Raw genomic sequence first — 51,968 nt, forward strand, 5'->3', positions numbered from 1 at the left:
TTAATTTCTTACGTATCACATCACGATCTATTCCAAAGATCGGCAAAATTTTTTCAGTTTTGAAAGTAGGCAAAATTGTAAAAAATTTAACAAAGTAGAAAAAAATTGTAAATTTTAGCAAAAAAATTAACTCTAGTAATAAACACTTTGGTAAGTTTTAATATAGATATACAGCATTCCATTATTGCAACACGTCACGATCGATTCGAAAGATAGGCGAAGTTTCGAAAGTTGGGCAAAATTCTAAAAAAAAAACAGGATATATAAAAAAATTAATTTTAAGAGCAAAATTGCAACTGCAAGAACACTATTTTCAGTTTGTTTTAATATACCTATACAGAATTCTGTTGCAATACGTCGTAATCATTTTTTTTACATTCGAAAGTGGAGCAAAATTGTAAAATGCAGAGTACAGCTGTAATTTTAAACAAAAAAAAAAAGGAACTTTTAATAAATTCATATTAATTCTTCAACTTATTTCAGGACGCCCTGTATATTATTCTTGTTGCGCTATACTCATAATGTTCGTGATCCAGTGTGCACACGCCTTTTGAAGGCACGCCTCAGCCATTACTACAGAAGTGATTTAATTTAAGCTCATTACGAAATTACATCTAGGGAAATCGCTAAAGAGTTTTTTCTTTCTTACTGACACTCTTAACCATACTGAGCCACCTTACTAATAAAGCCCAGCACATTATACATCAAACGCTAAAATATATGTTACAATAGTATATCACCGGTATTAAACTTGCCTCGAGTGCTTTGAGAAGTCTGAGCTAAGTATAAATATGGTGATTCAGTAAGACTAGGGGATTTAGATTTAATTGTAAGTTATTAAACTTGTTTCACGTTTACCAATTTTTCACTTCATTCACATTTTTATGTGTTACAATAACTTGACCAATTTATTGGACAAATGTAGCGTGGCAACTTTCAGAACAAAAATCTGTGGTAGACTTTGATTTCCATCCTTTAAATACTTAAAATAAAAGCAAATGTCCATGTAGAATGTCACTGAAATGAATATTGTCGTATATTATTACCAGAACCCACTAAAATTGTCCAATAAATTAGAACTACTTTGCCAGTTTTTTATCCAATTTATTGCTAGGAAGTTTATCACAATTTATATATTATATTTACCTACATAGTGTGACCAATATGTTGAGTCAAAATTGATAAATATAAAACAGGATCATTTCTAACAAGATCGGCTTGATTTCAAAAAGTTTTTATTGAGATACATATTTTTTTAAATAATGCTTAAGGCCGGTACACAGGAAGACTCAATTTTTGAGCAAGAAACTTTTTAACAGAAAATAAAAATAAATACAACATACAACATTTTTCTAAACGTTTTCAAACATGTTTGTTTATTAAATTATCAACTAATGATTGGAGCACACATCGAATTTCCCAGTTCAAAAAACGTCCATGACAGAGCATTTTTTCTAAGGCTGAAATCACTTGGTCGATTCCTGAAACCTTTTTTTTGAAAAACACCCAGCCTACTAAGTCCGACAAATTTGAATGAAGCAGTCGAGGTGGTAGGGACATCCTCCTCTTCGGCTGGAGCGGTGGTGGGGGTAGGCCAGGACTCGCGGCCACCTTGGATAAAGGCGAAGGAAAGCCTGAAAGAAATCGCGCCACTCGACGCTTCTGAAACGGTCCTCGAACGCGGCGGGTGAAAATAACAATCGAACGGCGCTGTGGTGTTCGACAGTTGAGAGTTGTGGTGGTTACTGCGATGCCCCTCTTAGGAATGTGACAAATATGGTAACGTTTTTCATTTGTTATTTTGCGGTTGACGGACAATTTTTCGAGAAATCATACAAGAAAACAACACAAAAAAATTAAACAAACGTAAAATTTCAGTTTCAGGTTGTTTTGCTAATTTAACAAGGTTTTGAAAAAACTTAATTAAAAAAAAATGAATAAAGTCAATTGTGCCGAATACAAAAATTGCAACAAAATTAAATTCTAAGTTATCTCAAAATTTTTACTTTCGTGTACATTTCACGATATATTTTTTTAAAATGTTTTAAAACATAATGCGAATTATTTTTTGTAAGTAATACAACGGTATGTTTGAATTTTTCTGAGGCACCAGAATTTTATATTCGTTGAAACAAATGAACATCGCAAAAGCGTCAAAATAAACCGACTTTACTTTTCATAAAAAGACTACTGTACTGTAACTAATATAAGTATAAGATTTGATGCATCTATCTCTTACAGTAAGAGAGATAGGTCCAAAAGAAAGTGCCACACATAATCTGTCAAAGACTTGATTGTCTAGGAATTAATCGCTAATCTCTTTCTAACACAGGCTTATGGCTGTACTTTGTATATTTTTATAATTATTAGATAGAGCTGTACCACTAATTATAAGGAAGTAATTTTTTTATAAACATGTAAAAATGTGGCGGTAAATCTATTTATTTTGACACCAATGTTCATTTTTTAATCTAATTCATAAACAGTCCGTACAATATTTGTTCAGATAGAATTCCAAGAAAACAACAGAAGAAACACGCCTTAGCAACTGCAAAACATAGTATGCACTGCAAGTTGCTGCGCTGAACGCCACGCCGCCAATGTCTTTCTACCTCCGGTGTCGAATGCGGTTAATTCCAAGAATGTGACGCAGGGGTCTTCTTGAAATTCTATATCAAGAAATATCGTACGGACTGTATGTAACTTTTATAGGTATTCAATATTTTTTCCAATCTTCAAAAATAACTATAGGAAAAAAACTCTGTTAGTGTCTGCCCCAATTTTTTTAACTTCGATCTTTAAAGTCCTTTTCTCAGTAAGTCTTTTGATAATAATTTCTATTGAAAATGTACTTTTTTTATATACTCCATATACAGGGTGTCCCCTTCATGTTTTAAAAATACTTGTGTGCAAGTTCCTCATGGGAATATAATAGGGATAGTTCATGTAAAGTTTTTTTCTTAGATGACCTGTTTTCGAGATTCAGTGTGTTGAAGTTGTTACTTTCTATATGGTTTTCCTTAATTATCTCTAAATCGACTAAAGATTTAAATAATAATGTGCAAACGGGTGCTTTCTGAAAAGCAGTGTCATCGATACTGGTAATTGAAGGGGTACAATCGAAGAAAAAATATATTAAAAGTCAAAATTTATTACATTTCTAAACGGTTCTGTAAACTCTAAAGGATACTAGAAAAAAAGGTGTACTTGTCGAAATTCGACGGTAGCATGTACCATTTTCGAGAAAAATGAAGTTGCATTTTTTTTGCTCTCATAAAGCGACACAAGTACATTAACAAAATATTAAATTGAAACAGGACCGTACCATTGAATGAGCTGAAGACATTTAGCTACCAACTCTATTTGCATTTAAGACTATAATTTTAATTTCTTACGTATCACATGAAACAGTTAAATTGTAAAACATTAACTAAAAAAAATCAGTTTCAGTTTGTTGTAAACTAACATTTAAATAAGTAAATCAAAATAAACAGATTATGGTAATTAATTATCTATTATTAACTAATTTTAGATTTTGTAATCTACTACACTACATTACTAAAATAAACCATTGTTGGATGGACTGAATTGTTGATGGACATTTTATTCGAATATCAAAGTGTGTTTTCAGTTGGTTTTTTAAAGTTTTACTCGAAAATTAGCCTTTTTTCGAAAAACATAAGAGAGTGGTAATTTGTAGAAAACTGAAGGACGAATCCGAAGATATCATGGTTGGTACCCTAAATCAGTGGCGTACTATTTTATTTAGAAAAATATGCCACTAGAGCATGTAAATTTCAGAAAAAGTCCTCAGATTTTGGACAACGTTTACGTAAATACACGTACACAATTTCAAATTATTTCACTTACTAGTTTTGAAATTATTTAAAAAAATTAAAAATATTTTTTGAAGTTTAAACCCTGTATATTTTTAACAAAACGTCCTAGATAAAAACTATACAGGAAAGACTTTCCTTAAAATTCACCAAAGAATGCGAGGTTTCATTTTTGGTCACCATTTGTGAATCACTCTGTATAGGAGAATTTAAAACCACAAAGGGAATATCAAGTTAAATAATAATTATCTCAATTATTAGGCTTCCGTGTGCCGTGGTATCATATCCTTGTTTTACAAGAAGGATTTTATTTTTTACTCGATCCCTCTACATGACATTAACCGTTTTGTGGTGTATAATGTCTTCTAAAGTAACAGCTTTGTAATTTTTCTTAATTAAAATAGTAAACCAACAACAAATTTGGGAAACCTTCGTATCAATCGATGTAATGGTTTTTATGCAAACCTAGAAATATTTAAAAAACTAAAATAAAATTACACTTGACAGACGTCAACAATTAGGGAACAATGGAACAATAAAGACAATATATACTCTTTGAAAAGAAAGCGTATTCATTTTGCATTAAACTGAAGATACATTAATATGCAAATAAAAATAATTTTCTACACAAGATGAATTACATTTTTCGTCCACAAAAAAAGTTTTTTTTCCATCTCTTATTGCAGAATCCTCAATTCTTTAGTAGAACATTAAATTTTACACAAAGTTAAATTCACTGTACTTCACTTTTCCCTTTGACTGATGCATACGCTGTCTAGATCAGCAAAAAGAACGACGATTATTCTGCCATATCGACTTGTAACGGATGCGGATTGTTTACAACGATTAAAAATTCTTAGACTGCCTCTTCAAATCGTGAGAAAATGCAAATATCAGCAATCAAACTGTGTTAAACGTGTGCGAAAAGGTTATGCCCCAAAAGAAATCGGTGACAATAATTTAGAACACGCCCACAACTATAAATTTTATCTTCAATTGCGTTAAAAGAAAGTTGGACACTCGGTATACATCTCCAATTTTTTCGCCGTCCGATTGGCACTGCAGATAATCATAAATAAAACTGTTATTTATTCCCCACATCTTACGATAAAGTAATAAGAAACAATCATTTTTGACGGAACACGTTTTTTAAATGAATGTTTCTTGTACTCGTGACTTATGTATTATGCCATATTCATTGATTTCTTTCTCTAAAATGCAAATCACTGATGACTCACCATCGGAAACAATCTTAAATTAAATTCATTCATTACATAAGAACTTTTACTGCGTAGATATGGTCACCTGTTGCTGTCACTGTCGATTTTTTTATCCCTTCAGGGTATCTAGTCCAGAAAATAGAGTATCAGAATATCACAAATAAGAAAAAGTCATTTTTTAAACAGTTGCCTGATTTAAAAGACCTTTCATTCTCTTCGCTCACCTGATCTGACAGAGATTTATTAACGAAACAGTTGCCTATCACATAATTTTTGTAGGAAATCAATTGTATCTTTTTTATTCTAATGCGAATATAGGAGAAAAAATAAATAAAACCTTAACAGACGTACGAAATAAAGATGACATTTTATTAACTATTAAAAGGAACTTTGCAATAAACACATCTAATTCTGAAGGCGCAAAAATAAACTGGACATAATTTAACTGCTTCTTAATGTGGTGTGTTATAAATACCTATAAATTGTTATCAAATAATGACGAAAACATTATAATATCTTTAAAATATTAAGCAATTGTTATTCATATAGTAGTTCAACAAACTGGATATCTTAAATATCTTAAATCTAATCTGAAACTTTGTTTTATCATTGTTAATAGTGCCACAACAACTTGCTACTAAAGCGCCATCTACTGTCCTCGCGGGCAATCATTATTACCTAAATCGTTTTGTCCAGTGTAGTCGTCGTCCACAGAACCGACCCCAAGCCATGCCGTTGCTCTTCCCCAGAGACTTCCTTGTCGTCGATACCGTTAGGGATAAAATATGATTCCACATTTACCACCGATCGGTTGGAAATAGTTAATAAATTAAGGCATTGTCAAGCTTTGCCGCTTTTGCTAAGCTACAGTTACGCAGATCGAGAAAAGATATATGGCAGATGTTTCTTCTAGTTAACAGACTAATACCAGAGGCATTCACTACCATGCGGAAGAATGGTGCTTGGATATCCCTGTTTGTGTAAAAGAAAGTCAAACATCTAGACACCTGCGATAAAGTCGTCGAAGGTGTTATTAGAGCCTATCCCTCCTTATTCTATCCACGTTGAACATAAAATAATTGTTTTAAAACTGCTTGAATCAAAATGTCAAATCGGATCACTTTTTTCTTCCGGTGTACCTCAAGGACCAGTACTGAGACCTCTGCTAGTTAACACTTTTACAAATGACGCCGTACCTTTATTTTGACCTATTACATTAACTTAGTTTTCTCTTGCCTATTTTTCAGATGATTTTCCTCCGAAGGCAGCTGTTTTTTCTACTAATCCTTCTCATCAAGTTAACCGAGAGCGACAGGAAGTCCAAACGTACGAAAGAATACAGACCTCAAGCGCCGTCTTACGAGATATACAGATCCGATTATCTACCCAGCGATTCACAAGTCACTACGTTTCTGCTCAAAGGGGAACTGAAACTGTAAGTAATGAAAAATTTATTAAAAAAGGTGGATAGTTGTTAAATTTTTGTCTATGTAACTTTTTTAATGTACGTTTCTTTGCAAACGAGACAAGAAGTTCCGCAAGGTTCAGTTATTGACCCTCTCTTATTTAACTTGTCAATAAATGATCACATTGCAGTTGAGTACAATGTTATTTAATATCATAGAGATTGTATATCTCACATTAATGAAGCTTTCAAGACGCAAACATTTAAGAATTTAAAAAAGATTGTTGCTTTCAGAGCTCTGATATCTCTAGAGATACATTTCATAAAAATTAAACTCACTCTCCATATTTGAACAATGTATTTAAAATTATTATATCAAAACTGGTATTTTTTTACTGTAATGCCCATCGTGTGAACAAATCCGTTTCTTTCTTTGACCGTGTTGAGCTGAATCAGTGTATTTATGTACCACGAAAGTTGCTGTAAGTAATACCGATGATAACTCAGTTAGCAGGTAACTGATACAAGTTAATATCTTAATCTTGTCAGCGCAAGGTTAGGCACTGAGGACGTTTTTTAAACTTTAGTGGCGTTAAGCACCTATAACTCTCGTATGTTGAAGGGATGTAATAATTTTGCTCTTGAAGCATGTTAGTGTATAACAGAGAACGCGCGGTTGAAATCGTAGGCTTATGTTATCTACGTATAGTCGAAAATCAAATAGATATTTAGAAAGCGGTACCAAACTGTATGTAAAATGTTTTTTTTTTAATAAAATACAATTTTTTTAGTAAATAGTGTTGTCAGAAACTACTCTGCGGACTACATACCCCGTCCAACATTTAATTACACCCTCAGTATCTGGGAAATATCTGAAGTTATTAAGTAGCAATGACATTTAAGATGTGACATATACTTTATAGGTTATATTCCACGCGCAATCAAAACAGATCTAGTTGGCACACTTCTACAGGGTGTGTCTTAGTCAAAACGAACGCAAAAAGTTCAAATACAATAGGTAACCATTCTCTCCCATTATGAAGATATACCAGCTCGAAGATGACCTGCTGATAATATCTTCTAAATCAGTTGAAGTACCAGTGTGGAATTTTATACGCGTTTTTGGCTATTAATGACTTGCACAGTCTGTTTGATTATAAAAGCCCCGGTTACCCAATTTTGGACACATTGTAAAGTAACATATTTTTGAATGGGGTGTTATTTTCTTTATAGTGCAACACAATTTTTTTTTTCACATTGTAGATGTATGTTGACGTTTTTGCACGTTTTGTTTGATTTTTTTATTTTCTTTCCAACCATATAAAATTTAAATGCCTTTGCATATTGAAATTTTTGAGAAAAAATGAGAAAACTTGCAGCCTTTGACTTTAGTTTGTGGTGCTCTCTTTCTAAATCATATCAAATAGAAGGTGCTGGAAAAACAATTTTGCATACTGCTATCTGCCACATATCGGTTTGTTTATAATTGGTGTCACCTTTCAAATTTAACTCATAACAAAATGAATGATTTTTAATGAAGAAGTTGATGTGCTGCTGCTGTTTATTATGAATGTAGAAAAAAACAGTGTTGCAGCTTTACAATTATATCGACAATGTTATTCTAATAAAATTTCCCCAAATGGAAGAAAGTTTAGTAAATTTAAAGCAAATCTAAGACAGTATGGAACGCTAAAGAAGAAAAGAGGTTCTTTAGGATATGCTTGCAATGCAAATCAAAAATTAGATTTACTTAAATTAGATTAGATTAAGTGTGCAAGAAAATCGGAATATTTCCGTATGAAAATTATCCAGGAATCATAACTTAACTGAGTATGTTGTGTATAAAATTCTACATAAACATAAATTAGCTATTATATAGCTGTTTTAAAATTGACAATTTATTGATCATTTACTTCATGAAGCCGCTTCATCAAGTAATTGGACAAGTGTAATGCACCAAATCTGCTGCCAAATAACTTCATGAATTTATTCAAGTTCTTGATGAATTAGAGCATGTTCTAATTTTCGTCAATTTCTTCGTGAAGTTCGGAAGTACCAACCCAACAGATTTCCAGCCTCAGATCAGTACTGAGGTTATGTTATTGGAATATATAAATAATTGTGTGGCGTCGTACTAGTTTTGCATTGTTCTTACTGATTTGTTACTTACAAACACTAATATTTATATGATGTGTCAAAACGCTACCGCTGTTGTATCACTACAATTATGAGTGGAAATGTGACATTTTTGAAATTTATTTGCTACCTTGATTCGTTGGTAGAACTGATTCATGCGTCAAAAAACTTGACAAGTCTGTAGCAGTGTAAAACCACACTGTTTACCAATAAATTCGTGAATTAATTCATGAAGAACTTCGTCAATTTATTCATCAATAAATTGTCAATGTAAAACAGCTATAAGAATGTATGCGTTGTTTATGAGACATCCACTGATAAGTGTTGACATAAGCCTACTTTGAGAAAAGTCACTTATTTTATACACCCTAATATTGTAAGTGTTTAATTAAAAGTATTTTTTCTCGAAAACCGTCCACATTAGGAAGTTCTAACAAGAGTACATTATTTTGAGAAAATAAAATTGTACGTTAGAAATTGGATCGCGAATGGCAAAAACCTAACCTTAAAAAAATTAGAACTTAAAATGTAATAGGAATATAACATAACTAGCGCCCTCTATGAAATATCCAAAAAATAATTTAATCAACGCCTTTGGCATCCATAAAAACCCCGGAAAACCAAATTTCATAATAATATTTCGCACCGTTTGGAAATTTTCGTAACAATTGTATTTAAAAAATTTTATTTTGTCGCTCTGTATCTCGAAAACAAGAGGAGATAGACATATAGTTCATAAGGGAGGTGTTTCTGAAACACCCTGTATATACTTTACAGGGTGTCCAAAAATGGGTAGCCGAGTTATAGCCCGGAGTCATTATAACCAAACAGACTGTATTTATACATTCACGAATAAATGGGTTGAGTACATGTTACTTATACATAGTCACCTTGATAAAAAGACCTGTATAGATGGTCGTCCCACAATTTGGAGGTTATAATTTCGAAGATATCGGTCTTTACCAGTCCAAAATAACACAGACGTCATATTAGCTCTAAGAACACGATTTTCAGCCCCAGACGTACGCCCCTGACCTAGTGAACAGAAATACTGACACATAACCTAGAAAGAGGTGTATAATTACGGGTTCTAAAATATCCCCATCTGGCAAGAAACCCATAGACACCTAAATCACGGTCCCGCGAAACTCCAAACGTCAAAACAATAATAACGAATTCCGTTTCTAGTATTTTTATGATTCCGAGAAAGCGGCGGTCCTACAATGTAGCGAAAAAATCGGTGGGACCGTTAAAGGGTCATTAAAATGTCACTTTAATAAAATATGGCTATTGTCCCAAATATCTCGAGTGCTATTAAAAAAATATATCGACGTTAGACGCCAAATGCGCTGCTAAATGGACGACCTCCTTTGACCCGCTCGCTATAAATTCGCGTCCCTATAATGTTCTCTTTATCCCCTGGAACAAACAAAATTTAGGTATGAGTAGGCATTTTTTAATTTAAAATTGATATTTTTTTATTCAAACTGCACCAAACTTCAAACGTGGTCTATGAATCAAATGCAGCGCTTTCACTTATTAAAAAAAAAATGCTTAGTTACAGGGTATTTGGAAAAACGGAGCCTTAGATTTAGGACAACAAAAACTGTCATTTGTTTTTGAGTTTCAAATGTTGGTTTTACAGTAGTATACAGGGTGGGCCACCAGTAACGCTTCGGTGGCTAAGGACCAAACGGCTACGTTTTAAAAATATTTTGAAATATACAGGGTGTCCAGGAAAAGCGTACCATATCAAAGTTATGTATTTTTAAATTAAAACACCCTGTACTTTACAGCATTTTTGAAAACACCGTAAAAAAATAGGTGAACTTTATTAAAGGTTCTGCATACCTAGGACTTTTGTTTGTGAGATATTTCAATTTTAGTGAAAATTCAGGCTTAGCGTAGAAATTTAATATTAGCAACAAAAAAATAATTTTAAGGAAGAATCTTTGGAAAGAGTATTTTAGATCCTTGAAGTTATAAATTATTATATTTGTCGTGACTTAGTATTGTACAGGGTGTTCAAAAAACTCCTGGATACTTTTCTCAACTTTAAACAGCAATAACTTGGTTATTTTAATTGGGACATCCAGTATATTTTTACTTTGGGAGTTTTAAGTTCTCTATCGGTTCGGTATCGGAGATATTTGTGCCGTTTTGGTTTTTATTGGATTTTTTTGTAGGTGTCCTTATCGAGGTCTTTCTTGAATTGGTAAAGCGTCAATCATGATAATATTCAAGAAAGTTTTCTAATAAAAATATTTTTTGATAAGCATAATAATTATAAAAAGCTTTTAATTTTGTATAAATATGTTTTTAGTACGTAACTGAATTAAATTAATTAGAACCAACATGAAAAATATTTATTAAAGGAAATGTTACTTTTAGAAGAAACAAAGAAAAATTTTAATCGATGATCAAATTGATAACCATTCTCTTGGATACAGCATCTCATTCGATCTTCAAATGATATTCTCACATTCCTTGGAATATCTAGGGTGATTGTGGCAAGTGCATCTCTAATCCTTTCCTTCATATTATTATCGCAAGTAATAAGTTGAACACTGTGTACTAAATTTTTTATAAAGCCCGAAACAAAGAAGCCCATTACGGTGAGGTCTGGACCTAGGTGGCCACTGACATGCACCATTCTTACTTATCAATTTATTACTAAATTTTCGATTTAAATAATTTCTCACTGAATATGAAAAATTTGCAGGAGCGCCATTTTATTGCATTCTCATTTTTTTCCTTATATTTAAAGAAACGGCATCAAGAAAAATCCAAACCAATTCAATAAAGACCTCGATGAAGACAAGAAAAAATTAGATAAAAATAAAAATACCGTTAGAGATAGGTATAGTATATTTTACAATCACCCCGTATAATATGCACATAATGTAATTATAAAAATACAAATTTATGGCACTTTCTCCAAAATCCCTGTATAGATAGGTCAGAATATCGAGTGAAATTACAGACAGAAATGGATTAGGATGACATAAGATACCACTTTTATATCCTCAACTAATCTTTGGTGTCCGCAATGCTTCGCTTCTATTTTATAATGCTTTCTTTTGACACCTCGTTCAACTACTAGTAGCTATTATTATCTTGGCAAGGTCTCTTCATAACGCATCAGTAACGCCATTTGAATGTGTAGCAAATGCCATAATGTCCCATATTAGCAAGTGCGACGAAATATGACAAATTAACGAGGACTTTGATGTCACACAAAGTTATTTTGGAGCAATGAAACACAATTAATGCTACGTTTAGATCGTTTGCTCTTCAATCTTCGTCATGTATAGGGTAATTTATTTGAATATATCAAAAATAAAATGGTTGGACGTTAATCAGTCCAAAAGGGAATGCAATAAATTCATAAATATGTATGTGACCCCTTAGATGATGCGTCCGTGATTTACTCAAGTTCATATATGAAGTATCTAGTCCTTGTACGATTGTGAATTATGTCTGTGGCATTGCAGAAACTGAATTTGAGGACATTTGAATAAGCGTAACAAAAATTACCTGTTTGAGTCGTGAAAAATATTGATTTTATCGATTTCATTTTGGAAGGAAATAAAATTACTGTTTTAAATAAAAATTAATGGTCACGTGGTTTGGAATCATTTACGAAGGCCCCGTACGAATATCGCCGTCGGATGACAGGCTCGTCGGCATTTTTCCAGAGCAGCAACAAATGTAACAAACCAGACATTTACGCTTCCTCCAGATATTTACCCAGTCGGCCACACTCCAGCCATAAATTTCGGTCCTTTCGCTAACAAGCAACTGTAAAATTTATTTTCGAGACGCAATTAAACATTTTTTCGTCTCGGTTTGCGCAGACATGCCGCGGATCGAAATAACAGATCTTACAACTCACTCAAAGATACGTTTTCCATCTAAAAATATTTATGTGTATCATAAACCGCCAACCGAAATAAATGAACAGTACAGTCATTATGTGGCACTGAACATGTGTTAGCGGGCTATAACCTAGACCTAGGACACTAAAAACTGAGTTGGATACGCCATTGTCGAAAGATGCGTATGTTCATGCCGGGGTGAGCGCAAAGTATGTACCAAACAGGCACGAAATCTTTAACGCTTTTTTTGCTGATCCAAATGTGGTACCTAAATGTATTTCATGAAGAAAATTGAACATTCTTTTTATTCTATAACTTAATTGTATACAGGCCATAAAATTCACTCAGTTATGAACACCTAGAAATAGAAATATTTGATTACCGGTAGAATTCTGTACGATGATTTTTTAAGTAAAATTTTTGTTTGAAAAAAAAGTATTTCAGGCCGAAAAAAATGAATATCTCAGAAACATTTTGATTTTTTTATCTAAAAAAATTTGAGGTTATTTAAGATAGAGAAAGGTATACTTTCACCAAGTCTCGTCAAAATTAAAATATTTTTGCGGAAATGAGAAATAAAAAACGAAAAATCAGAAAAAAAAACTGTTTTTCGCATTTTTCTCGGAAATTTTGAGGTTATGTTAAAAAGTGACTTCTACAAAAGTAGATTTTTGCATGATCTACAACTTTTGTATTGGATACTTTTTTGTTTGACCTCACCTTTCACCAGAAATCCCAATGATACAATTTTCCATAACTTTTCAACCCCCCAAATCAACCCTCCGCCACCCCTGCTCACACATTTATTTTTTTTAGGTTTATTATAAGCCCCTTTACTATTTCTACTTATAAAAGGCCAGGTAACAATTTTTTTTCCCTCTAAATGAGTTATTTTGATCGGTCTATATTTCATTTTTGTTACTTAAACTAGCAGCAACACAACTTTCTGCAATTATTGTGACTGATTTCCACCCACCATGTATTAGCCAGTAACGTTAATGTTCTTCGAAATGAATGGCCTGTATATGTTTTAGGATGTTCTAGTTTCAAAAACTGTGCAATCTTATTAGGAATCATAGAAAGCGTATTCTTGCCGAATGGTTGGTTGTAATATCTACCTGCTTGAGAGCACATAAAAAAGCGTGAAATTTTTATTTTAATTTCCGAAAAGAAAATAGTTTGATACTCCTTTTTATGAAATTTTGATAACAATATTCAGTGATTGTTAATTAAACTCTCTCTAGATTTGAACATCGCGATACTTTTTCACGTTATTTTCACGTTATATCCACGTTACGAAACGTCAATTTGTCGATTTTTTGAAGTAGTTTTTAATTAGCAAAGCAAAAAAGCTACGTGTTACTGTATTACCCTCAAATCATAGTATGACGTGATTTTGACGCTATATATGTTATGAATCGGTGTTATACCTCATTTATTATTGATTTCGCCACAAATATCGGAAAAGCCCTTAAAACAATAATAAATACTTAAATAAATATAAATTATCTTATTTAACGTCAGTTTCACGTTACCACAACCGTAATGAATTCTCAATGTCTTGAAACGCGAATGTTTTAAATTCTCTAGCTTATATTTAATTTTATTTAGCAAAGCAAACGATATTAAACTGAAATGCATAATATGAATGATAAATATATATGAACATATTTTCTACTCTATAAAATTAATTCTACTTTTATGCTTCATTATATTAAATTTAACAATAATGCTATTTTAGTTAGTCTAACTTTTGTAGGTTTGTATATAGTCACGTCAGTTTTACATTTTATGACCGTCATGAATCGTCAAGGTCATGAAGTGTCAATCCAGCGAATGCTATAAGGCTTCCTGAATTATCTTTGTAGTATTACATAGCGCAACAAAACATATTGAGATTATGCCGTTACTGCACCTTTTTGAGATTCTATGAGGTACGATTTGGCACTGCATATATTTTTTTATTGATTTCATCAATTCTAACGTTCTGTATAACATGTATCGTCCTCACACAATTTTTATTATTTGTTTTGCCCCACCATATTGACTGAATCAGCAAAAGAAAACTAACTAAATAAATACAAATTCCATTTTCACTTTAAAAAAACTAACAAATGTGTCTCGAGCGCAGATTTCTTCGAGGCGGTAGTTATTTAGTCCATTTTCTAGATCTAGACTGTTGGGGGTCAAACATTCGACCCTACTCTAAATTCAGATTAGTAACTGGGGATTGAAGACTTTGTCGTTATTTATAAGTCAGTTAAAATTACAAAGGTGACTTGTGTTTGCATTCTTTCAAAAAGAAAGGATCCATTCTCTAGGATATTGTACAGAACCGTATCCAGTTAACTTGTCGCGACAAATCTGAATTATTCCCAAAACGTCTTCAAAAAAACTATCCACAGTTTTGAATTTCAGACTCTACTACTTATCACCCATCGACAATGGGTCTCTGTCAACTACCATCATCACTTGCTCGTCTCCAGTACAATGGTCCATGAAATTGAACCAAAACGGCTCAACAGGTACTTCATGTATAATTGAATAAAAACTCAAAATAAAGCAATTCGTCTTTCAGCAAAACCATCAAGCAAAGAGCACAACAGAACATTCCTCACCGAGGATATGACGACCAAGAACTTCACAGCCTTCAAGGAGCTGTACGTGCTGCAGCTCACCGCCCCAGAATCCGACACTTACGTCCACATCTACATAAGCACCGAAGCGGACGGCCCCCAAGCGTTAAGAAACTCCTACCTCCAAAAGCTCCGCTTGCAGAAGAGGCAGAAAAAGAAGCGACTGACGATAAGATGGGAAGCTAGGTAACCGGCTGATTAAAATTTCAATTGGTGATAAAACTAAAAATTTATTATTAAAAAAAAATAAATGTACTTCGAGTCTACCTGTCATCGCATGCCTCTAGTTGGCAGCACAAGAGTACGCTACAGGTCTTCCCATAGCAGAAGCCTTTTTTCACTCGCTACTTATCATAAACGAGATATTTATCTTCGCGGCGGTGATCTCCGCATGTTCGTTACATAATGTTAATAGTGGCAGATAATAGGATGGGTTTTTTTCTCGTGCTAGTCGAGCCGTACGGTTGAGGAAGGTCAAGACCGTGGCGTTTAGTATGGCAAAATGTCGCCGTGTTAGCCATTTTAATTGCCACCGTTGTCTGAATCCGAATTAGTTCATTACCGCCATAGTTTTTGTGTCTGTAGCTCGGAGCTGGTAACAATATCGATGCTGGTAAGGGGGTACAGGGTAGCCCATGCAAGGTGCTGACATTGATTTTATTACTGAACATCTTATTAAATGAAAAATAAACTAAAATAACAAAACAAATAATAACATTTAAATTACAAAATAGAAAAAAAGAGAAAAAATAATGGTAGATAATAATAATAATACAGCATATCGTGAAAATAGAGACTAAATCAAATTACATATTCATGTATGATCAAAAATTGATAAAGAAATAAAGAAAATTGCGGTATCGTATACAGGGTGTTTCTGCTAGAAGAGCGTTCTTTGAAAAAGGACACGCAAATTAGCAACTTTTATTAAACAACTGATGGTCTAAAAAATTACGTTTTAAATTGAAAAAACTTTTCACATAAAGGTTTAAACAAATTTATAGCCGTCCTGGTGCGGCGTCCTGCTGTACCTTTGATATCGAAGCTGCCGCGCGCCGCAGTGCGAAAGCGCTGATGGCGGTTAAATTTTGTGTTCGAAAATGCTGGATATATTCAAATCTCGTTTAAAAGTAACACAAAATTTAAACGAATAAACGAATTACTTGCCAATAGACGATGTGCTCTGCAAATACTGTTCAAAGTTGTTTCCAGGTGCTAATAAACATGCTTCCAAACGAAGGTCAAAACACCCCACCACGCATTCGCTGAAATCAAAATTCATATAAATTGTACTGACATTATCCGTACATTATCACCATATCTGCTAGTTCTTGATTAAAAAACATTTTACACGTCGGCTAAGTAATACTGCAACACAACGCACGTGCACAAGATGCACAGGGTCGGCTTACTTTTATAACTAATGTTCTTAATTAATTTTCTGGAAAACATAAGCATTTAGACCATCACTTGCTCGATAAAAGTTGTTCATTTTCGTGCTCTCTATGACCCTTTTAAACGAACGCACTTATTTCGGAAACACCCTGTATTTTATGCTTCCCAAAAAGACCCGAACCTCTCGATTGAGTACTATCAAAAAAAAATTCAGATAAATGTTGTAAGATATCACAAATCTTGGTTTTGACCTTGACTTTAAGTTTCAAGGACAAATCAAGGTCAACTTGAAAATATTAAATAGAAATTCAATTGTTTATACCAGCAATCAATAGAGTCCCGTATTTTACGTCCGAATCTGGGTTCGGAAATTTTTCCCGGCATGTCCTTGGTTATTTGCGAGTCAAACTCATTTTTCTCTAAATATATTTTAGGCAAAATTTGTACGATTTTGAATGACACATTTCAGTCGAACAGTTATATTTAGTTTTATTATTTATATCCATTACTTTTTGCGAAATATGACCTTCAAACGACCTGCAAAGACATCTGGAAAAATATAACATATGCACGTAGAAGGTGCTATGTTGTCGTTGGCAAAAAAAATACGTATTCCAATTGATATTGACTTGACCATGGTTTGACATTGCAACTTGTGTTGAAGGTCAAATCCAAAAATTTCACCATCTAATTCGTCATTCAAAATCCTACAAGTTTTGCTTGAAACATTTTTTCCACAATTCGATCTTGTCGAATTATCACAGAAGAATGAGTTTGACCTTTGACTTTCAAATGACCCACCAGTGCACGCAAGTATCGGGGGGGTTCGGGTCTTTTTTTTACGCCCTGTAGATAATAAATTTTAGTTCTGTCAAAATGGATGAATAAATTAAAGCAAAAGTCACCTGATTATTTACTACAGAAATATATATTCAGGAAAATATAATTAATGAACTTATTGAATTGAATAAAAAAATAGAAACAATCAAAATTTGGACAAACAATATTCAAATGATGTCAAAATATGACATATTTCAAAAACAAAGACTAAACTAAATTATAGATTCATCCAGTGTTTTGATTTATATTTTAATGCATAAGTAAAGAGTTTATTATCAGAATTAGAAAAAAGTTATACAAAAACAAAGGTTTTTCTCAGTATTTGATATATGTCTACTCAGAAGACATTCTGCAAATAAGAGAGAAGATGTTAATTCATGTTGTCTTGCTTCGCTATAAATTAAAACACTAGTAATTAATTCCGCTTTGTTGCAGATTTGAACACTTGAAAAATTGATGTAAACACTAATCCACAATAATAGGAGCACTATGAAAACCACAGTAATAGTAAATAAATAGGCATTCGTCAAATGGACCTTAAAATACGTTTTAATACAATACAGTCTTTGAATACACTTTTTTCTAATTCTTATAATTTAACTGTATCGAATTTCAAAATATAAGTAAAACTGTAAATTCAAAAATATATATATAAAAAGATATTGATATTTTAACGGGTATTTAAAGAACTTACCAAATCTTATAACTCTTCAATGTATGTTATAACCGCAAATTCTTTAACAACTCTTTACTCTACTTGGCTCTGATCGATTAGAACATTCAGTGGACCACCCCGTACATATATATTTGTTTCAACAATAAGGAAACAGTGACATGGATTCCACGATTGGTTTTTTACTTGCTGGAATGTATTTTCAAGATGAACACGACACTTGCGACACTACACATTCCAAGAATACGCTGTAAACTGTTATGCCAACTACCTCGAATTTATGATTTATCTGTATATTCGTATAGCTATAAAATTCGTATAATACAAAAGATTGAACTATTACTGAAATATATAATAGGGATATATCACTGTAGTTCTTTAATCGGATCGAATTTTCAGCCTTGTGGACCCTCAAGGGACAGATTACTGTTTGACAGTAAGCTCCAAGAAGAACTACAAAACTCTGTGTTCAGCTCAAGCTGAGAAATTTGGAGTAGTACCTCCATCTGTCACTGGGCAAGCGCTAGTAGCATCCCAAGCGGCTATAAATTGGAAACCAAAAGGAAGGGACATTGGTAAAGATAATTTTTACTGCAGGGGTAACCTGCTAAACGTCCAGACCTGAATCCACAATTTTTTCTTTAAAAAGTTGATAAAATGAATTGCAAATCAAAACGCATAGATTCTGACAAAAATACTCTTATAATTTTTTCCTAGTGTTATGCTTGTAGAATCAAATTTTCTTTATGCAGTAGAAAATAATGAATTATTCTACTATTTCCAGTTGTAATCAGTTTTAAGTTTTTTTCTTGTTTTCCAGAGAAGTCAGCTTTTCCTTTAATAGCCTGCGTAGGGCGGAAAAGGCAGTACACAGTCCCCAATTTGAAGCAGGGGCAGACCTATTACTTCGATCTATTCGCAACAAATAGACAGTCAAACTTGACGTACTTTTTTGGTTCTACATCGACAAAATTCGACAGTCGAATCAAGCCGATTTCCCTTCGAGACGGAAAGTCAGTATTCGCCAACTTAAGAAAATTCGATGGAAAAATTGTGTTCAAATTCAAGGTAAACAGTTGGTCAAAAGTAAACTTATTTCTTATGTATGAAAGAGTTGTAACTTTATAGCAGCAGCTATAGACCCATTGGTCCAACACCTGTTCCTTGTAAGATAATGGAACGAATTTATAGTGATCTTGTCCCATTTTTATTAAATAACAAAAATGTACCATTGTACTCAATACGGCTTCTTACCAAACAGGTCTGTGGTGTCCAATTTGCTTCAAGTTTTACACTATGGATATAATATACAAGGTGTGGCGTATATAATCTATAAAAGTTGTACAACAGCTTCCTGATGATATTTGTAATAGAAAAGTCTTATACGAAAAAGTTCTATCTTCGCATTTTTTTTGTAAATTAAAGTTCATTTATTCAACGAAAATGAAGGCCTACCCTGTGTTATTTATTAAAAGATTTGGAAATGTTTTTATTCGACCCGAGAGGCGACCTTATAATTTAGGTCGTTATAAACTAATACTAATACCTAATACTAAAAGAAGGTTAGGTTACATTGTCAAAAAATTTGTGCAGTCAACTGATTTTGTATTGGTATTGAATTCATTATTCACTTAATTATTAAATATTAAGCGTCGTCCATCGACCCATCAGTTCTAAAAAGTGTAAAAGAAAATATTTTGCCCCACAATTGAACTTTAATTTACGAAAAAAAAAAAACGCAAAAATAGAACTTTTTCATATAAGACTTTTCTATTACAAATGTCGTTAGGAGGCTGTAGTTTAATTTTTATAGATTATACACGCCACACCCTGTATAGATTCATTTGGCACTGAATTTGAACTTTTCGCGTTATCTAAATTTTGCTCATACGTAATTTTATTTTTAATATTAGAATCTCATTGTATTTATAATCATGTCAGATATTGTAACTGAACCATCAATATAACAATAATAATAGTAACTGTCTATCACTGGTCTCTAAAATATTGCATACTAGAAGAGAAACCGCAAGATGTAGATCATAATTTCAGAATAAGCAGAATAACAATCCCAAGAGACTGCCAGACAATCTAAATCTTAATTACCTGGTTTTCCTCTGAAGCGAAGACAAGTATTTTGCTACCACGTAATTCCAAATACATTTAAAACTACTAAAATGACATAGTTACCATATTAACCTTAACATGCACCTGCTAAACATAATTTCATTTGACTTCAGGTGGGTAAGGTTCGTGGGAATCCCTTGAACATCTTCATAATGCCCTGTGGAGCTCTGATAGACGCAGAAGTATCCCTAAAGGGCAAAACAATCATTTCTAGGGAACGTATAGAAAAAATGGACCATATCGCCATCAAATCTCCCGAAGAAGGCGCTAGATATCACATCAAAACAGTAGCTGTCAACATTAATAGAGAAGGTGCTGGCAGGAACTCTGGAGTAGAGGTAGCAACTCTTGCAAATAGACAAAGGAGTTTGTTATGTGTATCTTCACTTATTTTAGGTCTTCGCTACTTCTAAATCGACTTCTAAGATTCCTCTTCCCACCATGCCGTCTCAAACGGCGGTGGAAGAAATCGCTTCCATGAGGAAGTGCAACAGCGTAACAGTGGCTTGGTTGCCATCGCCAGGGGAGAAAGTAGGACACTACTGTATACTGGTCAAGGAGGGAAAGCTCAGGGAGGAGGATGACTACGGCATTCCTAATCAGTGTGGACTAGAAAGCAGATTGAAGAAAAGCGTTAACTTTGACGTGAAGTGTTGTAAAGATATTCGACATAATTACACAAAGTAAGATAAGTTGATCACTCGTACTTCAGAGAGAGTATATAATCAAATTATGTAAATCCTGATAGTTGAATTTTCCTTGAGTTTCACTACTATGTCTTCCAAAGTGCAGTGAATATCAAGGAAAATTGGATGATAGAAGGGCTTAATCTTACAATCCTTTTGTTGTTTCAGCTCTGTTATAACTGAAAAGATCAACTACCTAGGTCCGGGAAAAAGCTACGTGGTTCAAGTAATAGTGAAGAAGCCCAAAGGAAAATCTTTGGCATACGATCTTCTTCAAGTCCATACAACACCAAGTTGCCATAAATATTAACATTGTGGTTTATACTAGTATTTATTAAGTCTAGTAGGATTAAGTTTTTGTAAATATTTTGTGACATAATGAATATATTCTCGTTTTTCTCGTCTGTGTTTGATTCCTGAAGAAATATAGAAATTCAATAACCAAAACAACCAAGAACACCTGTCTAAATAGAGCAAGATTCGGAATTAATGAAAGTGATAAAGGTTAAAAAGTAAAAAAAAAAATGGATTTCATTTAAGCAAGATAAATTTTTATTACTAAATATATTATTTCTAACAGCCAGTGACAACAAATCAGTGTCAGTGTTGACATAGATCAGGGCGGATCTATTTTGATGTGGATGTGAGAGGGGGCAAGCATATTTTTTCTGGATTACCTTCAACTCAACTCACATAATAAAAGTGTAGATCCCTAGATCTGGGCGAGGTCCAGAACATTTTCAAAATTGCAAAAATGTTTAAAAAATTTAAAAAGATACTTACTTTATCTGAGTTTTTTACTTATATCTTGGAACCTAAGCATTTTGGAAGAATATTGAAAAGGAAAGAAGTTTTAGAATTGAATTTTGCACAATATACTGTAAGTTCAAAATGTTTAAATTTATTAACGATATTGCAAAATAGCAATAATTGATGAAAAAAAGGCAAAATAATCAAGTTTTTTTGGAATTTTTTTTTTAAATATTTTAATTGCTCCGAGGGCATTCTAATTTTGGTAAAAAATACTGTAGAGTATAATAAAACAACACACCAAATTTCATTAAAATCGGTTTGATAGTTTTTGCAAAATAATTTTTTTAAAAAAAAATTTCCAGTAAATTTAACTCTCCTTTTTTTGTCTTTAAACAATTAGATTACATTTATCAATTTGCAATTAAGTTTTTTTCAAAAATTATAATTGTAAAGTACTATTTTTTCTTAATTTTATTTGTATTTAACAAAAAAATTAATTTCCAAATAATTTTTTTTTTGTTTCAACAAAAATTATTTAAAAGATTGTAATAATTATAACTAAAAACATTCATATTCAGTGTATGTAAAAAAAAATAATTTTTCATTGAAAAAATGTAATAGGGTAAAACATAAAGTATATTTAACGCATAAATAATACACTTTGTATATAAAAATATGTGCAAATTAGATAGTTGGCATTACGATATTCGTATTCATTGGCTCGCGAGACATCGGGTGAAAAAAAAAGGTCGAAATTGGTCCATTAGAAGTCGAGATAATGCAATTTTTTTCGTACCTTCGCATTTTGAACCTCCGAATTCAGCGGAGCGAAAGCCCCCTCCTCCACTTTTCGTGTTTGGAGTCACTTTCGCGCGTACGAGCGACAGCTTTTCCGCTGATTTATCTATGTTGCCGATAACTTATGGATTTCCCAATTATCTAAAGACCAGTAAATTTTACGAATACTTTACAAGAATACTTTATTGCCACAAACTGATTGTACATTTTAAAAATATTTAAAATTATTTAAAAAACCAGTGGCGTACTTTTTTTTTTCAAAAAATGTCCCCTACTCTCCCAATAACTACGTCACTGGAATGTATTTTGGAATAAGTTATCCATGAAAAAATAGTTCCTACTAAAATAATATGATCCCCCAAATTTTATCACTAAATATTTTTTGGCAGTGAAGTTATAGGAAAAATCATATAAATATTTAAAACTTTTAACACCCTGTATCTCCGTAGGGAAGCGTCCTATCAAAAATTTTTTATAGGGCAAAATTTGATTATTTTCATCGGTAGAATACGTCAATAAAGTTTGGCAAAACTTATCATTAACACCCTGTGTACTAAAATTAATAATTGTTGATTTAGTGAAGATTAAAAAAAAAAACAACGAAAAATTTTGCATTAAATTGTTAATAACAATGAAAAATTTTTAATCAATCGAAAAACCCCTACCATGTTGCCCGAGTGATGTTATTATGAAGCTCTGTACAAAATTTCGAGTCGATTCGTTGAAAACTTTTTGCATTACGTTTCCGGACAGAAAAAATGTGGTTTCTTCAAAGTTTTTATTGCCATCAGCAAAATAAATTCGCAAGTTTTTGCGCACTACCTCAAAAAAACTCATATACCTGATTTTTCAACCACCTATTTTTTTTTCCTACATTCTTCACACAATAAAGCATCGGGTAAACCATTTACCGATTTTTTTCAAAATTCTAGAGTGGCATTACCCCTTAAGACATCAAAATTAACAAGATCATTCGTTGGTTGTCTCATCTATGGCAAATTGATAAGGTATTTTTGACAATTTTTTAACAAAATATACTATTAAGACAACGAAGACAGTTCATCAAATTTTATTAAATATGAATTTGGTTCACAGGAAAGAGATTCTGTAGAGAGCTAAAATCAGTATCGTCAGTTATAATATAGGCAACCAGTAGTGACTTACTGAAGTCTTGTTGGTAATATCATGCAATTGTATCAATCCCATCATGATTTGAAGAATCGAACTTTCACAGTACCTACGTGAAGCTTTGTAATCTCCAATATCTAATTATTCTAATTAGACTTATGTTTGTTTAATTTTTAAAAACATTTAACATCAAGAAAGTTATATCTCTGCTAATCCATAGTTGCGTGCGTTGTCACACAATGTGTTTAAAATTAACATACTTCTGTATAAGCTAGATAATCCCGTATACTTGGATAACAAATGACTCCTTCAAGTGCACTTTGTTCAGGGATAAAATACGTTTTTTTCAGTAAATCCAGCTCGTTGAGAATTTTCAGCTTCTACATGAGCTGCAATAATTAAAGCTAATGCAAAAATAAATTTGGGATCAACTCTTATCAGATGGATGGTACCAAGTCCTCTTGTTGAGTGCTAACAAAACAACGGAGCCAACAAAACAAACACGTGCCTAAATTATTTATTATATTATCGTTTATCAAACAATATTTGATCGGCATATCATTCTGTCTATTTCCCAAACGTTACTACCTGTTATTAAGAGTGATAGATTACCAAAGCTTCGCGAAGTGTAATAATAGATATATCGATTTTAGTGCATTATGTCCGAGTGGAACAATTGAAGGTGAACCTTAATTTTCGTAGCAACAGTAATAACAATTTACTGCATGTATCTGAAATGCCATAACCTTTCCGTATAAAACATAATTGTATTATTAAATAAAAAATAGTATCCATTTTTCTGTTAGACTAAAAATGATGCAGTAGTATTTTTCCACTACAATTCTTTGACTATCAATTGTTTTATCTAAACTCATCATGTTAATAGTGCATGCCATATGTTTTAGAAATGATCTTATATCAAAATCCATTTAGATAATTTTATTATAATATACCTATATTACATGGTATATCTGAGTAGATGAAATGTATGCATGTGTAGATTGAGGTGTAGATTTTCATTCGCTAGATCATATAAAATCGTCCTAAAGGTAAGAAACATTAGGTGGAGTAATTTGATAGTTTAAGTTTTTGTAGTGTTTAATTTTTAAATTACAAATCATAGTAATCCTTCAGTTTTGGTCTGCCTCCTGGAGAAACTGTATATGGGCCAAATCACCAATGTCGTAACCGGACCATTGCTAATGTTCCTGATTTTTTGGTATTATTTAGTACCTATTTAGAGTAACTTTCATGAATATTTTCAAATTTTTATTTCCACCATTCGAATATTTTGGGTAAAAAATTCTCAAATACCTATAACTTGGCAAAAACTAAAGATATTATGATCTTTTTTTCGTTTTGTTTGTTTTTGAAATGTTGTTTTATAAAAAAAATATATAAAAATAATGCATCTATAGATTTTTAAGTGTTTTTTGATTTTTAAATCATAAAGTGCTTTCTGAAAAAGAGTGGAGTTTTTTTCTTCGAAAAATTCTCAAAAGATCGTGTTTTAATATGCAAATTTATGAGACAGGTTCTAAAGTGGGATCTTTTTTATTCTATTTTTATTTGAATAATTTTGTTTTTGTATTGTAATTTTTAACAGATAATGTACTCTATTAAACCTAGTTTTACCTAACCTAAATTATAGAAGTAAATTGAGATAATAATTAATTACTAAAAATACCACATTTTTAAAACTACTTCTACTAATATTGTCATTACTATATATTCAAATTTTTAATTAACTATAAATGTCGATTTTTTTCGATATAAAATTCTTTGTTTTGCATAATTTACCGCTCATATAAGTGCAATCGTTACGAAAGCCAGCAAGAATATGGGTTTTATTATACGCAATTCGAGAGAATTCCAATCGGTGGATGCATTACTTTGCCTGTACTATGCTTTTGTTCGCTCCAAACTGGAATACTGTTCTTCTGTTTGGTATGGCAATCAGAAGTATATGATTGAATATATACAGAGAAAGTTCTTGAAACACGTATATTTTAAGCTGCATGGATTTTATCCACCTATAGGTTATCCCCATGATATGTTATTGGCAGAGTACAAAGTTAACAGCCTAGATTCCCGTAGACTCTGTATTGCTATAATTATATTGTTTAAGATCGTTAATAATTTGATGGACTGTCCTGAAATCCTGAACAGACTAGAATTCAATGTACCTCGCTTGAACTCTCGGCATCGTGACACCTTTAGATTGCCTTTTCCGAAAACGCATATGTTATCATCATCTCCATTGTATCGGATGTGCATGAGTTATACGTCGCTCCAAGGTTCAATAGACTTGTTTTTTTCATCTGTTTCCAAAATCAAGACTATAATATTGGGATCTTAGTATTCCTTTTTCTTGTTTTAATTTGTGCTATTTATGTGTTTTAAATCTTTTACTTAACTTGTTTAGTTTGTCCATTTGCTTGCTTTTTACGATTGTTTTTGTTTTATTATCTTAACTTTATATATGTAAATAATATGTGTGTAATTAGCCTGCCCGGTAATTGGTATTTAGCTGTTGGGCAGATGTATCTTAAAATAAAAATAAAATAAAATAAAATAATGTCGCAATACTTGTTATATTTTTGACCATTTGTATGTAGTAAAAACATTTATATGTATATTATAGACTAGGATGGCCCAAAAAATACGATTTTTTTTTCGTGTCTCTTATGAAAATATGTTAGTTTATCATGTTTTAAGAACCCCCTCAAAAAGTCAACTCAAGAAAAATGTTTTTAGAGGTCGCTCAAGATTTTTCAAAATTTCCAAAACTATTGACAAAAATATTTCAATTCTGAAAATTTAAAATCGATATTTTAATTTCTAAAGGTCACTCATAATTATTTTAATTTTAAAAGTAGTGTACCTAAAATGTTTTCGATCTCTAAAAATAAATATCAACGAATTAACATTTTTTTTGTTGAATTTGATGAACAAAAGAATAGAAATAAATCACGAGAGTGCGGTAGAGAATCTTTTGAGGTAAAATTTACCACACTACACTGGGTATCAAAAACTTATTTATAATTTTTTAATTTTTTAAAATTTAAGTGTCTTGTGATTTATTTCTATTATTTTGTTCATCAAATTCAATAAAAAAAATTATCAGTTCGTTGATATTTATTTTTAGAGATCGCTCGAAAACATAGATACACTAATTTGAAAATTAAAATTAAATTAGACCTTTAGAAATTAAAATATGGATTTGAAATTTTCAGAAACGAGATTTTTTTCAACCTAGAAAATGATAAAATAACGAGAAAAGAAATTTTAAGAAAATTATATTTTTGACGATTTTGGAAATTCTTAAAAATCTTGAGTGATCTCTAAAAAAATTTTTTTTGAGCTGATTTTTTGATGGGGCTCTTAAAACATGATAAACTAACATATTTTGACAAGAGACACGAAAAAAAAATCGTTTTTTTTGGGCCACCCTAATATAGACAGAAGTTAACGACGAAATAGAAAACATCAATTTCTAGAACACTTGACGGATTTTATTTTCTGTATTATTCCATTAAATATACCCGTCAGTGATCCAAGCACAATTTAGAAGGATTTAACTCCTGTAGTTCTATACATACACTTATAAAAAAATGAGTCGTCGGTGCACTGGTCGTAAATACGACGAAAATAATATTAATAATAAATTTTAATATTGTTGTATCAAAAATGTTTTTTGGTACGCAGAGCTAAATATTTTTTATATATACAGGGTGATTCACAATTTATCCAAAACAAATTGGTAATAGATAGGTATATCATGAAGTCAATATCGTAAAAAAAAAAAATTGTAAAATCCTTATAGTTTCCGAGAAAATAATGATTGAAGTTGTACGCAATACGCTCTCTGTCCACGTGACCTCAGGCGATTCCGAATACTAAAATGCGATTTTACAGTAGTTTTTGAAGTGTCAGAAATGGCTTAAGTCAGGTCAGGTCAAGTTTTACAGTGGGCCAGTATCCAGTACCGTGCATAAGTGTATTTTTAAATCATTTTCGTACTACCCTTTTTGATTTTTTGACAAAATTGTATTTGTAAGAGTCCCTTGTACATTCAAAATATATTTTTTTTAAATAAGCTCTGGATCACCCTGTGTATATATAATTCTAAATTAAATTTGTCGATAACGACATATGTTCTCTGTCTATCTGTTCTTGAATTAGAAATATTTATTATTGGCATATCATTCTTATCTACGGTCATTTTTATTGATTCGTCACTGCAACATGCAGCCAATTATTACTAGTATAGGTAACCTACAAAGAACTAAATTGTCAAAATTTCGAATGTAACCACTAAAAATCATCGAAAATGCATTCACAGCAAGATAAAATCATATTGTAGGTTTATGTTAAAAATTTGTTTTCTTCTTGTCTACTGAAAGCTCTTCGCTTTATATCCCACGGATTTTTTTCTTAAGAAAAAAGCATTAATTTCAGAAATTTGCTAATACTCATGTTCTTCTTGGGTAACATTTATATTAATTAAAGTTATGTGAGCCTTTTTTTCAACTAATTTATTAACAGTTTCAAAAGGACATACCTAAAAATATTTAAAAAGTTCGAATAAAATGATAATATTTTACAAGGTGACAGCAACAATTTTGATTAGAAGGCATGTGGAATTAAATTGAGCATATAATTATCTACGACCACAAAAAAATAAGATTTCTTGTTAGGGATGAAATATCTTTCTTTCGATAATTTGTGAATTTGTTAAAAATGGCATCTATTCTTTGTTACAAAATATATTATTTATGAGAAGTCTGTAAGAAAAATTATCTTCATTATTGAGTGATCCTGCCCTTTTTCATATCCAGATGCATTGTCTTTGTCTGTTCCCATCGTCCCATTAGGTTATCTCGTGACTGTGGCGTGGTGGATGGCAGTATGGCGTATGGTGTGCTTTGGAGTTGGAAAAGTATCGGTTTATCTGGTTATTCTAGTGAAAATTGTATTTAAATGCACTGATTTAATTACAATAATTAAAGACAATATATTAAGTCTCGATTAACATTTGGTTAAATAAACGGATACTTAAATTGTTATCTATAATTACGTATTTGTAACGTACAATATACAGGTAGGTTATGGCTATTTATTTATCCGATCAGTGAACCAATCGAGACCTAAATTATTGTCTCTAAAACAAATTTGTGTTGAAACCACCATGACTGTTTAGTAGTTTATGACTGATATTTAAATTAAAATTTCAAGAAAATATAAAGTGATGCAAAACCACTCCAAACGTTAATAATATGGAAGCATTTATTAAGTAAATTGGTAATAATAACATTAGTAGACCTAATTTCACATAACATGGCTTTAACCCAAAAAATATACAAATTTAATAAATTAGAAAAAAGTTATTACAAAATACCGATATACTATTAAAAAAAAAATGTAGATCTGAGACAATTTCTTTACAATATCTCTCCTAATTTGAATGTTCATCGTTTGCAGAACACGCTGTATAGCGTCTAATTAATTTCAACACAATATGTCCTAATTAACCATTTTTGAGTGATTTATTTTTGCACTCTATATTTAGTTAATTAAAAACCAAGTCTGAGTAAAGAATGACTAAATAATAGTTAAATTTAAATCATATTACAGAAAAAATCGACTCTAAATTGGTTTAAATACTCAGAATAGAGTCGAACATCACTCAATTAATAGTTAACAGTAACTCGGATTTCGAGTAAAACTCACTCATTTCTGATGCAATAGTTTCACTCAGTTGTACTCATATTAATAAAGTGAAAATTTCACTAAATCGGGTGTGGACAGAAATTGATATATTATTGAGTAAAATTGAGTGAAATTGGAGTGAAATTTGAGTGAAATTGTTTGACAGTGTACCCATAAAAATATCTCTGTATTTATTTTGTTAAAACAACGTTTTGTGCTGAACATAAAACTATCAAAACTGCTTAACAATAGATATTTTTGTAACTAAACCAACTTTTCACTTAACAATTTTGCGGACCAATTTTATCCAATGTTGTTTTTCCTTGACCCAGAAAAACCCAAACAGCAACGTCGGCAAAAGCAAGACAAAATTATCCTTAATCCCGACATATGTCGTCCTTTATTGATTAATTGTTTTTTCATGGCATGTTCTACAATATTTTTTTTATGATAACGCATGTAAAAGTCACTACCCATAAAAGTATATCGGCTACACGAACATATCTATGACGTGTTGACTAGCTAAACTGGAAAACCCGATAATTGCTTTTTTGTTCTTCCTCGTTATAGATAGGCAGTCATGAGTGCGGTGTGAACCGAAAGATGTCCAAAACTTTCAAACAGGTAAGTTCAAAGAATTTTAGGTAGACAGATTGTTAGTTTGCTTCACCTTTGTTTCTTCTTTTGCAGAACTTACCCATTGTTTTGAATTCGACCATTCATGTTGTTCCTGAAAATACGAGGCATGCTTTCTACTGGCTGATCCTAGTAATAACGATATTGGCAGTGATAGGGAACGTACTTGCCATTAGGTCAATTATTTTAAGGTAAAAAAATTAGAATAGCATACCATAAATATACAGGGTGTCCCGCATAAGAACCAACACAGGGCAGGTGCATGTAGGGATGTCCAAAATATTGTAATTTAACCAAACTTACCTATATACAAAGTTGCACCCTGAGGAGTTATTAGCCCGCAATGTAGGGCCCTAAATTTCGAAAAAAATTAATATATCTGCAACACTTTACCGTAGAAGAACCAAATTTAGTTCATGATTTAAGTTTATTACTGGTCTTCTTTGATTATGATTTAAAGTTAATTGAAGCACTACAAGGTGTTCATTGGAGATGACTCACCCCTAAAATTGTACCGAACTTTTTTTCATTGGCCATATTGAAAAATAGTAATATTAATTCGCAGCAGAGTTTATTTTTTTTTACTCTTGTCAAATTTATGTTTATCAAGATAAACCGTATTAACTGACAAAAGATTTTATTAGTGTTCATTAGGAAATAAATCAAAGTCAGTAGTAGGCTTTATCTTTCAAATTTGACAATTGACCAAATAAATTTTACTTCACTTCTCTCCTAATTCTACAAAAAGAAAACAAGTGCCTAGGTAGTTTTTAAACAAGCGAATATTGTATTAAGTAAAATACACAAATAAATAATAAAAATAATAATTGATATTTTTTCAACAACAATCAGAGATAATTGTTGAAATAAAATAATTTTATTGCTAACTGATAAGTTTGAAAGATAAATTCATTGTCTACTACTGACTTCTCGATTATTTTTCCTGGGATCATGACCTAACAAATTCACAAAATTTTTGAATTTCTAATAAGCTCTAATTCGAATTAATCTTAAGATTTAACACCCTTCTCCGGTGACGAACAAAAAACAACTACACGGGAGAAATATAAATGTAAAATGTAAATTTTTTAATAAATATTGTAAAAACCATGGAACGAGCCAGCTTTAAATTTCTGCAAAAAGTAATTAGTTATATACAAGGAATCACCTTTCGTTTAGGTTTTCGTTTATGAAACTAACTATACAGGGTGCGGCGTGTATAATCTATAAAAATTAAACTACAGCTTCCTGATGATATTTGTAATAGCAAAAGTTCTATCTTCGCGTTCTTTTTTTGAAAATTAATGTTCATTCATTCAACGAAAATGAAGGTCGATCCTGTGTTATTTATTAAAAACTTTGGAAATGTTTTTATGCGACCCGAGATGCAACCTTATAATTTAATACTATTAATACTAAAAGAAGGTTAGGTTACATTGTCAAAAAATTCGCGCAGGCAACCGATTTCGTATTTGTATTGAATTCATTATTCACTTAATTATTAAATATTAAGCATCGTACTTCGACCCATCAGTGTTAAAAAGTGAAGGATTCCAGACAAAAGTTTTTATTTTATAATTCCACGATAGTGACTGTAATTTTATAAAAAAGTAAAAAATAAGAATAGCGTGCCGATTACATTAAAAACGAGATTCTTATTTTTTACTTTGCAATCGTACAGCGGCTGCGAGATACGGGAAGTGCTATTCCTCGAGGAGAAGGACGTGGTCAGCAAGTGAACCTTAATGTAGAAGATGCAGTGTTGGAAAATCTTGACGAAGACCCCACAATTAGTACTCGACGACTCCCACAGCAAGTAGGAACCTCATCTCGTACCGTACATCGCATCTTAAGGCATCAGCTATTGCACCCCTATCATCTGCAACCAGTTCAACAAATTTTACCCACAGATTGTGATCAACGAATGCGTTTTTGCAGATGGTTTTTACGCTAATCAAGTAAACTTTCCTGCTTATGTTTGTGTAACAGATGAGGCGACATTTACCCGTGATGAAGTGAATTTATTTTGTTATTATTGTTATATTTATTAGTTACAATTAAAATTGTTTAATATTTTCTATATTTGGTTATCATATTAAACCGTCATTATACGTATTGTTCTATTTTTCTTAGTAGAGTGACCTTTTTTAAGAAGAACATAGCAATTAATATATAAACAAATTTGTGACGGGAGTTACAGCATTTGTTTTTCACAGTAATGTTCATTAAGTTATGACTACAACAGAATACATTTTTGTATAATGTTTGTTATTGTAACTTTTCAAGAAGAGATAGACAAAAAATTTCTGCACAAAAAAATGTTCATACAAAAATAGATAATTTTAGTTATCATAAAAAATTGGTATGCTCGTGGAAAAAAAAGTTTATGACTTAATTTTTTTATTTTCCGAATTTTGAAAAAATGTTTTTCAAATGCAAAACGGACCTTAGCGCGTCTCGATTCACGCAATCTAAACAGATTTTTACTGTCGTTTTTCGTTTGTCTGTTATGGGACCGAGACGCGAAGTATAGGACACCCTGTATATGTACTGACGTGAAACCCTGTATACCGTACATCATTATATTACAAACATTGATTTTTCAGAAAATGCAAGTTTTTGCAGAAGACCTGTATTATTTCCTTAGCAATGGCAGATATATTTTCAGTAGTCATATTCGCCACAAACAATTTGGAAACCCTATCCCAAACTCTAATCATTTGGGTAAGCATTTAAGAAATCCTTGTTTATTAAATAGTTTTGTAAAAAGGGAATGACCCCCACGATCATCCAGTGACTTCTTTATCCTATATTTTCACTATTTCCAGACGTTGGGAGAGTTTATGTGTAACTTTATCCCTATGGGTCAAGTTCTAGGAACAACAGCTAGCTCAGTAGCTCTTTTGGTAATAGCCCTAGACCGCTATCAGAACGTCATTTACGCTCTTGGAAGAAGATGGGATCCAAAACCAACGATGTGCATTCTGATAGCTTCAGCACTTTGGATTGTCTGCACAGGTCAGTATAAACATCTTCAACGTACACCAAAATATCCCTGCCACTAATTGCCAATCAAAAATTAGTGTACTTGGATAATACTATATATGAGATTTAGATGTCACATGTTTCCTTGTTTTTCATCGCTTATCTTCCTTTCTTTCTCTTTCAGTGATCTCCTATCCAATGTATATATATTTCCAACACAAATCTGTTAATGTCGTTTATGTGGAAGAGGAACCTGTGTTTGAATTTGCTTACATGTGTGTCGCTGTGGACAAAACCAGACTAACCGTGTACTACGTCACCATGGCAGTCCTTATATTCCTGCCAATCATAGTAATATTCTTCTGGTTCTACTACAAGATTGCTGCGCTAGTATGGAAGCATCGTAAGCCTTTGGCGCTGAGGTTCAACAAGTCAGACAGGCAATCCGAACTCGAGGAATCGTCCACAACAAAGTCTACCGACTTATCGGCCAATAACAGTAAAAACCTGAAGCTGATAGTGAAGAAGGTGAAGAACGTTCAAGTGGAGAGGAAGATAAGAACCTTCAAGATAGTCTTGGTGCTGATGATCACTTTCATAACTTGTAGGTTGCCCTATTGGTGCTTCTACGTAATCAAATTGTTAAGTATCTTGAAGGGCGATTTGGTTTGGAACCTGAATTTTGCTCTTACAGCCCTGAATATGATCAATAGCGTGCTAAATCCATTGCTGTACACATTTTTGAGCCAGACCATCCACGCTTGGAAGTTGATCAATGACTTTATTTGTAAGATATGTTGCTGTTGCTTTTCAAACGCGGAGTTCGAGGATTTCGAGAAGGATAACCCTTTCGTGAGGGAGCATCACGGCAGCAAGAAGCCTCAGGTTATCAAGGAATATCCCAAGGACACCAGAAACCCCAAGGTCAAGTTTGCGGGGGCGGTACCTTTTGTAGAGTTGCAAAGCAGCCAAAGTATTCAGAAATATTGATGAATTAGTATTTTAAATACATGTATGTTTATATTGTAATAATATTTTATAATGATTATATAAAAATAACATCAAAATTTATTAACATTTTGAGCACATTCAAGGAAAAACATCAAGTGATCTAGTCTTATTGTGATATTTTATAAAATTCAGAAGTTTTGTTCAAATTTATTGATAGTTTTTGTTTCGTTGTTGAAAGCTCGTCATTACTAAATCAAAGTCATATTAATTGAACCATACAATGCAATTATTGTCATCATTATAAATAAATAATGTCTATTTCTTTGGATTCAAGTTTAACTTGTAACTATTCAACCACATCAGATTTAAATTTGTAAATTCTTACTTACTCAAGAATTCCTGACTTTCCAAAGTGTTGGTTTTGCTGCTCGCTATTAAATAAAAATATAGAGTTCACACATCAATTCCATTATCTGATTTATCTTGATTCCGCTCACAGCAGCTACTGCTGAGATTTTTGTGTATATATGATAAAGCGCAAATAAAAAATTATCAGTTTACTTTGTCCCCTTTATTAAATTAGACATCTGTTAATTCGATTTTAATTTTATTTGATCAAATGATATGGCTCGCATAACTCCCATAATACCGTTGCTGTGATTCTTTACCTCCAGGCTTTCGCCAGGTTCGAAATGGTAAGTACTACACATTTTGAAGGGAAGCCCAGTGATAAAAGTTTTTCTCGTTTTTTTTTTAGGTGAACACTTCTACAGTGCTTGAAAGTTCCCTGAAACTGGTACCATACAGTAGCCGCTGGTTTTTCTTTTGGCTGATTTTAATTATCTCGATCGTCACCGTCATTGGAAATGTTTTAGCAATAAAGTCTATTATCAAAAGGTAACACCATCAATTATTCTTGTATTACCTTAGCTATACCTCCTGCCAACGTTTAATATTTTATTTCAGAAAGCAAAAATGCCTGCAGAAGGTTTGCATCGTCAGTTTAGCTTTAGCCGACATGTTTTCAGTAGCTATGTTTGCCACAAACAATTTGGATGCGCTCTCAAGGAAACTCAAGACATGGGTAAGTACCAGTTCACCTTTCATTAAAAATCATCACGTTAAATTCTACTCCCGTAGATACTTGGTGAATTCCTGTGTCATTTAATACCTATGGGGCAAGTTCTTGGTACCACAGCCAGCTCGATAGCCTTGCTCGCCATAGCCCTGGATCGATACCAAAATGTGACCATAGCAATCGTCAGCCAAAGGTGGAACCCAAATGTTTGGAAATGCATTGGCGTAGCGTCTCTATTTCTCGTAGTGTGTTCATGTGAGTAAAACTTGAAAAATCCAGAACCTCGATGAAATTCTTTAAATTTGCAGTAATGTCTGCTCCAATGTACGTATTTTTCACCCTGAATCCAATCAGGATTGTGTATACAAGCGGTCCACAGCTGGTTTTTGAAGACGCCTTCCTGTGTGCCGCTATCGACAAGGACAAGTTGAAGCTATACTACATCATCATGGCTGTGTTGGTGTTCCTCCCCATCATCGTGATCTTCATTTGGTTCTACTACCAGATCGCCGCGATGATTTGGCAACACAGGAAACCACTGATTTCTGCCAATGCTCCAAAACTGTTCATCAAGAGGACTAAAACAGTCCAAGTCCAAAGGAAAATACGAACTTTTAAAGTGATTATAGTCCTTATGGTTGCTTTCACCGCGTGCAGGTTGCCTTATTGGCTTTTTTTCGTGATTAGACTCCTGGAAACCATAAGTGGGTCGACAATATGGTACCTCCACTTCTTATTTATTTCTCTCAATATGTTAAACTGCGCCTTAAACCCTCTGTTGTACGCTTTTCTAAGTCAAACTATATATTTTGTTAGAAAATGTCACAATTTCGCTCACAAAGTTGTTTTGTGTTGCTGTTGCTTCAGTGGTAAAGATATAGACATTCATCAGAACAATCCGTTTGTTGTAAACTGTGAAAATAAGAATGATGGGGTTGATAAGTGCAAAAATCCTAGTAATTTCAGGATAAAGTTTCATCCACCTGTGTATGATAGCGTCTTGCCCTTTAAGGAACAGTTAATATAACGCATACGTAAGCATATAATGAAGCTTTATTGCATAATTACTATAATAGTTAATGAAGAACAGGTAAATTTATTTGTAAATCGTTCTTTGAAATGCAAAGGGTCATTAATATAATAAGGGTCATTTCAGTAACTGTTATAGCTCTGTAAACTAGAACAAGATCATTTCAATTAAATTTGATGATGTATTCTTATTACGTTAATTTACTATGATTGCAAAAAGTTTTAAATATTGTATTTGTATCTTGGTTCTGATAAATATGGCTTCAAATACATATAACAACATTGATGTGAAACAAAATATACGTTTCAAAATTTTCAGTTTGTCTTTGACTTGTCCAAGAATTGTCAAGGGCAAATAAAAGGTCGCCAGTAAATTTGCTGGACAAAAAAAAAATATGACCGTATAGAAAATTAAATTTTAAATTGAGTTTCTTGTTCTTTAAACTCGATCCAAAATGGCGAACATGGTTAAAAAAAGCGCAAAGTTGCAAAAAGCGGTTTTTCTAAAGTAACTAAAAAATATAGCACCGATTGAAAAATTTTAAATGGGAAAGTTGTAGGTTTTAAAAAGATCTATCGACAGATTTTTTGTAAGTATCGATTGCTTTGTTACTTTTCGAGATATATTGAAAAAACCGTTAAAAATCTTTTCTTTTCTGTTCTTCTATAACTCGTTTACATATAGGTTATCATATTTGCTATTTACTGCAAGCATAGCCCGCGGCAAGCCAAAAAAGAACAATTTTGAAAAATTAAAATATATTAATTATTTTTTGATATATCGATTTTTTGAAAAAAAGGCGCTCTCGAAAATTGGCTAGGTCTTCTCAGCGAATAGCCCTACAATAACGATTTTCGGTTTATTTTCTTCGTAAAGAGTTATATTATCATGCTGTTAAAAAATGTTGACGATTTTATTAATTTTAAGGATCAGAAAATGACTTTCAACATTTTATAGCGATGCGCTTGATGGAGGTTAATATTGAATACTTATATTTTCAAAAAAAATAGTAGGATATGTTTACTTGATTTTTATTATTAGTAATTGAGTAATAAACTGAAGCGGGAAAGCGCTGAGTGCGTCAGCTGGACTGGACAGACTGGTAAACATATCCCACTTTTTTTTTGAAAATATAAGTATTCAATATTAACCTCCATCAAGCGCATCGCTGTAAAATGTTAATTGCGTCCTCAAAATTTTAAATTCGTGAAAAAATGTCAGCAGTTTCTTTCTTTAAAAGTCAACTTTTTCAGTCATTTTTGACCTTTAAAATTAATAAAATCGTCAACATTTTTAACAGCATGATAATATAACTTTTTACGAAGAAAATAAACCAATAAAACGTCACTGTAGGACTATCCGCTGAGAAGATCTAGACAATTTTCGAGAGCGCCTTTTTCAAAAAATCGATATATCGAAAAATAATTAATATTTTTTAATTTTTCAAAATTGTCCTTTTTTGTAAATAGCAAGTATGGGAACGTAGATGTAAATGAGTTATAGAAGAAGAGAAAAGAGAAGATTTTTAACGTTTTTTTCGATATATCTCGAAAAGTAACAAAGCAATTGATACTTACAAAAAATCTGTCGATAGATCTTTTTGAAACCTACAATTTTCCCATTTTTCAATCGGTGCTATATTTTTTTAGTTATTTTAGAAAAACCGTTTTTTGCAACTTTGCGATTTTTTTTAACCATGTTCGCCATTTTGGATCGAGTTTAAAGAACAAGAAACTCACTTTAAAATTTAATTTTCTATACGGTCGTATTTTTTTTGTCCAGGTAATAATTTCTGCAAATTTAACATTAATCCGTGACGGAATGCTTGGACTATTTAGCAGTTCAGCATATCCACCAGTTACAGTCCCCAACAATTGAAAATTAGAAATAAATTAGCAAAATAGAATAATAGAACATATTCTTGCTTTTTAAATGCCTTTATTGCTTGTCTGTTCTAGTTGTGCTTATCTAAGAATTCTAACATGACTTATCCTGCTGAAAACCATTATTCCTGTCCGTACATACTTTGTAGAACGGCTAAATAGGAATAAGACGATCGCATGATCTAAAAAAAAGACAAAGCTATCATAACTTTCATTTTTTCCTCAACCATATAGAGCTTACGCTAGTAAAGGTTACCAACGACAGAGGGAATATTTTCCCTGCTGTTAAAACAACTGGTTTTTTACATTTCTCCATGAAAATCATTATAGACTTCTTCAAACTGAGATCTGCCTCGTACCAGTTGGACATGTAGATTGCATCATTTATTTTGTCACTCTAAAACAGCGCAAATACAATGAGTAGTTGTCGTTTTTTATATAGTTATTACTTACACTAGCAATGATGCTATGACCAAACCAGCAGTACATAGCCACTTGAAAGATCATAGCGTTAAAATACGTGCACATAGAAATGAACTGGATACTGTTCGGTGGAACCTAGGAACCATTTGGTGTTATATCAGTAATGAGTTAGTTTTAAATATACTCACTATCATCATTTCAAATCCTGTGAAGCAAATGACTACCACGCTTGAGAAAAATTGGAAAAACGTGGCATACGAAAAGGTATCTTCGATGACACGTACAAGCCTATAGTGTATTTTGATGTAAACAGTATAAGCGTGAACACATTTTTTACTTACTTCAAGATTCCATAATGCAGAACAACGTTCTTAGCAAAGTCCCTTTTAGCTGTGTCTGTCTCATATCTTATATTGGTCAGATTGTCTTTCAGTATCTCAAATTGGGAAGTAACAACAGTGATCAATATGTAAATCAAGATGTCTATACCAGAGTTGATATAGACACTCATGTAGTAAGACACCCACTGAAAGGTAAAAATTGTCCAGTATTTGAACTTAGTGTCTATTTGGATAGGGTTCCAGCCTGACAAAGGCAGTGCCCACTCGTCATCATCCATAAGTGGGAAAATAGCGTAAGTTATGGAAACCACAGTACAAATCGATCTATAACACATTCCGAATATCTTTGTGAAGCGAACAGAGTCTTCAATCAAATGTCTCTTTTCTTTGGGATATCCATAGAAAGCAGGGTTAGCTAATATATCTTCTATTTCTAGAAGCTTGTGTTTTTTGTTTAGCACGTTGAACAGTTTGCAAAGAAAAGCCATTTGTGTAGCCAGAAATAATAAAGCTTCTACTACAGATAGTATATTCTTCATGTTCATAGCAAGAAAAATGACCATGGACAACGTTATCAATAAAGAGAAAGATATGTGACAAAATGCTGATAAGTTATACAGTTTTTTGTTGATCCTACCCTCGTTAGGGTAGATACCACAGAGGAGGAGAAGTTTTCGTTCGATTTTGAAGGCATTGCGTAGATCATAGTCCTGAAAAGGAAAAAAATTGTTCCAGGAAACATTTCTTATGTTCTTGGTGTTGTAACATTACTATTTGGGGACGTGTATAGGGTATCTCAATCTCAATATTATGGGCCTACTGTGAAAATACAAAAAATTTAATTAAAATTTGGGGAACATGGTGTTAAATGGATTGAGGTAAGCTCCATTTTCAGTAGAAAGTATCAAGTACTCGTTGGAAAATAATTGAATGTTCATTGTTTGAAGAATACGGAAAAATTTCTCTAATAAAAGTTTATTAGAAAACAGCGAGCTTTTTAAAAAGAAAAAAAAATCGGGTATGTTTCTGGATAAAATATAATTGATGACGTCATTAGTTGTTTCTGTCAAATCCCAAAGATAATGCTTTCTATTGAAAATGGAGCTTACCTCATCCCATTTAACACCACGCATCCCAAATTTTATCTAAATTTTTTGTATCCTCACAGTAGGCCCATACTGTCGAGTTTTAGGCAAGAAAAAAAATAATACCTAATACAACAAACAGATCTGTAAGAATTTGACATAATAATAGAACACTAATTTTTATGAAAAACTTACCTCAATTGTCGACATAGTGCTTTATGGTATGTTCAGTTCTAATTCCAATCATTTAATGATGCAAGGCTTAGCAAAATTCATTCGCAAATTGGCCTTTAAAATTCAAAGAGTTATTAGGTTAATAGGAGCGATTTCAGCAGTAATTTTCATAAAGTAGATCAATTACTCCAGGTAATAGTACAATTAAACTTGGCACTCTGTTTCAATAAGTTTTATTGCAGTTTTTAACAAGTTATTAACTTATTTTATAGTTAAATATATCAATAAATATAAATAAATTGTTTTATACAGACTAGGAAACTTTTTACTTAATTGTTTTTCTTCGAATAGTCTCATTCTCGTAAATACCAGAACTTCCAAAATGTAATAAAAAATGTCCCAAATTGGCATAAAGCTAAGATCTTTCATTTCGATTAGTTTCCATTTCCATTCACATCCCCATTTTCTACCCCGTTTTCCTTAACCTTCTCTTTTGCACTAAGATCGATCTTATTCCTTTCCACAAACTTTCCGAACTCTTTTGCAGATGTCGCCACCAAATTAAGCAGTTTTTCCCCGGCTGGTGTGTTGACCTCGTTCTTAAGCGTTTCTTTGGCTTGCCCCAAACTGCGTTGGCACTCCTGCAGCATTGTTACCACAGATTTTACCTTAGTCTTAATTCCCAAATCCCACTTCCGCTTGATGAGCACCCAGTTGGCTAGGTACAGCTCGTGAAGAATTACTCCCAGATACAATGGTAACCTAAAAATTAAAGTGAATAATTTTAGACAGCAACTATGGATTCTATACCCTACCTAGCATTTCCAGGGTCAACTTTCCTGGTAATGTCCAGCAACTCCCTACACATAACAGCTTTTTTCACCAGACAGTCGTCAGTGATCTGGTTAGGAAGGTAACCTTGCTGGTACCCATACAACTGTATCAACGAATGCTTCACCGCGTACACATGGTAGTGGTTTGGATGAAGGAAAGTTAACATCTTGTTCAGTAAGGAATCTAACTCTCTCACTGTTGGGTTGGCCAACTGAACATTGTCTACTTCTTCTCCTATGCCATTGACAAGAAAACAAACTTCTGCATTGGTCAACTTAACATCACACTTGTCGCAGGCCCATTCGGTCTTGTCATCTAAAGGATCTATTGGGAGTTGAGTACCGCCACAGGGCTCTTCATCGGTGCCTATGCATCTCAAGGCACTGAGGTACGAACCAAGTTCTGTCGGGTCACAACATCTCTTACATTTACAGGAAAAGTACTTAGTCTCCTTCAAGTGTTCCCTTCTGGCTTGCGTTCCCCACAAGCAATGGGTGTACATGGTGGTAATATGCTCGCCAGATTGGATAGGTACAGCTGCCTTTACAGTAATCTTGTACCCGCTGGGCTCGTTTTCGAAGATATGCATGCTGTTGGGTACACAACTGTGCTCCAATAGGTACGCTGTGGGATACAGGGCTGATACTTCGGCGTCCTGATTTATTTCCAGGGCGTTGACGTCGATGATACCGCAGATTTTGTGGATGGTTTCTCTGGAGATGTCTTGCAACACCTTCTTTCCGGATTTGCCTTCTAAAATGTTCAATGGGGCGAAGAAGTTGTCGTTGAGGTAGCTTACTACACGGCTGTCGACGTCTCTACAACATAGATTAGATTTTAGTGTGGTTCTAAACAGATAGGAAAGGTGCGATATTAAGAAAATGTGTTTGGTTAAAAATTGTAAAGTCAACGGTTTCTGTATTCAAAAGAAAGGCTAATTATTTTGTTTGTGTTTCGTGTTTTATTTTAAATGTCTCCAAAATTATTTTTATTATCGAAAAAAAATTCTTATTGTCAGATATGTCTAGTGCTTCGGATTGCTATGTAAAAAAAAGCATATATTTTCTTTGTGCTATGCTGTGTGAAAAAACTGACACCAGCTTTGTGCAAAACTACCATACCAGTTATTTGTCCAACACAGTTAAGACTACAATAGGGCATGATGGACTGAAAAAATAAGCAGGTTCAAACTTTGAGATTGAGACAGGACTTTGACATAACATTGTTTGACAAATCACATACAGATTTCTTTCTGTGCTTTTAAACAAGCATAATCGTGCTTTTGTAAAAAAAATGTGATACATACTCACAAGAACGTCCATGAGTGCACCTAAAATATAAAATGAGTAAGGATTATGATGGAAACAAATGTAAAAGAATCATTTCGGGGAAGGCCTAGTCGATTAAAATTGAGGGGTATTACAAGGTACTGGCTCTACGCCTGTATATCTATATACTAACTATTTTTTTCTCTTAAATTTTCAAATATGTTTGATCATCATTATTATTGGAAATACTACTGTTCAAACGGTTCCCAACGTACTTGTATACTTCCGTGTCTTCCCCTCTGAACCCCATATGAGATTCCATCTCCATGAGTTGGGCAAACTTCTTGGGATGCCTGGACTGAAGAAGCAAACACCTCAAAGCGAGTAGAGCGTCTTGCCTGTAGAACTCATGCAAGCCGTTGATTGCCCTGACATCTCTAAGTCCTAAAATCTTACACTCATGCCCGTGTTTATCCATGTCGTTCAGTCCTGGGCATTCCGGGTTGCAGATTGGGAAATCACAGCCTTCACAACGCGCAGATTGTTCTCCGATTATTAGCCTGAAGTTAAGTACGTGGTTAACTGCATCATTATGGCCAATGGAATATGTTTTAACTCACCTACAACAACCTGGACACGGTACTGGACCTTCTTCTACCATGTGAGGTCTTGGACCGTACACTACTGGAAGTTCCGCCAAAATTATGTCTCCAGGTCTTATGTCTCTTGTAGCTACCAGACATTTTCCTATCTCTGGATCCTCTGCTATCTGAAAACAAGAAACAATATATATCTTCGTAAAAATATACTTAAAAATTTGAAAGTCTGGAGGCTCTACCAAAATAAGAGAATCTCAAATTTATTACTTGTGCTTGTCATTTTGGGGATTTGTTTTAACAGATTTGAATAAAAAGAGCCTTAGTTAAAATTAGTTGTTTCTTAACTGTCACAAGTCTATGAACACCCTGTATATTGACATATTTTTCTGAAACTGTTCCGTTAATATGAAGGGCAATTAATTATTAAAACGTAGGTGTTGTCTAAATTGCCTGAGTTACCTTTGTACGCAGCGTATGATCGTCAATTTTTTAATTTGTCTCAAGGCCGTCCCATATTTTGCGTCCGGTACCATATTTCAGTCGACTCATCTCATCATCGCACATTCCGCATTAAAACATCGGGTGAGCATCATCGACATAAAAAGAGTAATCGTCTAACAACTCAATTAACCCAGATGCGATGATCTTATTTTTATAAACGCTTAAAAACAGTACAGATAGAAAATAGATTCAGTCGTAAGGAAAGCATGAGACTGAGGCTCCTTGAAAATGTATTTACTTTAAAATTATATTGAAAGTGTCACTGGTTTGATCCTTGTTCGTAAATCTAGATAAAACTGCTTACATAAAATGTAATATTTTGTACAATTTTACATCCAGCTTTAAATAAAATTTCAAAAAATTTCAAACAGATTATTTTTCAAAGAAAAATGTAAGTAAATGCGATAAGAAACAATATAGTTTCCGATTATTGAATAATTTTTTTAATTTTCCCGAATTTTTTGGTATTTTTTAGTACCCATTTAGAGTAGTAAATTTGGTTTAATGGAATACATTATCCATAAAAAATTAAAATACCAAAAAAAATAATTTTAATTCGAAAAAAAATTAAATAAAAAAGATCCTACTCTAGAAACTATCTCATAAATTTGCACAATAAATGACGATTTATTGAGAATTGGTCGAAACAAAAATATACCTCTCTTTACTATACCAGAAATATAGGTCTGTGGAATTAGATATATTTTACAACCCAGATTGCTAGTATTGAGGAGCATTGTTAGCTTTCATTTGAAAAGATTCGAAAAAAATTTTTGAAATTTTTTGAAAAATTTAAAAGTAACCCAAGCAAAGTACCCCGAAATATCAAAATATGTCACTAAAAGGCATTATCAGTAGTTGTCAATATGAATTTTCAATTATTTTGTCATCTAGTCATAAAAATTAATAAAAATCATTAAACCCAAATCGGTACTTCTAGCAGATTTTAAATTATGAAATCCTGCTTGGTTTATAACTTAGAAAGGTATTCTTTATATTTCCTACGGGGTGTTGGAATTTTGGAAAACATTCTGAGGTTATAATATTAGGAGGATTATCATTTCTTAATCTGTTTCTAACTATCTAACTGATATGCAAAGAAGTAATTTCTATTTTTTTTTGCAAAACAATTAAAACTTTACATCTACGGCCTTCTTAATCTTCCTAACAATATCTGCTAGTAACATGCTTTGATATGTCAAAAGATGTAGTACTTTGCTGGTTATTTTTAAAATTTTTCGAAAAATTTAACCCTATAGAGGGTGTTAGAAGTTTGACAGCCTTCATTTTATTAGACGATGTAATACATTAGAATAAACAAAAAAAAACCTTATGCGACATGGGTTCTAAACTCAACTTGATGTACAAAAGTTTGATTAATTAAGGAATATTGACATAACTGCGCGCATAGAATACCATAAAATACAATATTTATCACTTTTTTGAATTTCTTTATGCTTAATTCTAAAAAATTCGATAAAATTCATATCGAGCAATGTGACACGAGGTACTAAACTGTCAAGCAATACGCAATTTAGTTAGTATCTGGAATTGGACCGTGTCTGAGTGTTTTTTGCGTACCACTATTTTCTTTTCTTGAGGCGTTTTCCAGCGAGTGCGCGAACATTGGATTCGAAGGTGACGTGCGTGCATCCAAAATGGTGGTGGACATTTTGAGCATATGTTGTAGTTTGTTTTGTACTTGTGCGTTTAAAAATTACTGAATTTTGCTTTTTGGTAAGTACCTACATTATTTTTTAATGCATATAATTATTACATATTTTTCAAATTCATAATTTAATCAAAAGTTAAAGTCCTGTTTTAAGAGATTCTTAATTACTAAAATTCGAGCTAAAATTTAAGCACAACACTATCTTCGTACTAAAAAATCGATTTAATTTTATTTATTTAAAAACTGGAAAACAATTGTCTTGAAATTTACTAAATGTTTCACAATAACAATTGTTTACATTTTTTCCGTAGGACAAGTCTGGAAAGGGGTAACATTTTGAAAAGTTTGAGAATAAGCAGAAATTTTTAAGAAGAATTTTCTCATAATTTTACAAATAAAAAAGTTACTCCTCTTCAAAACATAATCGTGGGTCATTCTGCATATACAGGATGTTTCACGATAAAATATCCATTTATATCTAGTAGGAACATAATTTATAAATAATAATAAAAAATTAATTAACAATAACAGGCATGTTGAAATTAAGTAAACCTAAAGTTCATTTAAAAATTTGTGTACTTTCACTTTTTTAACACTTTACACCTTACAAAAAAATCCCAACGACACCTATGATAGCTTATGACATGCGATAAGATGCAGACTGTGATGCATGCAACATAATATAACTCTTATCTTAATCATAAGCAAATAGTAAACCATATTTGTTTCATTGGATTGTTTTTTATATTTTTTATTTGAAAAAGGTATCTACCTGTTAATATAATTAATTATATCAATAAAGGACCGCTTTTCTTTCAATAAAATTAACTTATATTTTTGTTCATTCATTTGATTGCTAAATAACTTTTCTTGTATTATTTGATATATTTTATTTGTTTTCTAAAATATTTTTGCTGCCTTGTTAGTGACATAACTACCTATCTAGAAAAAATTAGTTTCACTTTTTAATAACTATTTTTCGACCAGTACCTTGGACACAAAAAGTCACTACGCAATTCGACAACTCAAAAACCTTTGAAAGAGTGCACTACTTACCTCAAAAGGTCTGCATAGGGTCTTGTGAACCTTCCAGTGCTTTTTCTGGTGATCTTTTCCACAGTAAGCCACCAATTTACATGCCGAACACTTCAACTGGGCTGGCTCGCTGCACTCGGCACACACCGTATCACTCATTGCAAAAAAGTAACTTCCCCCCTAATAAAAAATCCCGAAAAATCCTCACATTTCCCTGCGCTCCGATCTGGGCTGCAATTTCGACGGAAAGGAGAAAAAATATTGCTCACGCCCGTCGGTAAATAAACCTAGTTTATAAATAACTCGAGTGGGGAATGTATAAACACATTTTTACGCTTCGGGAGGAAAATTTTAGCAGAAGCAGAGCATGGCTGACTTGGATCGGGTCCAGTATTACGTCGATTGGAGTGGTTGAGGCGAGAAAAGGCCGTTTGTCACAACGTGGGATTAGCGAAAACACGGAAATTGAAGACAAACAGCTCCGCGTAGTTAAGTGAACTTTAATTAGCGGCAAATGACATTTTCGTATACAGGGTGGGGCATTTTACCCGTTCCAAGGCTATTTATCTGATTTTCTATAAATTCATGCAAAAATGATATTAACAACGCTCGTCTGTAAGTCAGTCGAAGCTCCTCCTAAGATGGATAAATACTTATCCAATAGAACACAATAAAGTAAAATGTAAATAATTATGCTTCAAATTATGTCAAAAATAGGTGTACCACAAGGGTCCTATTTAGGCCGCTTACTTTTTTTATTTATACATCACTGATCTTGTCACTGTTTTCTCATTCACACTTTTCTTATATGTTGATGACTTGAAGGTATTCAAATCTATATCATCCCTTAGTGACTCAAAATTTTCAGTAGATTTGAATCACTTCTGGAACATTGTAATATGAACAGATTGTTTTTAAATATAAACAAACATAAATTTATTAAATTTATTCGCCTGGAAAATAATTTTGTACTCCTGAAAAATGTATAAGCGCTACATAAAAATTTTAGTAACGCTAACATGTTATTATAAAACATTTAATAGAGTGATTTTTTCTGAAACGCATTATTAAATTAAATTAAAACTCATCTTTGGAAAACACCCTGTATATTTACTGAATTTACGCAGCGCTACAAAAAAGTGGACTGAGCCATGAACGAGAAGTATATCCTACAGTATTTTGAAGCGCTGAATTCTAATCTAAAGTCAAAATTCCCAAATCAGTTTCTGTTTTGACCCCAACACCAACAAACTACTCTAGAAAGCAGTTTTCGATATTTCAAACCGACTTCAATAGTCAATGATCGAAATAATATTGGAATTTGATTGCACCATAACCCCATAACCCTATAGCCCCATAACCCTATGTTCCCATAGCCCTATGACACCATTATCCTATAACCTCATAACCATATAACCCCATAACCCTATAATCCCACAACCCTATAACCTCATTCATGTAACCACATAACCCTTTAACCCCGTAATTCCGTAATACCGTAATCCTGTATTCCCGTAACACTATATTTATTTGATTGCACCATAACCCCATAACCCTATAACCCCTTAACCCTATGACCTCATAGTCCTATGACCCCATTATCCTATAACCTCATAACCACACAACCTCATAAACCTATAATCAATTACCACATAACCCCACAACCCTATAACCTCATTCATGTAGCCACATAACCCTTTAACCCCGTAATTCCGTAACACCGTAATCCTGTATTCCCGTAACCCTGTAACTCGGTAACCTGTTATTTGAGCGATCACGATCACTAATTCTACAGTTAATAAGCATTATCATGTTTTTTTTTTCAATGTTGATACACGGAGAAAGAAACTGATGCCCCATATATCCTTGACTTAATTCCTCAGAGTTTCATGGTTTTACATGCCCGAAGACTCAAGGTTATGAGGTTACGGGGTTACTGGGTTAAGGAGTTATGGAGTTATGAAGGCTTGCCAACTCACAGTAATGTAATTTCAGACCCCCCGAGATCCAAGTTCACACAGAGGTTCGTGGTTATACATCCTCGTAAATTCTAGGTTACGGGGTATAGGGTCAGGCAAGCCTGTCAAGACATGTAGTTTCCGATTCCTCATGTATGAGATCCATGTTCCCACAGAATTGTATGGTTCTATGTACATTCTCGCACATCCCGGGTTATGGGGTTACGGGATTATGGGGTTATGAAGCTATGGGGTTAGGGGATTATAGTGCAATGAGATCGTGAATTGGTATGTTTACCCATCAAGGACTACTCAAGCTAGTTTGAATTTTCTAAAAACCCTTTTTAAAAGACTTTTTGATGATAGGATCAAAACAGTGGGACACACCGGTCTGGGCCACAGCCCAGCCCACTTGTTTTCTGAGACGCTTTGTTATTTATACAGTTAATAAATTGTTATTATTATAAATTTAAATAAAGAGTACTTCATTATTTTAATTTTGAAGTCTAAAACTAACTCATTTTAATAGATTACAGCTAAAGTATATTTTAAACGATATCTATAACCACTAAAATAACTGGAGTTTGAAACTCTACAAACTATGCTCTTCCTTCCATTTCGTAAATTTTCGTTCATTTCCTAAAATAACCTCAAACAGTTTAGATCCAGCTGTCGACTGTTTCTCGTAACTTAAAACCACCTTATTCCTTTCAATTATGTCCCTGATTTCTTTAATTGTTCCTTCAAACTTGTCTTTACAATCGGCGTTGAAATTCCTCAACAGTAGTTTGAATTTTACAATGAACTGTTCGTTCAAAAGCACACCCAAATATAGACACAACCTAAGAAGAAATAATCAGAATTAATAACTTTTTTTATTTACATCTTCTCTTGGTTCACCTTGCATTCCCAGGATCAATCCTTGTGGTAACGTCAATCAGTTCCTCACACATTTTCAGCTTTTCATTTAAAAGAGTGTCAGATATTTCTATACCACCTTCACTCCCGTATAACTGCACTAGAGTATGCTTCAAGGAATACACCAGATAGTGATTGGGATGCAAAAAATTTAACAGCTTCCCCAACATATCCTCTAGTTCCGCAATTTTAGGATGTCTGGCCATCAGTTTGTCCACTTCGTGGCTTAAATGGTGGACAAACTTCATAATGTCCTAAAAAGTATATAAATAAAGAGACAATAGCTACAAGAGAAGGAACTACCTTGTTTGGCAATTTGATGTCGCATTTATTGCAAGTCCATTGACAGTTACCCTCAATTGGATTCAAAGGAAGCTGAACGCCACCACAAGGTTCTCTTTCAACACCCAGACACTTCAAAGCGTTTATGTAAGTTCCCATCTCTGTGGGGTCTTGGCAACGTTTGCAAGTGCAAACAAAGTATTTAGTTTTCTTCAGATGATGTCTTCTTGCTGTTGTACCCCAAAGGATGTGGGTATAAATTGAGGTAATATGTTCATCTGGAACAGCGTATTACGTTTTATTTTATTTTTTTAGTGTTAATTTATTTAACTACCTTTCTTGATTGGAAGAGCAGCTCTGAAAGTTATCTTGAAATTATCTTTTTCATCGATAGTTTGGATGGTATTTGGAGTGCAGTCGTGCTCTAGTAAACTCGCAGTGGGGTATAATATATACGCTTCAAATTCCTCAGATAGCTCCGTAGCATTTACATCTAGAATACCGTATATCTTGTGAATCAATTCATGTGAAGGAACGGGCAATATCGATTGACCAGTTTCTTCTTCATATTTCCTCAATGGTTGCAGATAATTTTCTTGAAGAAGATTGCACTTCTCTTGGACACTCCTACAAAGCAATAACCAGGAAAGTAGGTAAGTTACAATTTTAAATTGCATTAAACTTACTTGAAAACCTTTGTATTAGGACCTCTATCCTTCAGGTGATCCTGCAGACTCAACATGGTTTCCCATTTCTTCCCATTAACTTTTTGCAAATATAAGGCTCGTAAGATTATTAATACATCAAATCTATAGTCAAAAACTTGTATCATTTCAAGAAAGAGTTAAATTCTTTGATTACCTGTAATAGTCAAAAAAGGATTTGGGTTCACTGGGTGGTCTAAGCTTCAACACCTTGCACTCAAAACCATGAACTTGTGCCACCTTAAGGCCTGGACAATCAGTCTTGCACACCGGCCAAAAGCATTCTGGACATCTCTCACACGTTTGGTCATCTAAAAGCCTTAACACAAATTGAAAATTTGGCAGAACGCAGCTTGTTCAAGGATTTTACCTGCAGCAACCAACGCAAGGAAAGGAGCCTTCTTCGATGCGATGAGGTTTCGGTCCAAAGACTATGGGGGAGTCAGTAAATATGACATCTGATGGGTTTAAATCTCTTCTCGCCTTGAGGTATTTGCCTAAATGATCTGAACTGCCCACCTATAAAAAATTGATAATATAGAGATCATATTACTAGTTTTGAATATCAGTTATGTCTAATAGTATGTGTTTTGTGTCCTAAAATGGATCCTTGTGGAACATCAGTCAGATTTGATGTAAAATAATACCTGAGTTGAATATAAACGTATTCTACGCATTCATAATAGATAAATTTAAACAGTTTTAACTAAAAGCTAAGAAGCCAGGATGATATAGCTGTTTTGTCTTTGTTGGGCTTGTTAAACTGTAGCCTTCCAAGAGTTGTACCAATTTTAAGTATTAGTTATCAATTATTTCTGTCAATAAGCTTCTGTGCATGTATTAAATAGCAACACTGGCCCTAAATTGAATCCTTGTGGAACTTCATGTAGATTTGATGTGGAATAATACCAGATTTGAATATAAACATAGTCTATGCATTCATAATAGGAAAATTGAAGCAGTTTTAACAAAAAGCTAGGAGACTAGGATGATACAGCTATTTTATTTTTGTCATGCCCGCCAAATTATGGCCTTGCAGGAGTTCTAATTGTAATATTATAATAACAGGGCCTTGTGGCTTTACGAGTCGTTGGTTTAGTAATGAGAATGGGCTATGATTAATATCGAACACCTGTACTTGACGGGACACTACTATGACATTAAAACGTTGGCAAAGCGATCGAATTAGACCTGTTGAATGAGGTGTAGACGAATACACTTACTTCGTACGGCCTACAAGCGTCTTTGTGCTCGATCCAATGCTCTCTCTGATGCTCGGCGCTGCAGTAGAACACCAACTTGCAAGCGGAGCACCTACGCTCGGAGACTTGTTGACAAACCTCGCAGCTGCCTCTGGAGGCTTCGCAGACGCCGTCAGACATTCTGGAACTGCAACAGAATCGCTTAGGGTGTACTAAGGGATCGCAAAAAAAAACAAGACGCACCACAGAATGCCGCTGCGATCGAAAGACAATTACGACATGCCAAGATGGATTACTTGATGTAATTATAGAACCACTGCGTGCAAAGGAAACTGAGATGGGTCGAATCGTGCAAACTGGCTTTGTATTAGTTTGAAAGGTTACAGAGAGAGAGGGTGATGTTTGTGAGAACATATGGGATGCTCGTGCGATTTATGAAATATGTTATACCAATTTTGCTGACTGGCGATTGACGTATTTTTTTGGCGACTGATTTATAAATAAACGGGAGTGATTGGAGCGCGCGCGCTGGGGTGGTTTTATATTTAGAACGGACAAAATGCAGTGGCGCGTGCAACGGAAGCCTGTGTTTTGAAAATAGAATCGGTACGACTAATTATTTCGTCACTTCGAGATATAATTTTATTTCTTCTACTCTCATGATTCAATAATTGATTCCTTAGACATTTATGAACTTTATTTATAGGTGGCACGTATCTTTGATATTATGGGGTCTTGTTCTACAAGGATGGGGTTTTCAAAATTGGAATTTAGAGATTTTGGATCAACATTTTTAGTCAATTGTACGAAAACAGAAACGACACGAAAATCCACAGTTACAGGGAGAAAATTGTATAACCCCATCATTTTTTATCGGAATAATATTCAAGTAATTTTTAAATGGTCTTAGTTCCTATCCAAAACGCCACAATTAGTCAGGGGCATCAGTGAATTGCATATGAGGCGCAACGTAAAAGGCCTTTCCAGGATCTAAAAATACAGCAATGCCTTGAAGAGGAAGAAATTTACTTTATCTGCTCTCACTATAGTAAATATACTATTAATACATCGTATTTAAAGAGGTAAGTGGATTTTACCGTAGAAATAGAAGTTGCTATGGAAAACGGGAGGTAACTTATCTCCCTAGGAAAAAAAGGGATTTCGAGTTAAAATGCATATTTTATGA

The 51,968-nt window shown here is 33.0% G+C and overlaps 6 protein-coding genes across 8 annotated transcripts; 3 read left to right on the top strand and 3 right to left on the bottom strand.

Moving 5' to 3' along the window:
• Window positions 1-1,700: 1,700 nt before the first annotated feature.
• On the top strand, window positions 1,701-21,197 carry LOC108905334 (protein NDNF). Its single transcript, XM_018708160.1, has 9 exons — window positions 1,701-1,779; window positions 6,304-6,491; window positions 14,894-15,000; window positions 15,054-15,297; window positions 18,419-18,594; window positions 18,840-19,087; window positions 20,260-20,484; window positions 20,543-20,829; window positions 21,001-21,197. The coding sequence occupies exons 1-9, from the start codon at window positions 1,777-1,779 to the stop codon at window positions 21,140-21,142; spliced, it is 1,620 nt and encodes a 539-aa protein (XP_018563676.1). The 5' UTR covers window positions 1,701-1,776; the 3' UTR covers window positions 21,143-21,197.
• A 2,914-nt stretch (window positions 21,198-24,111) lies between these two features.
• LOC108905185 (QRFP-like peptide receptor) lies at window positions 24,112-34,355 on the top strand. 2 transcript variants are annotated; one of them, XM_023457390.1, is made up of 6 exons: window positions 24,112-24,193; window positions 29,794-29,847; window positions 29,914-30,050; window positions 32,466-32,583; window positions 32,688-32,877; window positions 33,029-34,355. In XM_023457390.1, the coding sequence occupies exons 2-6, from the start codon at window positions 29,827-29,829 to the stop codon at window positions 33,832-33,834; spliced, it is 1,272 nt and encodes a 423-aa protein (XP_023313158.1). In that variant the 5' UTR covers window positions 24,112-24,193; window positions 29,794-29,826; the 3' UTR covers window positions 33,835-34,355. The 2 variants fall into 2 exon arrangements, with proteins under 2 accessions (XP_023313158.1, XP_018563491.1); XM_018707975.1 differs by lacking the exon at window positions 24,112-24,193 and adding an exon at window positions 24,526-24,560.
• LOC108905195 (somatostatin receptor type 5) lies at window positions 33,908-35,999 on the top strand. Its single transcript, XM_018707985.2, has 5 exons — window positions 33,908-34,490; window positions 34,553-34,692; window positions 34,762-34,879; window positions 34,936-35,128; window positions 35,182-35,999. The coding sequence occupies exons 1-5, from the start codon at window positions 34,488-34,490 to the stop codon at window positions 35,898-35,900; spliced, it is 1,173 nt and encodes a 390-aa protein (XP_018563501.1). The 5' UTR covers window positions 33,908-34,487; the 3' UTR covers window positions 35,901-35,999.
• Window positions 36,000-37,845: 1,846 nt separating this feature from the next.
• LOC108905636 (odorant receptor 85b-like) lies at window positions 37,846-40,032 on the bottom strand. Its single transcript, XM_018708604.1, has 6 exons — window positions 39,831-40,032; window positions 38,551-39,260; window positions 38,398-38,497; window positions 38,240-38,344; window positions 38,028-38,183; window positions 37,846-37,968 (listed from the first exon to the last, which is right to left on the bottom strand). Exons 1-6 carry the CDS (start codon window positions 39,843-39,845, stop codon window positions 37,909-37,911), a joined length of 1,146 nt encoding a protein of 381 aa, XP_018564120.1. The 5' UTR covers window positions 39,846-40,032; the 3' UTR covers window positions 37,846-37,908.
• Window positions 40,033-40,040: 8 nt separating this feature from the next.
• Window positions 40,041-45,987, bottom strand: LOC108905625 (protein msta). Of its 2 annotated transcripts, XM_018708587.2 has the most exons (6): window positions 45,740-45,987; window positions 42,532-42,680; window positions 42,187-42,471; window positions 41,950-41,973; window positions 40,625-41,461; window positions 40,041-40,571 (listed from the first exon to the last, which is right to left on the bottom strand). In XM_018708587.2, exons 1-6 carry the CDS (start codon window positions 45,875-45,877, stop codon window positions 40,244-40,246), a joined length of 1,761 nt encoding a protein of 586 aa, XP_018564103.1. In that variant the 5' UTR covers window positions 45,878-45,987; the 3' UTR covers window positions 40,041-40,243. The 2 variants fall into 2 exon arrangements, with proteins under 2 accessions (XP_018564103.1, XP_018564113.1); XM_018708597.2 differs by lacking the exon at window positions 41,950-41,973.
• Window positions 45,988-46,826: 839 nt separating this feature from the next.
• On the bottom strand, window positions 46,827-51,190 carry LOC108905237 (protein msta-like). Its single transcript, XM_018708039.1, has 9 exons — window positions 51,026-51,190; window positions 50,804-50,969; window positions 49,951-50,099; window positions 49,738-49,899; window positions 49,563-49,685; window positions 49,211-49,503; window positions 48,898-49,154; window positions 48,577-48,848; window positions 46,827-48,518 (listed from the first exon to the last, which is right to left on the bottom strand). Exons 2-9 carry the CDS (start codon window positions 50,960-50,962, stop codon window positions 48,269-48,271), a joined length of 1,665 nt encoding a protein of 554 aa, XP_018563555.1. The 5' UTR covers window positions 50,963-50,969; window positions 51,026-51,190; the 3' UTR covers window positions 46,827-48,268.
• Between the last annotated feature and the right edge of the window lie 778 nt (window positions 51,191-51,968).

This window comes from Anoplophora glabripennis, unplaced genomic scaffold (genome assembly GCF_000390285.2).
Source record: "Anoplophora glabripennis isolate ALB-LARVAE unplaced genomic scaffold, Agla_2.0 scaffold15, whole genome shotgun sequence".
NCBI lineage: Eukaryota > Metazoa > Arthropoda > Insecta > Coleoptera > Cerambycidae > Anoplophora > Anoplophora glabripennis.

Bases quoted from the DNA above. Each gene is read 5' to 3' on its own strand.
- LOC108905334 (XM_018708160.1), top strand. The intron at 15,001-15,053 runs GTACTTCATGTA...TTCGTCTTTCAG, and splicing joins GAACCAAAACGGCTCAACAG to CAAAACCATCAAGCAAAGAG. The intron at 18,595-18,839 runs GTAAAGATAATT...CTTGTTTTCCAG, and splicing joins ACCAAAAGGAAGGGACATTG to AGAAGTCAGCTTTTCCTTTA.
- LOC108905185 (XM_023457390.1), top strand. From the start codon at position 29,827: ATGTCCAAAACTTTCAAACAG. The intron at 29,848-29,913 runs GTAAGTTCAAAG...CTTCTTTTGCAG, and splicing joins TGTCCAAAACTTTCAAACAG to AACTTACCCATTGTTTTGAA. The intron at 32,584-32,687 runs GTAAGCATTTAA...CACTATTTCCAG, and splicing joins CCCAAACTCTAATCATTTGG to ACGTTGGGAGAGTTTATGTG.
- LOC108905195 (XM_018707985.2), top strand. The intron at 34,880-34,935 runs GTAAGTACCAGT...CTACTCCCGTAG, and splicing joins CAAGGAAACTCAAGACATGG to ATACTTGGTGAATTCCTGTG. The intron at 35,129-35,181 runs GTGAGTAAAACT...TTAAATTTGCAG, and splicing joins ATTTCTCGTAGTGTGTTCAT to TAATGTCTGCTCCAATGTAC.
- LOC108905636 (XM_018708604.1), bottom strand. The intron at 38,184-38,239 runs GTAAGTAATAAC...GCGCTGTTTTAG, and splicing joins GTCATAGCATCATTGCTAGT to AGTGACAAAATAAATGATGC. The intron at 37,969-38,027 runs GTAAGCTCTATA...TCTTTTTTTTAG, and splicing joins CGTTGGTAACCTTTACTAGC to ATCATGCGATCGTCTTATTC.
- LOC108905625 (XM_018708587.2), bottom strand. From the start codon at position 45,877: ATGAGTGATACGGTGTGTGCCGAGTGCAGCGAGCCAGCCCAGTTGAAG. The intron at 41,462-41,949 runs GTATGTATCACA...TCTATGTTGTAG, and splicing joins ACTCATGGACGTTCTTGTGA to AGACGTCGACAGCCGTGTAG. The intron at 40,572-40,624 runs GTAGGGTATAGA...TTTAATTTTTAG, and splicing joins GTTGACCCTGGAAATGCTAG to GTTACCATTGTATCTGGGAG.
- LOC108905237 (XM_018708039.1), bottom strand. From the start codon at position 50,962: ATGTCTGACGGCGTCTGCGAAGCCTCCAGAGGCAGCTGCGAGGTTTGT. The intron at 49,686-49,737 runs GTAATCAAAGAA...TTTTGACTATAG, and splicing joins TCCTTTTTTGACTATTACAG to ATTTGATGTATTAATAATCT. The intron at 49,155-49,210 runs GTAGTTAAATAA...ACGCTGTTCCAG, and splicing joins TGCTCTTCCAATCAAGAAAG to ATGAACATATTACCTCAATT.